The 71,862-nt window shown below is 46.0% G+C and overlaps 3 protein-coding genes across 8 annotated transcripts; 2 read left to right on the forward strand and 1 right to left on the reverse strand.

The window, feature by feature from the left end:
* Positions 1 to 27,091: 27,091 nt before the first annotated feature.
* Positions 27,092 to 37,169, reverse strand: LOC123070579 (DNA-directed RNA polymerase III subunit RPC3). Of its 6 annotated transcripts, none has more exons than XR_006433833.1 (15): positions 36,977 to 37,169; positions 36,720 to 36,864; positions 36,522 to 36,622; positions 34,353 to 34,440; positions 34,053 to 34,201; positions 33,015 to 33,161; positions 32,657 to 32,767; positions 31,414 to 31,513; positions 30,573 to 30,707; positions 29,854 to 29,891; positions 29,653 to 29,745; positions 29,375 to 29,458; positions 29,234 to 29,282; positions 28,003 to 28,152; positions 27,092 to 27,361 (listed from the first exon to the last, which is right to left on the reverse strand). XR_006433833.1 is itself a non-coding variant. In XM_044493841.1 (14 exons), the coding sequence occupies exons 1-13, from the start codon at positions 37,043 to 37,045 to the stop codon at positions 28,047 to 28,049; spliced, it is 1,350 nt and encodes a 449-aa protein (XP_044349776.1). In that variant the 5' UTR covers positions 37,046 to 37,169; the 3' UTR covers positions 27,092 to 27,361; positions 28,003 to 28,046. The 6 variants fall into 6 exon arrangements, 3 of the variants coding, with proteins under 3 accessions (XP_044349776.1, XP_044349773.1, XP_044349774.1); XR_006433834.1 differs by having other exon boundaries at positions 27,966 to 28,152; XR_006433835.1 differs by lacking the exon at positions 29,234 to 29,282 and having other exon boundaries at positions 27,966 to 28,136.
* A 16-nt stretch (positions 37,170 to 37,185) lies between these two features.
* On the forward strand, positions 37,186 to 40,790 carry LOC123070581 (50S ribosomal protein L15). The gene is made up of 4 exons (XM_044493842.1): positions 37,186 to 37,709; positions 39,328 to 39,411; positions 39,492 to 39,581; positions 40,232 to 40,790. Exons 1-4 carry the CDS (start codon positions 37,272 to 37,274, stop codon positions 40,511 to 40,513), a joined length of 894 nt encoding a protein of 297 aa, XP_044349777.1. The 5' UTR covers positions 37,186 to 37,271; the 3' UTR covers positions 40,514 to 40,790.
* A 4,624-nt stretch (positions 40,791 to 45,414) lies between these two features.
* Positions 45,415 to 46,505, forward strand: LOC123065594 (heavy metal-associated isoprenylated plant protein 2). Its single transcript, XM_044488844.1, has 3 exons — positions 45,415 to 45,548; positions 45,640 to 45,712; positions 45,793 to 46,505. Exons 1-3 carry the CDS (start codon positions 45,543 to 45,545, stop codon positions 46,152 to 46,154), a joined length of 441 nt encoding a protein of 146 aa, XP_044344779.1. The 5' UTR covers positions 45,415 to 45,542; the 3' UTR covers positions 46,155 to 46,505.
* The last annotated feature ends 25,357 nt before the right edge of the window (positions 46,506 to 71,862 follow it).

Raw genomic sequence — 71,862 nt, forward strand, 5'->3', positions numbered from 1 at the left:
AACAAAGCGTCGTGGCGGGATCTACATGCGAAGCGGAGTACATAGCTGCTTTAGAAGCAGCAAATGAAGGAGTCTGGATGAAGGAGTTCATTTCCGATCTAGGTGTCATACCTAGTGCATCGGGACCAATGAAGATCTTCTGTGACAATACTGGTGCAATTGCCTTGGCAAAGGAATCCAGATTTCACAAGACGACCAAGCACATCAAGAGACGCTTCAATTCCATTCAGGACCAAGTACAGGTGGGAGACATAGAGATTTGCAAGATACATACGGATTTGAATGTTGCAGACCCATTGACTAAGCCTCTTCCATGAGCAAAACATGATCAGCACCAAGACTCCATGGGTGTTAGAATCATTACAGTGTAATCTAGATTATTAACTCTAGTGCAAGTGGGAGACTGAAGGAAATATGCCCTAGAGGCAATAATAAAGTTATTATTTATTTCCTCATATCATGATAAATGTTTATTATTCATGCTATAATTGTATTAACCGGAAACATGATACATGTGTGAATACATAGACAAACATAATGTCACTAGTATGCCTCTTCTTGACTAGCTCATTAATCAAAGATGGTTATGTTTCCTAACCATAGACATGTGTTGTCATTTGATTAACGAGATCACATCATTAGGAGAATGATGTGATTGACTTGACCCATTCCGTTAGCCTAGCACTTGATCGTTTAGTATGTTGCTATTGCTTTCTTCATGACTTATACAAAGTTCCTACAACTATGAGATTATGCAACTCCCGTTTACCGGAGGAACACTTTGTGTGCTACCAAACGTCACAACGTAACTGGGTGATTATAAAGGAGCTCTAAAGGTGTCTCTGAAGGTACATGTTGAGTTGGCGTATTTCGAGATTAGGATTTGTCACTCCGATTGTCGGAGAGGTATCTTTGGGCCCTCTCGGTAATGCACATCACTATAAGCCTTGCAAGCAATGTAGCTAATGAGTTAGTTACGGAATGATGCATTACGTAACGAGTAAAGAGACTTGCCGGTAATGAGATTGAACTAGGTATTGGATACCGACGATCGAATCTCGAGCAAGTAACATACCGATGACAAAGGGAACAATGTATGTTGTTATGCGACCGATAAAGATCTTCGTAGAATATGTAGGAGCCAATATGAGCATCCAGGTTCCGCTATTGGTTATTGACCGGAAACAGTTCTAGGTCATGTCTACATAGTTCTCGAACCCGTAGGGTCCGCACGCTTAACGTTACGATGACAGTTTTATTATGAGTTTATAAGTTTTGATGTACCGAAGGTTGTTCGGAGTCCCGGATGTGATCACGGACATGACGAGGAGTCTCGAAATGGTCGAGACATAAAGATTGATATATTGGACGACTATATTCGGACACCGGAAGTGTTCCGGGTGATTCCGGAGAAAACCAGAGTGCCGGAGGGGTTACCGGAACCCCCCGGGGAAGTATTGGGCTTTAGTGGGCCTGAGGGAGAGAGAGGGCAGCAGCCCAGGAGGTGGCGCACCCCCTCCCATGAGGAGTCCGAATTGGACTAGGGGAGGGGGGGTGCGGCCCCTCTTTCCCTCTCCCTCTCCCTCTCTTTCCTTCCCCCTTCTCCTTCTCCAACTAGGAAAGAAGGGAGTCCTACTCCCGGTGGGAGTAGGACTCCCCCTTGGCGCGCCCTCCTTGGCCGGCCGCCCCTCCCCCTTGGCTCCTTTATATACAGGGGCAGGGGGCACCTCTAGACACACAAGTTGATCTTCGTGATCGTTCCTTAGCCGTGTGCGGTGCCCCCCTCCACCATATTCCACATCGGTCATATTGTAGCGGTGCTTAGGCGAAGCCCTGCGTCAGTAGAACATCATCACCGTCACCACGCCGTCGTGCTGGCGGAACTCATCCCCGACACCCTGCTGGATCGGAGTCCAGGGATCGTCATCGAGCTGAACGTGTGCTGAACTCGGAGGTGTCGTACGTTCGGTACTTGGATTGGTCAGATCGTGAAGACGTACGACTACATCAACCGCGTTGTCATAACGCTTCCGCTTTCGGTCTACGAGGGTACGTGGACAACACTCTCCCCTCTCGTTGCTATGCATCACCATGATCTTGCGTGTGCGTAGGATTTTTTTGAAATTACTACGTTCCCCAACATAGGCTCCCCTTGACAAGGCCCATAAACAGTGACAAGAGTCCACTGTTCATTATTGTGTCTGGAAGTAAAATTAATCACCACAGCAAAGGGTTGTACCTCCACATGCAATTGCCATGTAATTATTTTACTTTATCACTAAGCGGTAGCAATAGTCATAGTAACAATAGTTGGCGAGACAACAACGATGCTATGACGGATATCAAGGTGTCGCGCCGGCGACGATGGAGATCATGACGATGCTTCAGTGATGGAGATCATGAGCACAAGATGATGATGGCCATATCATGTCACATATTTTGATTGCATGTGATGTTTATCCTTTATGCATCTTATTTTGCTTAGTACGGTGGTAGCATTATAAGATGACCCCTTACTAAATTTCAAGGTACAAGTGTTATATCTGGCCATGGGCCGGGCCGGGACGGGCTTGGGTCGGGCCTGAAAAAGCCCACGACAAAAAACTGAGGCCCAGGCCCTCCCAGGCCCTACCATCGGGCCTCCTTTTTAAGCCCAAGACCGGCCCATCTAGTAAAAAGCCCTGAAAATCCCTTAGGGCTTAGGGCCATGGGCCGGGCCTCTTCCTTAAAATGCCAATATGCCAAGCCCAAGCCCGTCCAGGCCCTGCTGGTGGGCTCAAAACTCAGGCCCAAGCCTAGCCCACGGGCAAGCCCATCGGCCTAGGCCCTGGATTTTAGGGCCGGGCCTGGGTGGACCGACATGGTCGGGCCTGAGATGGCCAGGACTAACAACTGTTCTCCCTGAGTAGGCACCGTTGCTACAGTTTGTCGTGCCGAGACACCACGTGATGATCGAGTGTGATAAGCTCTACATTCACATACAACGGGTGCAAGCCAGTTTTGCACATGCAGAATTGTGACGCCCTCGATTCAATCGTACACTAATCATACACGCAAATGTGTACGATCAAGATCAAGGACTCACGGGAAGATATCACAACACAACTCTAGACACAAATTAAAATAATACAAGCTTTATATTACAAGCCAGGGGCCTCGAGGGCTCGAATACATAAGCTCGAAAACAAAAGAGTCAGCGGAAGCAACAATATCTGAGTATAGACATGAGTTAGACAAGTTTGCCTTAAGAAGGCTAGCACAAAACAACAACGATCGAAAAGGCAAGGCCTCCTGCCTGGGAGCCTCCTAACTACTCTTGGTCGTCGGCGTCCGTCACGTGGTAGTAGGCACCCTCGGGGTAGCAGCCGTCGTCAAAGGTGGCATCTGGCTCCTGGACTCCACCATCTGGTTGCAACAACCAGAAAGAAGAAAGAAGGGGGAAAGGGGGAAGCAAAGCAACCGTGAGTACTCATCCAAAGTACTCGCAAGCAAGGATCTACACTACATATGCAACATTATCAAAGGAAGGCTGTATATATGGACTGGGCTGCAGAAATGCCAGAATAGGGAGAAGGCCTAGTCCTATCGAAGACTAGCATCTTCTCGAACCCACCATCTTGCAGCAACAGGAGGGAGTAGAGTAGCATAAAGTAAAGCGGTAGTAGTGTTATCAACCTCGGCCAGAGATCCTTTCTCGACTCCCTGCGAGAAAGCAATCCCAGAGCCATACTATCCAGTTATCATCTCAATCAAATCCTCATCACCATCCAGTTCTCATCACAAGTATCCAATTCTAGTTGTATCGATCGGGATACAACTCCAAGTGTCCGTTACCGTAGGACAGGCTATCGATAGATTAGTTCTTCCCTGCAGGGGTGCACCAACTTACCCACCACGCTCGATTGACTCCGGCCGGACACACTTTCCAGGGTCATGCCCGGCCTCGGCCAAACAATACGCCGCAACCCGACCTAGACTTAACAGAGAGGTCAGCACGCCGGACTAAACCTATGCCCCCAGGGGTCATGGGCCATCTCCCCGGAAACTCCTGCACGTTGCGTACGCGGCCGGTGAGCAGACCTAGCTACCTCCTTCAACAAGGCAGGCGCTTGCGCAGTCCAACCCGGCGCGCGCCACTCAGTCGCTGACGTCTATTAAGCTTTGGCTGATGTATACGACGCAGAACGCCCATACTATGCCCACGTGATGGTTAGTGCTATCAGGCCAGAGGCCCCTCGGATCAAATATCCAAATCGTAGTGGATTAGGAACGCGCGGTAACAAGCAGAGATTCACGAAAGAGGTGACCCCGTTGCCCCGTCTCGAGGACTTGCGGCAAGGGCTAAGAATGCCCGGCCACGCCTCGTAATTATCTCACGGGCACCTTCCAGGTCAACCCGTCTCCACATCACTTTCCAAGTAACAGTTGTAAAGTCCAAGTATCCGTGTGTCCAAACATCAAGAGGAAAACCCAAGGAATCACCCTCGGTGGGTTCCACTCAATGTAATCATCAAGGTGAACGTAGAGGAATCACCCTCGAGGTTCACACTTGAGGGGTTGCACGACAGAGTCGTATCGGAAGTGGTTAAAGAGGAAATCACCCTCGATGACCACGACCGAATAGCTACACTACAGGGTTAACATCAGAAGTGTTGTAGAGGTCTCACCCTCGGCACTCGATAGTATCCAGTAGTGTCGAGCAACTAAGGGGAAAGTGATGTGCGGTGCCGGGGCCTGGTCTTCGATCCCGTTGATCGGGTCTTCAATGATGAAGCAGGGGCAACAAGGACAAGGTGGGGGTCACTGATGGATCACTAACCAACCTATACTAAGCAGTTTAGGATAAGCCGGTAAGGTAACAATAAGCAGGTTACAAAAGGAGGCTATGCATCAGAATAGGAGCAAACAATAACAATAGCAAAATCTAATGCAAGCATGAGAGAATGGAATGGGCGATATCGGGATGATCAAAGGGGGGGCTTGCCTGGTTGATCTGGCAAGGAGGGGTCGTCGTCGACGTAGTCGATCACAGCGGCATCAGCGGCAGTCTCAGGGTCTATCGGAGAGAAGAGGGGGAAGAAACAGTAAATACATAGCAAACAGAGCATAACAGGACAACAGGCGGAGCTAGATGCGTTCTAACGTGGTGCTACACGTTACCGGCGAAGGGGGATAACATCCGGGAATGTTTTCCCGAAGTTTGCATTTTTCGGACAGATGAAACGGAGGGGGAAAGTTGCATGTTCTCTATGATAGGGGCACGTGACAGATGAACGGACCGCATATTCGGATTCGTTGGATTTTTCTGAGCAACTTTCATATAGAAAACATTTTCATCCGAGTTACGGTTTATTTTCTATGAATTTTTAAAGATTAAACCATTTTCTGGAATTAAATAAATTATCAGAAAGGTTTATTGCGTCAGCATGACGTCACAGCGACATCAGCTGTCAGCAGGGCGGCTGACCAAGTCAAACCTGGCCTATGGGTCCAGCGGGACCCACATGTCAGCCCCTGCTAGCCTAACAGTGTAATAAACTAACTAATCTAGGTTAATTAGCTACTGGACCCCACCTGTCATAGCCTAATTGGCTAAACTAATTAGTCTTAATTATTAAAACATTTTAATTAGAGGATTAAGCGGTGGGGCCCGCACGTCAGTGTCACAGGGACGCCTAGTCAGCAAGTTGACTGGGTCAACGGTTAGCGGGACCCAGTGGCAGTGGCTCAGCGGCGTGGTCCAGGGTTGCCGCGTCAGCACCCCGTCGGACGGCGACCGGAGTCGCGCCGGTGACCATTCCCGTGGCGGAAGTCCGCCGGAGATGGCCGGAAAACGGCTACAAGGCTCGGTTCGCCGCGTTTTCGGTCACGTTCGAGAGCTGGCGTCGGCGCGCATCGCCAGGTGCCACCGGTTGGTCTCGGGGAGGCTCGATACGACGACGGCGAGAACCTTAGCGGCCGCCGGAGTTCGGCCATAGGCGGGATGAGCGACAGAGGCCACGGGGATGGGACCTAGCGGCACGAGCGGCCGCGGTGAGGGGACCTGAGCATGTTCCCATGCTCGGGCGAGCCTGACAGCGACTACAACGTCGACGACGAGCTATGCGGCGGAGCTAGGTTCGGGCGGCGATGGCAGAGGCTGCCTTGGCGCGAGGAAGAGCACGGGGAGAGAGGGATAGGGAGGAGGAGCTCACTGGGCGCCTGTAGGTGTGCTCAGTGGGCTCGGGGCAGGCGCGGGGTGGCCGAATTCGACGCCGGCGTTCGTCGGAGCAGAGGAGGAAGAAGAGGTCATCGCGCTTGCTGTGGGGGCTCCTGGCTTGGTCCGGTGGTCGAGGAAGACGTCGCGGGGCACGACGGCGCTCGGGGATTCGTCGGAGAGGGCCGGGGACAGCGGTGGCCGCGGAATCAACCAACGCACGGCGACGGTGGCGCTCGGGAGGAGTGAGCGCGTGAGGAAGAGGGGAAGGGTGGATCTGGGGGGGAGAGGCGCAAGTGGGAGTGGGGAGCTGACGAGGCCAGGAGGCTCGGCCTTATCCCCTCGGCGCGAGCAGCGGGGTGGCGAGGTGGTCGGGCGGCGACCGCGCGGGCGCGTGCCTCGGTCGGGTGAACAGGGGAAGGGGACGACCGCGGGGAGGAGTGGGCTGGGCTGTGCGCTGTAGCAATGGGCTACAAGTGCACAGTAGTAGCTAGGCCCTTTTCTATTTCCTTTTTTTTTATAGAGAGAGAAAGGGAATTAATTGGCCAACTATTTCACTTAGCAAACATTTGGGAGATGTCCCATTAAATCCCTGGTGATCATAGGCATTGCCACAATTATTTTGGAGACCAGAAGAATTCATTTGTTTTGTTTTTTTAAAGGATAGCATTTAAAAATGCTGAATTGGTGCTGTTATAATTGCTAATGTTCATCTTTGCACCAAAGTGATGTTGTGTTCCTTAACAAATAATTGTTATGGAATTTTTGACAAATGATGAACATTTTTCCGGCAACTTTTGATCAACTTCAAACTTCACTTGAATTTGAATGGACTGGAATTTCAAATGGGATATTGGACAAAGATGATTAAGCACTGTTTGGATAAATGGTTAGCTTAATCACAGAGGGTTACTGTAGCATGACACTGGGGGTGTTACAAATCTCCTCCACTACAAGAAATCTCGTCCCGAGATTTAAGTGGGGAAGTAAAGAGTAACTTCGGGAGAACTGACCCTTATAGGGTTAATTATCTGGTGAATAAATCAGGGAATGAGGCGGAAGTATCTCTCGAGTTGAACTTAAATAAAACGTCGAGAGCAAAGTATGAGGGTACCATGACAAGTTTTAACGGGCAGGCAATCATTCGATGCCTAATGAAATGGTGAAAAGGGGTTCCAAGCAACGGAATAATTATTGTTTCCGATGCCAGAATTGGTGATCTCATCGGAAGGTGGCTCGTGAATTACTTACGAGTCCACGCGAGAGGAATAACTTTGGGAACAGGGGGTGTACAGGAGAGCCAGGTTTCGATCCTGTGGAACTGTGGGTTATGGGCCCACCATGTGGGTTAAAAGTAGAAAGGGGGTTGACATCTTGTACGATCACGATAGTAAGGCATGTCAGAGGGTAGCCTATCAGTTATGTCGGCAACAACCTCGATACCAAGGGCGAGGGACGAAGAGAACCATTTTCCTGCTCGTTGAACGAGGCGGGCCAATAGGCAAGGTTCTCATCCATCGGTGGCATACCGGAATGTCATCAACAATAGTAACAGGGTCTTACTGACAAGGTTGTACAACGGGGTGTTTTATAAGCAGAAAATTATTCCTGCTTATATCATATAGCTCACAAGAAGGTTAAACAAAACAATGGAAAGGAAATAAGTGGTTATTAGGATAATCAGACCAATGGAAAGGAAAGGTGTTTATACCCAAGAATTGGGAGTATATCCTTCCCAAGGGGAAGCGGAGCAGGAAATACATGATATGACAGCAAGTTCAAAAGCATTTAGATAAAGGGGGCAAGGGAAGAATCATGATATTACCCATACAACGGTGTTTGGATAATAGATCAAGAAACATTCGGCAATGTGTTTCCAACGTTCTTGTTGATATTCGGAATACCTCAGTCATGCTTCGAGGTAGCATTAACATGGTGCTACAAGTAGGGGTTGTAGTTGAAAAAAAACACAAGAAATACCCAAGGAAGAGTTGCGGGATTAGCAAGGAGTCCAAGGTATAACCAAGACATGATCAAACATGCGTTGGAAAGAAGACAAAGGGGGTTGTCGATGATAACTCAAATCATCGAAGGTCAAGGATGGTATTCCTCACCATGAATTCAATTGTCATTTCAATGCAAGTCAAAATGTTGATGCTGATCACGACGCATTTGTCGAGAGGCTCTATGAAGATGCCATCGAGGAGCGATGCCATCAAGCAACAGGAAGGATGAAGCGAAAGGTTATTGAAACCACGAGTAAGACACAAACTCGATAGCAAGCTTGTTGTTCATGGCAAAATGGTATAATGAGGAAGATCGACATAAGCTTAGCTCGTCGTCGAAGATTGTGCTCCGGAAGGACCTGGTAGCACAGTTGAAATTTAGCACGGTAACAATACAGCTGATCAGGCTAGGAATGACTTGAAGGATTATTAAACTCGTAAGCAACAAAATTTACTTAAGAGTTATAGAATCGGAGTGTGGAATCGATTCACTTATCGGCGTTCTCGAGTGACTAACAACTCAAAACCCGGGGAAATATGAAATCGATGAGAAGCAATACCAAATGAAGACTCGTAGGAAGCAACACGGTTCTTTGTTATTCTCGAGGTACCGAAGGGTAATACTCGAAGGAAAATCAAAATAGAGGTTGCGGAGATGCATTGGTCCTGTAGAAGACAAGTGCTTTAACTTGTCCTGAGAAATGGAATCAAGGGAGACAACCATGTTCAGGACCACGGTTGCAAAGGACCAAACCATAGATACATATGAACTTATAACAAGGGGATTATTATTTTACAAGAAGCTTCCATGATAAGTTTCACATCGGGTCCATGGGCATGAACACAAAGTTCAAGGTCGACTCCCACTTCTTCAATGCATAACCTTTCATTCACTCCTCGTTTTCGAAGAAATTGTAGTGCGAAAGATTTACCTGGTGAAGCACCAGAAGAGTATGACTCACATCTCCTTCGAGTTCACATGGATTAGTGAAGGCATAGGTTCAACCCGTAGGGGTATCTTAGGAACATATACCACTAACTTCAGGATTAAAATATACCAGCTCGAAAGCAGAGCATGGTTGACAAAAGCAGATGATAGAATTTACCAAAGGCATTATGTGTCAGGGCAAAACTCACAAGTTTAATGAATATGAAATACATTGTCGGATAATAATCCAACCAAGGATATGGTGGTCCATAAAAGATCTGATGTGAGTATCGATACTCACCCAGAAGAAGAAAGAATGCAAAGACAGCGGGTTATAGAAACATCTGAATAATTTGATGCTTGAGTACAAAGGAGTTATGATTTCAAGTCGAAGGATCAGAAGCAGAGGCTCTGATCAAAAGGTGAGTAAGTTGAATAGACTTAAATATGGCCCCAATCAAGTCTTGATTGGGCAAGAACCAGCTCATAACCGGAGCGATGTCGAAGCCGGAAAGAAAATTTCCAAGGATTAATTGATGATTGCGAGTATTTGCTCACACGTTGAATCCATAGGATTAGAATGACAGCCACAAAGAATTTTAAAGAATATTGCTAGACATATGGAATTAATCCTAATGCAAGCAGGCAAGGAAAATCAAGAGCAATAGGCTGCAGAGGATTTTTTGGAAGATCACATAGTATTTCCAAGTATTTTGGAAATCATGTGAACAACTGGGGATGAACGGGTTCGGCGAATTATCCGTAGTGCAAAAAGAAACCGCAAGGCAGAAGGCACAAAGGATTCTCGAAACACCGGAGAGTACATCTTGTAATAATAGGAGCAACTGGGTATGAAGGTACAAGCGGCAAGGATGTCATTCACGGGGATTATCTGTGGTCAGGAACTGCAAGGCAGTGGGCACAGGGTCTCGAAAAACATTAAGGAGTATCTGCAGAAACTTCTGGCAAAGCAAGCGATCAGTGGTAATGTCGGGGCTCCCCGGGAGGAAGTGGGTACGAGAACCTAATGTCAGAGTTAGTAAAATGTTTAACCCGAATAGAAGAGAGATCAGAGTCCCAGAGTATAGACGAGGAATAAAAGATCCTAATACCACCCAATGGCGACGTGGGCCCGTAAGCCACACAGCCAATGTTAGTAAAAGTTTTTCAGTGACTAGACTCAACTTCGGCCAAGGAGTTGGAAAGGGGGCTACCTACAGGCAGTCGGCTCTGATACCAACTTGTGACGCCCTCGATTCAATCGTACACTAATCATACACGCAAATGTGTACGATCAAGATCAAGGACTCACGGGAAGATATCACAACACAACTCTAGACACAAATTAAAATAATACAAGCTTTATATTACAAGCCAGGGGCCTCGAGGGCTCGAATACATAAGCTCGAAAACAAAGAGTCAGCGGAAGCAACAATATCTGAGTACAGACATGAGTTAGACAAGTTTGCCTTAAGAAGGCTAGCACAAAACAACAACGATCGAAAAGGCAAGGCCTCCTGCCTGGGAGCCTCCTAACTACTCTTGGTCGTCGGCGTCCGTCACGTGGTAGTAGGCACCCTCGGGGTAGCAGCCGTCGTCAAAGGTGGCATCTGGCTCCTGGACTCCACCATCTGGTTGCAACAACCAGAAAGAAGAAAGAAGGGGGAAAAGGGGGAAGCAAAGCAACCGTGAGTACTCATCCAAAGTACTCGCAAGCAAGGATCTACACTACATATGCAACATTATCAAAGGAAGGCTGTATATGTGGACTGGGCTGCAGAAATGCCAGAATAGAGAGAAGGCCTAGTCCTATCGAAGACTAGCATCTTCTCGAACCCACCATCTTGCAGCAAACAGGAGGGAGTAGAGTAGCATAAAGTAAAGCGGTAGTAGTGTTATCAACCTCGGCCAGAGATCCTTTCTCGACTCCCTGCGAGAAAGCAATCCCAGAGCCATACTATCCAGTTATCATCACAATCAAATCCTCATCACCATCCAGTTCTCATCACAAGTATCCAGTTCTAGTTGTATCGATCGGGATACAACTCCAAGTGTCCGTTACCGTAGGACAGGCTATCGATAGATTAGTTTCTTCCCTGCAGGGGTGCACCAACTTACCCACCACGCTCGATTGACTCCGGCCGGACACACTTTCCAGGGTCATGCCCGGCCTCGGCCAAACAATACGCCGCAACCCGACCTAGACTTAACAGAGAGGTCAGCACGCCGGACTAAACCTATGCCCCCAGGGTCATGGGCCATCTCCCCGGAAACTCCTGCACGTTGCGTACGCGGCCGGTGAGCAGACCTAGCTACCTCCTTCAAAAGGCAGGAGCTTACCAGTCCAACCCGGCGCGCGCCGCTCAGTCGCTGACGTCTATTAAGCTTCGGCTGATGTATACGACGCAGAACGCCCATACTATGCCCACGTGATGGTTAGTGCTATCAGGCCAGAGGCCCCTCGGATCAAATATCCAAATCGTAGTGGATTAGGAACGCGCGGTAACAAGACAAGCAGAGACTCACGAAAGAGGTGACCCCGTTGCCCCGTCTCGAGGACTTGCGGCAAGGGCTAAGAATGCCCGGCCACGCCTCGTAATTATCTCACGGGCACCTTCCAGGTCAACCCGTCTCCACATCACTTTCCAAGTAACAGTTGTAAAGTCCAAGTATCCGTGTGTCCAAACATCAAGAGGAAAACCCAAGGAATCACCCTCGGTGGGTTCCACTCAATGTAATCATCAAGGTGAACGTAGAGGAATCACCCTCGAGGTTCACACTTGAGGGGTTGCACGACAGAGTCGTATCGGAAGTGGTTAAAGAGGAAATCACCCTCGATGACCACGACCGAATAGCTACACTACAGGGTTAACATCAGAAGTGTTGTAGAGGTCTCACCCTCGGCACTCGATAGTATCCCAGTAGTGTCGAGCAACTAAGGGGAAAGTGATGTGCGGTGCCGGGGCCTGGTCTTCGATCCCGTTGATCGGGTCTTCAATGATGAAGCAGGGGCAACAAGGACAAGGTGGGGGTCACTGATGGATCACTAACCAACCTATACTAAGCAGTTTAGGATAAGCCGGTAAGGTAACAATAAGCAGGTTACAAAAGGAGGCTATGCATCAGAATAGGAGCAAACAATAACAATAGCAAAATCTAATGCAAGCATGAGAGAATGGAATGGGCGATATCGGGATGATCAAAGGGGGGGCTTGCCTGGATGATCTGGCAAGGAGGGGTCGTCGTCGATGTACTCGAACATAGCGGCATCAGCGGCAGTCTCAGGGTCTACCGGGGAGAAGAGGGGGGAGAAACAGTAAATACATAGCAAGCAAGAGCATAACAGGACAACAGGCGGAGCTAGATGCGTTCTAACGTGGTGCTACACGTTACCGGCGAAGGGGGATAACATCCGGGAATGTTTTCCCGAAGTTTGCATTTTTCGGACAGATGAAACGGAGGGGGAAAGTTGCATGTTCTCTATGATAGGGGCACGTGACAGATGAACGGACCGCATATTCGGATTCGTTGGATTTTTCTGAGCAACTTTCATATAGAAAACATTTTCATCCGAGTTACGGTTTATTTTCTATGAATTTTTAAAGATTAAACCATTTTCTGGAATTAAATAAATTATCAGAAAGGTTTATTGCGTCAGCATGACGTCACAGCGACATCAGCAGTCAGCAGGGCGGCTGACCAAGTCAAACCTGGCCTGTGGGTCCAGCGGGACCCACATGTCAGCCCCTGCTAGCCTAACAGTGTAATAAACTAACTAATCTAGGTTAATTAGCTACTGGACCCCACCTGTCATAGCCTAATTGGCTAAACTAATTAGTTTTAATTATTAAAACATTTTAATTAGAGGATTAAGCGGTGGGGCCCGCACGTCAGTGTCACAGGGACGCCTAGTCAGCAAGTTGACTGGGTCAACGGTTAGCGGGACCCAGTGGCAGTGGCTCAGCGGCGTGGTCCAGGGTTGCCGCGTCAGCGCCCCGTCGGACGGCGACCGGAGTCGCGCCGGCGACCATTCCCGTGGCGGAAGTCCGCCGGAGATGGCCGGAAAACGGCTACAAGGCTCGGTTCGCCGCGTTTTCGGTCACGTTCGAGAGCTGGCGTCGGCGCGCATCGCCAGGTGCCACCGGTTGGTCTCGGGGAGGCTCGATACGACGACGGCGAGAACCTTAGCGGCCGCCGGAGTTCGGCCATAGGCGGGATGAGCGACAGAGGCCACGGGGATGGGACCTAGCGGCACGAGCGGCCGCGGTGAGGGGACCTGAGCACGTTCCCATGCTCGGGCGAGCCTGACAGCGACTACAACGTCGACGACGAGCTATGCGGCGGAGCTAGGTTCGGGCGGCGATGGCAGAGGCTGCCTTGGCGCGAGGAAGAGCACGGGGAGAGAGGGATAGGGAGGAGGAGCTCACTGGGCGCCTGTAGGTGTGCTCAGTGGGCTCGGGGCAGGCGCGGGGTGGCCGAATTCGACGCCGGCGTTCGTCGGAGCAGAGGAGGAAGAAGAGGTCATCGCGCTTGCTGTGGGGGCTCCTGGCTTGGTCCGGTGGTCGAGGAAGACGTCGCGGGGCACGACGGCGCTCGGGGATTCGTCGGAGAGGGCCGGGGACAGCGGTGGCCGCGGAATCAACCAACGCACGGCGACGGTGGCGCTCGGGAGGAGTGAGCGCGTGAGGAAGAGGGGAAAGGTGGATCTGGGGGGGAGAGGCGCAAGTGGGAGTGGGGAGCTGACGAGGCCAGGAGGCTCGGCCTTATCCCCTCGGCGCGAGCAGCGGGGTGGCGAGGTGGTCGGGCGGCGACCGCGCGGGCGCGTGCCTCGGTCGGGTGAACAGGGGAAGGGGACGACCGCGGGGAGGAGTGGGCTGGGCTGTGCACTGTAGCAATGGGCTACAAGTGCACAGTAGTAGCTAGGCCCTTTTCTATTTCCTTTTTTTATTTATAGAGAGAGAAAGGGAATTATTTGGCCAACTATTTCACTTAGCAAACATTTGGGAGGTGTCCCATTAAATCCCTGGTGATCATAGGCATTGCCACAATTATTTTGGAGACCAGAAGAATTCATTTGTTTTTTTTAAAGGATAGCATTTAAAAATGCTGAATTGGTGCTGTTATAATTGCTAATGTTCATCTTTGCACCAAAGTGATGTTGTGTTCCTTAACAAATAATTGTTATGGAATTTTTGACAGATGATGAACATTTTTCCGACAACTTTTGATCAACTTCAAACTTCGCTTGAATTTGAATTGACTGGAATTTCAAATGGGATATTGGACAAAGATGATTAAGCACTGTTTGGATAAATGGTTAGCTTAATCACAGAGGGTTACTATAGCATGACACTGGGGGTGTTACAAGAATACTCGGGTTAAACTTGACGAGCCTAGCATATGTAGATATGGCCGCGGAACACGGAGACCGAAAGGTCGAGCGTGAATCATATAGTAGATATGATCAACATAGTGATGTTCACCATTGAAAACTACTCCATATCACGTGATGATCGGACATGGTTTAGTTGATTTGGATCACATAATCACTTAGATGATTAAAGGGATGTCTATCTAAGTGGGAGTTCTTTAGTAATATGATTAATTGAACTTTAATTTATCATGAACTTAGTACCTGATAGTTTTTTGCATGTCTATGTTGTTGTAGATCAATGGCCCGTGCTACCGTTCCTTTGAAGCGTTCCTAGAGAAAGCTAAGTTGAAAGATGATGGCAGCAACTACACGGACTGGGTCCGTAACTTGAGGATTATCCTTATTGCTGCACAAAAGAATTACGTCCTGGAAGCACCGTTAGGTGTACCACCCGCGCCCGCAACTGCAGACATTGTGAATGCCTGGCAGACACATGTTGATGACTACTCGATAGTTCAGTGTGCCATGCTTTACGGCTTAGAATTGGGACTTCAAAGACGTTTTGAACGTCATGGAGCATATGAGATGTTCAAAAAATTGAAGTTAATATTTCAAGCAAATGCCCGAGTTGAGAGATATGAAGTTTCCAACAAGTTCTATAGCTGCAAAATGGAGGAGAATAGTTCTGTCAGTGAACACATACTCAGAATGTCTGGGTACCACAACCAGTTGACTCAACTGGGAGTTAATCTTCCTGATGATAGTGTCATTGACAGAGTTCTTCAATCACTGCCACCAAGCTACAAAAGCTACATGATGAACTATAATATGCAAGGGATGAACAAGACTATTCCCGAGCTCTTCGCAATGCAAAAGGCTGCGGAGGTAGAAATTAAAAAGGAGCATCAAGTGTTGATGGTCAACAAGACCACTAGTTTCAAGAAAAAGGGCAAAGGGAAGAAGGGAAACTTCAAGAAGAACGACAAAAAGGTTGCTTCTCAAGAGAAAAAACCCAAGTGTGGACCTAAGCCTGAAACTGAGTGCTTCTACTGCAAAGGGACTGGTCACTGGAAGCGGAACTGCCCCAAGTATTTGGCGGATAAGTAGGATGGCAAAGTGAAAGGTATATTTGATATACATGTTACTGATGTGTACTCAACTAATGCTCGCAGTAGGGGCTGGGTATTTGATACTGGTTCTGTTGCTCATATTTGCAACTCGAAACAGGGGCTATGGATTAAGCGAAGATAGGCTAAGGATGAGGTGACGATGCGCGTGAGAAATGGTTCCAAAGTTGATGTGATCGCTATCGGCACGCTACCTCTACATCTACCTTCAGGATTAGCTTTAGACCTGAATAATTGTTATTTGGTGCCAGCGTTGAGCATGAACATTATATCTGGATCTTGTTTGGTGCGAGACGGTTAGTCATTTAAATCAGAGAATAATGGTTGTTCTTTTTATATGAGTAATATCTTTTATGGTCATGCACCCTTGATGAGTGGTCTATTTTTATTGAATCTCGATAGTAGTGATACACATATTCATAGTATTGAAGCCAAAAGATATAAGTTTAATAATGATAGTGCAACTTATTTGTGGCACTACCGTTTGGGTCATATCGGTGTAAAGTGCATGAAGAAACTCCATACTGATGGACTTTTGGAATCACTTGATTATGAATCACTTGGTGCTTGCAAACCGTGCCTTATGGGCAAGATGACCAAACCTTCGTTCTCCGGAACAATGGAACGAGCTACTGACTTATTGGAAATAATACATATTGATGTATGCGGTACAATGAGTGTTGAGGCTCGTGGTGGGTATCATTATTTTCTTACCTTCACAGATGATTTGAGCAGATATGGTTATATCTACTTAACGAAACATAAGTCTGAAACATTTGAAAAGTTCAAAGAATTTCAGAGTGAACTGGAAAATCATCGTAACAAGAAAATAAAGTTTCTACAATCTGATTGTGGAGGAGAATATTTGAGTTACGAGTTTGGTCTTCATTTGAAACAACATGGGATAGTTTCACAATTAACGCCACCTAGAACACCACAGCGAAATGGTGTGTCCGAACGTCGTAGCCATACTTTATTGGATATGGTGCGATCTATGATGTCTCTTACCAATTTACCGCTATCATTTTGGGGTTATGCTTTACAGACGGCTGCATTCACTTTAAATAGGGCACCATCAAAATCCGTTGAGACGACGCCTTATGAACTGTGGTTTGGCAAGAAACCAAAGTTGTCATTTCTTAAAGTTTGGGGCTGCGATGCTTATGTAAAAAAGCTAGATCGAACCCAAATCGGAGAAGTGTGTCTTCATATGATACCCAAAGGAAACTGTTGGGTACACCTTCTATCACAGACCTGAAGGCAAAATCTTTGTTGCTAAGAATGGATCCTTTCTAGAGAAGGAGTTTCTCTTGAAAGAAGTGAGTGGGAGGAAAGTAGAACTTGATGAGGTAGTTGTACCTTCTCCCTTATTGGAAAGTAGTACATCACAGAAATCAGTTCTCGTGATTCCTACACCAATTAGTGAGGAAGCTAATGATGATGATCATGAAGCTTCAGATCAAGTTAGTACCGAACTTCATAGGTCTTCCAGAGTAAGATCCGCACCAGAGTAGTACGGTAATCCTGTTCTGGAAGTCATGTTACTAGACCATGATGAACCTACGAACTATGAGGAAGCGATGATGAGCCTAGATTCTGCGAAATGGCTTGAGGCCATGAAATCGGAGTTGGGATCCATGTATGAGAACAAAGTGTGGACTTTGGTGGACTTGCCCGATGATCAGCAAGCCATAGAAAATAAATGGATCTTTAAGAAGAAGACTGACACAGACGGCAATGTTACTGTTTACAAAGCTCGACTTGTTGCGAAAGGTTTTCAACAAGTTCAAGGAGTTGACTACGATGAGATTTTCTCACCTGTAGCGATGCTTAAGTCTGTCTGAATCATGTTAGCAATTGCTGCATTTTATGATTATGAAATTTGGCAAATGGATATCAAAATTGCATTCCTGAATGGATTTCTGGAAGAAGAGTTGTATATGATGCAACCAGAAGGTTTTTGTCGATCCAAAGGGTGCTAACAATGTGTGCAAACTCCAGCGATCCATTTATGGACTGGTGCAAGCCTCTCGGAGTTGGAATAAACGCTTTGATAGTGTGATCAAAGCATATGGTTTTATATAGACTTTTGGAGAAGCCTGTATTTATAAGAAAGTGAGTGGGAGCTCTGTAGCATTTCTGATATTATATGTGGATGACATATTGTTGATTGGAAATGATATAGAATTTCTGGATAGCATAAAGGGATACCTAAATAAGAGTTTTTCCATGAAAGACCTTGGTGAAGCTGCTTTCATATTGGGCATCAAGATCTATAGAGATAGATCAAGACGCTTAATTGGACTTCCACAAAGCACATACATTGATAAAGTTTTGAAGAAGTTCAAAATGGATCAGTCAAAGAAAGGGTTCTTGCCTGTGTTACAAGGTGTAAAGTTGAGTCAGACTCAATGCCCGACCACTGCAGAAGATAGAGAGAAAATGAAAGTCATTCCCTATGCTTCAGCCATAGGTTCTATCATGTATGGAATGCTGCGTACCAGACCTGATGTGTGCCTTGCTATAAGCATAGCATGGAGGTACCAAAGTAATCCCGGAGTGGAGCACTAGACATCGGTCAAGAACATCATGAAATACCTGAAAAGGACTAAGTATATGTTTCTCGTTTATGGAGGTGAAAAAGAGCTTGTCATAAACGGTTACATCGATGCAAGCTTTGACTGATTCGGATGACTCTAAGTCGCAAACCAGATACGTATTTTTATTGAATGGAGGAGCTGTCAGTTGGTGCAATTCCAAGCAAAGCGTCGTGGCGGAATCTACGCGTAAAGCGGAGTACATTGCTGCTTCGGAAGCAGCGAATGAAGGAGTTTGGATGAAGGAGTTCATATCCGATCTAGGTGTCATACCTAGTGCATCGGGTCCAATGAAAATCTTTTGTGACAATACTGGTGCAATTGCCTTGGCAAAGGAATCCAGATTTCACAAGAGAACCAAGCACATCAAGAGACGCTTCAATTCCATCCGTCATCAAGTGTCGGAGGGGGACATAGAGATTTGCAAGATACACACGGATCTGAATGTTGCAGACCCGTTGACTAAGTCTCTTCCACGAGCAAAACATGATCAACACCAAAGCTCTATGGGTGTTAGAATCATTACTATGTAATCTAGATTATTGACTCTAGTGCAAGTGGGAGATTGAAGGAAATATGCCCTAGAGGCAATAATACAGTTATTATTTATTTCCTTAATTCATGATAAATGTTTATTATTCATGCTAGAATTGTATTAACCGGAAACTTAGTACATGTGTGAATACATAGACAAAACATATAGTTCCTAGTATGCCTCTACTTGACTAGCTCGTTAATCAAAGATGGTTATGTTTCCTAACCATAGACATGTGTTGTCGTTTGATGAACGGGATTACATGATTAGGAGAATTATGTGATGGACATGACCCCTCCGTTAGCTTAGCATTATGATCGTGTCAGTTTCATTGCTACTGCTTTCTTCATGACTTATACAAAGTTCCTCAGACTATGAGATTATGCAACTCTCGAATACCAGAGGAACACTTTGTGTGCTACCAAACATCACAACGTAAATGGGTGATTATAAAGGTGCTCTACAGGTGTCTCTGAAGGTGTTTGTTGGGTTGGCATAGATCGAGATTAGGATTTGTCACTCCGTGTTTTGGAGAGGTATCTCTGGGCCCTCTCGGTAATACTCATCACTATAAGCCTTGCAAGCATTGTGACTAATGAGTTAGTTACGGGATGAAGTATTACGGAACGAGTAAAGAGACTTGTCGGTAACGAGATTGAAGTAGGTATTGAGATACCGACGATCGAATCTCGGGCAAGTAACATATCGATGACAAAAGGAATAACATATGTTGTTATGCGGTTTGACCGATAAAGATCTTTGTAGAATATGTAGGAACCAATGTGAGCATCCAGGTTCCACTATTGGTTATTGACCGGAGACGTGTCTCGGTCATGTCTACATAGTTGTCGAACACATAGGGTCCGCACGCTTAACGTTCGATGACGATTGGTATTATGAGTTTATGTGATTTGATGTATCGAAGATTGTTCAGAGTCCCGGATGAGATCACGGACATGACGATGAGTCTAGAAATGGTCGAGACATAAAGATTGATATATTGGACCATGTTGTTCGGACACTGGAAGTGTTCCGGATAAGTTTCGGATAAAACCGGAGTACCGGGGGTTACCGGAACCACCCCCGGGAAGCTATTGGGCCTCATGGGCCTTAGTGGAGAAGAGAGAGGGCCAACCAGGAGGTGGCTCCCCCCTTGCCCTAGTCCGAATTGGACAAGGGGAGGGGGCGGAGCCCCCCTCTCCTTCCTTCTCTCCACCTCCTCCTTCCCCCTTCTCCTTGTTGGAATAGGAAAGGGGGTGGGGGGCGAAACCTACTTGGAGTAGGATTGCCCCCCCTTGGCGCGCCTCCACCCCTGGCCGACCTCCTCCTCCCTCCCTCCTTTATATACGGGGGAAGGGGGCATCCCATAGACACACAAGTTGATTGTTTAGCCGTGTGCGGTGCCCCCCTCCACAGATTTCCACCTCGGTCATATTGTCGTAGTGCTTAGGTGAAGCCCTGCGCCAGTAACTTCATCATCACCGTCACCACGCCGTCGTGCTGGCGAAACTCTCCCTCGATCTCAGCTGGATCTAGAGTTTGATGGACGTCATCGAGCTGAACGTGTGCAGATCGCGGAGGTGTCGTACCTACGGTGCTAGGATCGGTCGGATCATGAAGACGTATGACTACATCAACCGCGTTGTCATAATGCTTCCGCTTTCGGTCTACGAGGGTACGTAAGCAACACTCTCCCCTCTCGTTGCTATGCATCACCTAGAGATAGATATTGTGTGATCGTAGGAATTTTTTTGAAATTACTGCGTTCCCCAACACGTCTACCACTCGACTGATCTTGGGGGATTGGGAATCCTTGATCTCGCTAAATTTGTGAGGGCTCTTCGACTTAGATGGCTATGGTTTGAATGGAAATAGCCTTCCAAGATGTGGGTTGGGTTGGGAACCCGTGTGATGAGTTGGACCATGACCTATTCTATGCATCCTCGCACGTCACCATTGGCAACGGAGCATGTGCGCCCTTTTGGGACTCCCCTTGGGTTAACGGGGAGAAGCCGATCGTCAACACTCCGCTCATCTTTAAGGCCTCCACAAGAAAAAAACTGGAAGGTCAAGGAAGCCATGCGTGGAGACACATGGCTCTCCAAGATTAAGCTTCCCAACCTCTACATGATGGCTCGCACCAGGAAAATTATTACTCTCTGGGATGGCTTGAGGACCATTCCCATTGCAGCGGACACTGAGGACACCATCTACTGGAAGCGTACGACCAACGGGTACTACTCCGCCACATCCATGTACAATGCCCAACTTCTAGGGATAGCTCGCTCACCCATGAGCTCCGTGGTTTGGAAGGCCTGGAGCCCTCCAAAGAAGAAATTCTTTGCTTGACTGGCAATTCCAAACCGTATTTCGATGGCAGATAGACTGGAAGAAAGGACATGGCAAACGATGGCCTCTGTCCGCTTTGCAAGCATGCTACATAATTTGTTGGCCACATTTTCTTCAAGTGCCGGTACACCATCAGATTTTGGGCATGATCAAGGGATGGCTCAACCTCGACTACATGGACACTTCATCATGGATTGATGAGCGCTCCATTAAGGATTGGTGGAGCGTTAGCCTCCCTTACCATGCTAACTTGTTGGACCATTTGGTGCGAGAGAAATGCTAGAGTCTTCCGCCACAAGTCTTCCCTCCCGCTCATCCTACTATCAAACATTCAATGCGAGGCCAACCTTTGGGTCACCTCTGGCGCAAAACACGGCTATATCATGCCAGGAGAGTAATGGCCATGTAATCTTATTTTTGCTTTTGTAAAGAAAACTCTAAACTCCTTAATTAATGTATAAGGCAAATCTTTAACCTCTAATTAAAAAAAGATATATCTATCCTGCAAAAATAAGAGTAAGAAATAATTCACTATTTGTCTTCTCTAAATTTTGTTCCAGATTTAATAAGACTATTTTGTTCGCCGCTGCAAGAGCACATTCTCACTTTCGCTCGTGCCAGTCTTGCCGAACGCACAACGATTCTTTATTTTTTTTCCTAGTCTATCGGGGAGGACGCAAAACACAACACCAAGATTGGTGCTCCGTGATTGCTTGCTGGCTTGCCGCGAGCATATTGATGAGGTTACCTCTCTGGAACTAGCTGAAACACTGGGGCTATTGCATGCGGTGGCTCTTACTCCCTCCGTTCCAAAATAGATGACCCAACTTTATACTAGAAACGGGGGGAGTACCTGTCAGGAAGAGTTTCCAAGGACCATTTTCTAGTCAAACTGTTTGCCCGTTATCCAGAGAATCAATGCTTCAACAATTGATCGCTTGCCGGTGGGGCTCATTACTGTTGATATCAATGAGTTGACGTCGTTCTTCTTGTCCGTTCGCTTTATTCTTACTAGCAAATACGCCTGTGCGTTGCAACGAGAGATTATGCAGGTGTGATAGATATAAAAAATTTGAATCAAATGCCAGGATGAGATAAGGACTTTTAAAATATCATTTGACAAACTAATCATTTAACAAACTATGTCTAAGTGATGTCATGATGAAATAAGAGTTATTTAAAAGTCATGATGAAATAAGGGAATTCTAAAAGGTCATTTAAAAAACTAAACATGTGATGATTTGATCACGATTTGTTTTCTTAAGGCGTCACAACGGAAAAAAAATTGGCTGAGCAAACTGCATTGATAGATCCTGCCTGAGCTAGAGTGATGAATGATGTGCCTCGTCTTGACCTAGCGTAGCCATGTTTATCATAACCAGTACGGTGGTACCAGAATAAATATAGATGTGTATGAAGGCAAAATAGACATTTATCATTTTCGCATAGCTTACAAAAACTAACCTACAGGAAGATGCGTCAATTGTTTTGAGCTCAGCGTTGTATGAACCATGAAGACCATTTTTTAACCCGACGCAAGGCACTAAATAAAATCATAAAACGACCTCCACGGATCCCCTAATAAAACTTCTACGCAAGCGATGATTCGTTTTGTTCATTATTTACAGATATGTTTTAATTTTGGAACATTTTCTATAATTCATGTACCTTTTTTTCTATTTCCAGAACATGTTTTTAATACTGGATTATTTTTTAAATTTTTTGACCATTTTTTTATTTCATGAACATTTATTGTGATTTGTGAATATTTTTATAACATATGCATTTTTAAAAAAAATCATAAAGATTCTATGATTTTCAAATATTTTTTGAATTCATAAAGAGTTTATGATTTCTCAATATATTTTTAAAGCTCACACCATTTTTAAATTTGGTTCATTTGAAAATCTCGAATTAATTGAAAGAAGGAAAATGAAAAATGAAAATGAAAAGGTAAAAAGCAAAATAGAAAACAGGCGGCGCCACCATCCGCACATGGGCCGACCCATTAGGGCGAATGAGAGGAGGAGGGGCGCTTCGTATTGAGAAAAAAGGGGTGGAAAGTGGTGGGGAAGCAGGGATCGAACCGTGGTCGCCTGTGCGGTAGACCAACGCCTTAGCCATCAGGCTAGCTCTATTTTTGTGTTTCATGAGCGTATCATTCTTTAAGAACCAAACCCGGCGGCTATTTTGAAATAACCCGAATCGTTTTACTTACGGATGGCAGAGTGGGTAATTTGTGCTAACTCTGAGAGCAATTATAATGACGGACGACAGAAACCCAATTCACTTTATTTTTATTTTTATTAGGTAAAGATAAAGATAAAGATAAATCGTTTCTCAAATGTCGCGGCACATATTCTGACTAGATCTTCTGAGTCATTTGATGGCTCTAGTTTTCATGTAACTCTGGATTGTATCCGGGAGACACTTTCACTTGTTATCCTTGATCAATAAAGCGCGATATTCCTAGTATATAGAGAAAAAAAAAAGATTGGTGCTCCGTGTAACCGGGGCGATCATGCGTGACGGGGCGAAGGGGCGTCCACCCCGAATCCCACTCCCACGCGACGCCGCGCGCGCAGAGCTGGTGGCCTGGTGCCCGATCAGACACGACCCGGTATTGATTGGCAACAAGTTCCCAAAAGCGAAGCCACAGGATTCAAAATTTGTCCGCGACTACTGCTGAATGCCGCAGGATGGGCGGGGAAGGAAGCAAGGCCACATGCCCAGGCGGCAACATATTCTGTCACGGCACATGGTGGTACTCCATTGGTGCCTGGCCTCCAGCTCATCGTCCATTTGACCACATTACCGCAGGGCAGCAGCACCCTCACATGTGTGCCGTAGCCCGTAGTCCACTAGCAGCGCGGGAGCAAAAACAGCTCTGCCTGCGAGCTGATTCATTAGGGTTAAGGCCTTTCCAACGATGACTAAGGCCGCGCTTACGTTCAATTGTCAATCACAGGGGATTCCTCCCGCGGCCCGAATTTTTCTAGTCGATCTGTAGGAGTAGGTTGGAGGATGTCTGCGTTGGTGGTCAGTACGTATGTCACACGCGTATTCCGGATCTCACTGCACGCTGGGTGGGTGACCACTGGTCTTATCATGCACAGCGAGACGTAAATAAAATAGTAGCACTAGAAACCAATCCTTCTATCCCAGCCCAGGTGACGAGGAGAATAGCACGGTGCTATTTTGCGTGTGCGTGCGTGCGTCTGTGTGTGTGTGTGGGGCAATTCTGGGCCAGAAGGGATTGCTTGCATTGCAAGCCGTGAATCTAACTAAATGGGTTGGTTGTTGTAGCAGGCATAGGAGTCGAGTCGATCGTCACCACTCAGCCCCACAGCAATGGAGCCTTCCCTTCCTTGAAGCGACGTAAAACTCGGCTACGCACTGCGAAATTCAGGTTCAGAACACGTGCACCGAGCTGCTCATCGTGCCATTTCCTGAGTGCCGACTGGCAAGCGTGGCATCTGTCTCCACAAGTTTCCGCAATACCAAATCGGGAAGTTGAGTTCACGCTCCAAAAGCTATATAAATATATATGGAGCTAGAAAGTTCAAATGGTAGCCGATATAATGTGCTACATGGGGATCGGTAACAGCGCACGGACAGTAGCAGCAAGAAAAGGCACGACCAATTGGCTTGGAGCTTTCAGAAGGCACAAGGAAACAAAGATGCGAGATTGTCACTCACCAGCTGGACTACACAAAATCCCAGAAATCGCAAGCGCGTGCATGGTAACACGCCATCGCTACCAGCAGCGCCTCACCGCTCGGTGTAGATAACGTACTGCGTACGTACAATGTGTGGACACAATCATACGCAAGCACGTACAATATATCTATCCATCTGTACAGGCGGATCGATTGTGTACGTACGTACAGACTTTTGCTCTCATTACACCGTTGTTTATGGAGGTTGGTACGCCGTCGAACATTCCCCGCGGAACAAGGCCGAATCAGTGGGGGGACTCTCTTATCATTGCGGAAAGGAAAAAGTCCAAAACAAACCTTCAATTTATAGGCGAAAGCTAAATCAAACCTCGAACTCTCAATCCCTGAAATAAGCATACCAAACTCTCTAATCCCGGTCTATTTTAAACCTTGACAGAACGTAGCCGGGATTTTCTAATTGGGCCGGCCCAGTAGCGCACTTACTCGCGCACGCGCACTAATCTGGTTTTCTTAGTTTCTTTCTTTTTGCGTTTTCTTTTCATTTTTCATTTTTTACACATGTCTAAATTTGCTCAATATCCAATGTACATTTTTGACGCACACATTAAATATTTTTGGATAAACTTTTGATATTTTCAAATACATTATGTACATTTTTAAATTAAATGTTTTAAAAACTTTTTGAATACATGGTAATATTTTTTCAAATACATGTTTTACATTTTATTAATGACAAAAAACATTTTATAAAACTACATGAACACCCTTTTATGTGGTTCAATATTTTTAAATCTGCATACACTTTTTTCAAGGACATGCCACATATATTCAGTTAAGGTTATGACACATATTTTTACATCACGCAAACATATTTTTACATTGCACACACATTTTTTTGAAAATGTCGCAAACACATTTTTTGAAACTCGTGAGCACTTCAAAATTTTGTTCAGGTTGCAAAAAATGTTTATAAAGGTGTTCGCTTTTTCAAAGTTGTTAGTTTTTAAAAGTATTCAGAATTTTCAAAAAGTTCTCACACTTTATAAATGTTCAAATATTTCATATATAAATACGTTTTCAATACTTGTTTGCCCCTAAAACATATTTTCAAAGTTCGATGATTTGGTTTCTGATTAAATATTTCGGGCCTCTGACTATGTCAGCCATAGTTATCTACTGTAGTGGCTACCAGGTCCCAAGGTCAACTCCAGGGCATGTTTTTTTGTGTTGAAATTATTAGGTCACCCGATAAGAAAAAGAAAGAAAGAATTTTTATGTCCCATTGTTAAGGAAAAAAAACTTGCTTTATGTCTGGTGAGCTGGCCAACAATCTGAAACATTTTATAAATACATTATTTATGAAATAGTTTACGAAATACCAAAAACATTATTAAAAAATGTGACACAATTTTAAAAATACGAAACATTTTTCAAATCATGTGAAAAACTGTTGGAATTCTGAACATTTTTTGACAAATGTAATTTTTTTGAAATCACAAACAGTTTTTTAAAATGCTAATAGAGTTTAAAAATTCCAAACAGTTTTTAAAAACACAAAAAGAATTGAATTTGTTCGAAAAATAGAAAACAGGAACAGTTTTAACTTCTGAACAATTTTAGAAATGTGCGGACATTTTTTAAACCTCACGAATTCTTGTTTTGCTATAGTGGGCCGGCCCAAATTCTTGTCCGTGAGAGTAGCTGGTAATCCCAACCGGGATTGTTGTATTCCCGATGTGCCAAACAGGTATAGGGTCCAAAATAGACCGGGATTACAAGTTCAGAGTGTCAATTTCCGGGATTCAAAGTTCAGGGTTTGATTTAGCTTTCATCTACAACTTCAAGGTTTATTTTAGACTTTTTCCTTGCGGAAAGAAAGAATCGTTATTTGTCTCCAGCTAACTGCAGCAGTTGACCTGGCCGTATGCGCGCGCATTAGCTGTAGGGTTGCTTCATGCATGTGTGTGCGCACATGGGTGCGATACGGCTCGCAAAAGTCCATGGTCATACGTGCATGACGACGCGCTTGCGACCTCTACCTCTCGCGCGCGGATTGATAGATAGATAATGGTAGCCGCTCCAAGTGGCGCAGCATCGGCGCCCCCGCAACTTGCGAATTATTGTGATTATCCGCTTCCAATCATCGGTGGCCTGCCTGCCTGCCGGTACGAGTGGCATTTGGCCAGACGAACCGAATGGATAGCCTGACATTCCGGATGACGAGTGGAAAATCAGCAGGTCGGTGGGAATAGTATTCCTCCTACCGTACCAATTGCATGGTGGATATTACCAAACTGTGGAATTTCCAAACACAACAATGGCAAAATGCGATAGCGAAGATCTCAAAACATGCAGCGTAAATGAATTTCCCATAGGTGAAATCAGCTACGAGCCTAAGATATATTAATTCAGTTGTCCAACTTCACAGCCTGGATTCCGTTCTACATTCACGGTAGACTCACCTGTATTCTCAAAAATCATGGAACAGCATGAGAGAGTCATCATGTCTAGTGAGGGCCAGGATCAAAATGTTCTTTCTGTTCCGCAGCTTTGTTTCGTCCTTCGAACCCTGCAATACACAATATATTTAAACAATTCGTGAGTTGAGGTCGGGTTGCACACATCTCTGCAAGTAAAATCTGCTTCAAGCCAACAAAGTTAGTTTCAACAAGGGTTCATTTAGTAAGATGGCATGGTGGCAACTAATCCCATATTGCTGACAGACATTATTCTTGTTATTATGACGAACGTGCATTGCACATCAGGTGTCCTACAACTTCCAAACCCCAGCGATGGTGCTAATGTAAACTGATCTCAGCCTAATTGATTCTTCAATCTAGTAACTTGAGAGTTGTTTCTAACGAAGGTTTTCTATATGGGAGCAGAGGAAATTATTGGCCTCGATATATGGTTGCGTATCTTCCTGCTCTGCATTTGGGATGAACTAATAATGTAAGCCTGATCCCAACCAAATAACGCTATGAAAGTACGACTCAGTAAAGAAACAAACAAACTGAATTGCAACTATGATATGGCATAAACACATTATATAGTCATGTATGTACTGTGATGATAAACATATGGGCAATAGAGCAACCAATCCTGACGTGCATCCTGAATTAATGAAACGTAAAAGTAATAAACAATTTTTTGCATAGGAAAGCTCAGCTTACAGCTAGAAAACTGTAATGGTGATCATTAGATGATAACCTCGAGTAGAAGTTCAGCAATGTAATTCACCATCTGGCGCAAGTTCAAAGCAGCATGGTAGAGATTATCGATGAACTGCTCACGAAATGTATTTTTGGCTCTCCATACAAAAAACTGTGCGTACCCTGTTCCTGCTGCGGAAGCGATTTTCTGTAAACATAATAGAATTATTGTGAACAGAAGCACAAAATGAGACATATTTTTTGTTACTTATAAACTTACAGGATATCTATATCCTGTAATTTACTACACAAGTTCTCCTAGCTTTAAGCCATAGCGAGTTCTTTAGGTTAGCTTGAAACTGAGGTAGCAGAACTGCAGTAGTGTGGAAGCTCTGAACTATTGCTCCAGGAAAGTAACTGAAACTTGAAAGTTGCTACAGAAGAATTGCTAGACGATAACTCTGCCATGGGTGACGTGTGGAGCAAAAATACCATTCTATGTGACTTAAGAACATATCATTTTGTCAAACACCTAGTGCAAACATTTATTTGGGGTACAACAGAAGCCAAAAACAGCAATAGCAGATGCATCCACTTTCCTAGTTCCAGCTAATTTTCTACTGTATCAGTCCAATAGAATCACTTCCACGGGTATTATTTATGGATAGTTCCAACTATGCTAATGCAGCATTAGAGCCTCTCTAGCAGATTCCTTATAACCCACTCATTCCTTCAAATTTGCAACTAAATAAAGCACCTAAATATGCTCTTGAGCTGGTGAAACTTATGGGTGCAAGAAGTTCTAAACTTTTCCCATTCCTTATCCTTAATTTGTTTTGAAGGATCTTCCCTAAAACTGGTATTTGTTCAGTAAATTTACATTAGTTACTTACAATCATTTTAAGGAATGAGTGTTTAATAAAGCACCTAGATATGCTCTTGAGCTGGTGAAACTTATGGGTGCAAGAAGTTCTAAACTTTTGCGGTATTACCAATTACCACACTACAAAACTCAGAAAGTGTGGGTTAAGGTGTTCGAGCACCATTCACATAACTAGAACATATAACTGGATATTATTTGTGTTCAAGTACTTAATGTGTCAAGAAAACTTTAGACATTTACTCTTGTATTAACTAACTTATCAAGTTTGTTTACAAGCTTTGTCCCAAATGCTAAATAGCCTTTTAAAACTGCATTGATGCTTATAAATGATGCAGATTTATGATGAAAGTAACGCAATATATCATGAATTCATGATGCATTCGTAAGGCTAATATGGACCACCTGCCTTGTATAGTAAAGTAGTAGACCATCAAAGCAGTGAAGTTATCGCACAACTAGCATTTAAAGCAAGGAGGGTTATCATTGTCATTCTCTCTGCCCTCCAAGCAAGAAATACTACTTTTTCTGATGACACTAGGAAACAGACCTCTGTATCTATGTAGCCGTCGTTCCATAGTTTGTACAAAGTTGAATGAACAATCTGCTTGTCCAGAATTGTTGTGTCAATAATCTGCACATTTGCAATCAAAGTTTAGATTTGTGTACTTCGGTTTGCAACAGGAAGCCATGCCATCAAATAAACAATCATAAAACAGGATCACACAAATAAAATTAATGCATAACAGAAGCTTTCTTAACCAAACGAGATTGACAACAATAGCAAAGCATAGTTCTACAATTTCCTCAATGTGTAAGAGTACTTACTTGATCTGTCTCAACTGCACAACCTTGTGTGACCAATAGCCTAAAGATTGTAAAAGCTTCTTGCCCGTATTTCTTTTTCACAAGCGACTCTATCTATAATGCACACATAAAAGACATGTGCATGTCAACTGTTAGTACGGAAAGGACAGGGGAGTGTCTTTTAACTCAAATAAACCATGAAACAGTAGCACAATCTGGTACCTCCTCATTTCTACATGCTTCAACCATTTTGCGTAAATCTACAGGAAAAACAGTACCACTGTCATGAGAATCTTACAAAAAGAAATTATGATGTTCACTCAAAGGCTGGCAAACTAAATTTAAACATCAAGTGTTTTTAATCTTACATAAAAGAACTTATGATGTTAACTCAAGGTTGGCATACTAAATTTGAGCATCCAGAGTTTAGAATGGAAGACAAGTAACAAGGAAAGTAAGTTTCTACAACATAATTTCCAGCTGTTTAGAGGCTTTTTCACGCTTCGGCTGAATATTTTGTTATCACTGCATACATCACAATTTCATGGAATAGCAGGCCGTCAGTATCAGCAACCTAATGGTAACTAGGCTCGAACTAATTATGAAAACAATGGAAGATGTCATAGCTATAGTACTTTTTCCTTGTATAGACCAACCAACATGTCTCCTTATCTGGAAGTGTGGAGTGTGGACTGGTTCACATGATCATATCCAAAGTTCAAATATAATTAAGACAATAAGCTACCACAATTCAATCCAGGAATTGGACTGGACTGAAATCAGTTTCCTTATGGCATCCATTGCCTAGTGGCAAGTTTTGATTTCCGAACCGTAGAAGTTCATTTCTAGCAAGCTTGAACTGGGCTTCATGTCGGGCACTTAACTAACAGAACTTCGATGTATTCAACTTATACAGACTAAAAATATCAACAGTAACTTACCAAAAGTAAATTCTTCCCCATCGGAAGTAGTACACTGTAAATCCAGCAGGACTGGTTTTATGTCACCAATTGACATTGCCGCACCTCCTTCCTTTTGTCCTAGTTTCTCCAAAATACCATTTATTGATGATGTCACTGAAAAAAGGGAACTCAATGTTATATTCGTTGGAAATAATTCACAACTGCTTGCGAGGATGGTCTTTTCCCCCTCTAGTGATATTATATCAATGAAACTGAAACCATGTAACTTCAGTGATAAATTGTCATGGTACATTGGTACTTCAGCAAGTTGGTTACTTGCCTACCTGGTATCTTGGGAGGCATTGTGCTGGTACTGATTCCGCAAAATATTCATATACATTTAACCTAATGAGGTACTCCCTCCGTAAACTAATATCAGGTAAACTAAAGTAGTGATCTAAACGCTCTTATATTAGTGTACAGAGGGAGTACTAAATTCGTTCTATCCTTTCTTCAAATCGAATAGAGAGTAAAAAGCTAAATCAAATCACAGAAGGCGTGATTTTAACAACCATTTGCCACCGTAGGAAATAATCTAGCATATGGCATTCCCTAATCTGGCTCATTCAAGACTGCCAAGCTATAGATTTAAAATAAATAGCTCAAACAGAAACTAGCATTTCTTAGTTAATGCTCACCACCAAGAGGCAAGACCAGAACCGATGGAATTTAAAAACAGCAATGCAGGTTAAAAATAGTTGTGTTCATACAAGCCCATGTGTGAACGTAAAGCCATAAAAGCGTAAAGCCATAAATAAAATCACAGTGTTCCTGGATCTACTATTGAAAGGATACTTGAGCTATTGATATCGGGTACTACCAGAGTTTGTATCTTTGTCAGGTAAGTTAGCTTCAAAAAATGACTCCCAGATAGGATGTGTGCCAACCTTCAGCTTTGGCTTCTTTCGGTCTGCACAAAACTTTAATGCAAGAAGGAAAACATGAAGTGGGGATTAACAAAGTCAAATTGCATGATTCCTTCAGCTGCACCACTCATGCATACACAAATAAAAATATATCAAAATGAAATCAGCATTCTCTACTCTCTTTTTGTGGGGGTGTGAGGGGGTGGGGGAAGGCGGTGCTGCTACGTGAATAATCCTCATTCAACTTAACTTATTCGGCACAAAAGGCAGATGCGGTACAACAACACGGTCCTGTACATTACACATAACAGGCAATCCTTACGGCATCTCTGATGTGCATCTCAAACCGGTTAAATAGATGTTACCGAGTTCATATTGTACAATGGAACGATAAGTTCAAGCTGGGAAATAATCCTAGCATCAAACTCTTAAGTTGAAGCCGACCACAGCATGAGAGAATAACTTTCATGGCCCATACAACAACATGCCCACCCTAGCTGCCGGCTGCTGCTTCAGTGCTCTGTCATCGCTTGCAGCTCTGGCTCGTCCACTCCGAGGAGCAGCTCGGACTCATTCCCACGCCGCAGAAACCCTTGGATAGTCTCCAAGATCTCCTCCACAGTCAAGAACATTGTCAAGATAAAGGAAGACGCTGCTCATGTTCATCGGCCTACCATCACTATTCTGTCTTGGTTTCAGGAGAAATAACAGTGGCAGTGGTAGAGAGAGAGAGAGAGAGAGAGAGAGAGAGATTGAGAGAGAGAGAGAGAGAGGGAACAGAGATGAACGGGAGCTAATTTCTGCTGTTCCTTTTTCTATGTATGGTTTTCACTGAGGTAGCATGGCTATGTAGCAACGTTGATTCAATACAATGCAGAAGCTCTTATATGTTCATGAAGGAGTATATTCCCTTTTTCTTTTGTCCTCTTTTTACTGTACTAACTTCATCTCACTTTGGGGTTTACATTACAATCCTTTCTTCATGGCAGCAGCAACCCCACCCCAACCCCACTCCTCTTCCGAAGCAATACATTTCACTATCGTTTTGTAGAATAGAATGCCTTGGTAGGTATCCTACTTCTAGAAGACCCAATGCAAGCAAGGATTTTTTTTACAGAAACAACACTGCAGATAAAAAGATGAAGACACCTGCATAAATATGCTACCCATAGTAATGCTATGATAACAGCAACATACCTTCTTCTTTAGACAGAATATAAATTTCTCAAAATTTACCCGCCAAAGTACTTCATTCTCTGCAATTGTTGAGTTGAGCTCTTCATCTACCTCAAAGGCTCCGTGTTTCCGCTGATGAAATAACGACGCAGAGAATTACATGATGATAAAAGCAGTTAATTGCATGTTGTTGCTGCATTTGCCAGTTCCTACCAATACTTTCAGAAAATGCCTTCGCCATTAACAAACAATCTACATATATCACTTTGCCTTTTCTCATTTAACAACAGGATGGCCGAAACAACAAATACCAATTTTTCCCGTAACATGAAGTCACTGCATAACATGGTGGTGAAGATAAGTAGAAAGAGTACACCACCTTAGCACCCGCAACAGCGTTATGAGGACAATCATTCGTTTTTGATGCATCCTCCATGCTGTATGGGATCTCAGAAAACCTTTCTGGATCAGAAAGGGTTGCAGTATTGACAACTTTCTGCTCAAGTGAAAGAACCTCCTCGGCAGTCTGTAACAAAGATAATTTTCTAAGATCATGTAACTGACTATCATACACAGTGCATATCGACAGAAGAAAGAACAGTAATACATTATTAAAGCATCGAGATCTTGGCACTAATAATTATCAGTTTTCACAAAGTGTACACAGGTGATGACTATGAGTTAAGAGTAAGATGATTTTGTCAACTGGACATGCATAAAAAGGACCCAAACCAGTGAGCTAGCTAATTAGCCCTTTGCTAAGATGTCTAATTAAAAGACCAAGTTAGTAAACTAACAAGCTTAGTCAGCTTCTACCAATCCTGCATGCATTTGTATTAGTTTACAGTAGAAAACTATAAAAGTCAGTGTTCAAGAAAGCGTTTTTAAGTGCTGAGCGATGGCAAACCTCTTCGCTTTTGCCCTAAGCGGTAGATTAAGCGTTTTTTCTTAAATTTGGCTGTTTTTGAACTGCTTTTGCTTGTCTGCTTGCGCAATAATGGTAATATGCCATTTATCTTACTATTAGGCTCTGTTCGGGAACTATTTCCTTCATATTCTGGCAAAATTCTGGCACATGATCTCTATTAGGTTATGACTATTTGAACTGAACTGCATTTTAGTTGTTATCTTGCTTGCTATGTGAACCTGATGTGTATTTGCTATGGTGTGAACTGTATTTTAGATGCTATATCAATTATCCATGTGCCATGTTTCCTATTTTACTATGTATATTATTCAAAATCTGTCAAATTCTAGCCAATTTCAAAAAATGCTTAAGCATGCTTAAGTAAGCGCCCATTGCTCTAAGCTGTGGCCTTCCGCTTCGCTTATGTTTTCCGCTTTTTTGAACATTGATAAAAGTAGAGGCCTATTAAAATGACCAGGAATGTCCATAACAGGGAATCGCTTTGCATACTTTTGGAACTCTTCTCCTTGCACCTGTAGATTGTTCATCTTCCTGTGGATTGAAATAGGGTTCAGCTTTTGGGCAACGTTCCACATAACGTGCATACACAAGTCTGTTGAAGTTCATTCGTATTTCTTCCCTTGCTGGTCGGATGGTGCCTGTAACATGGATGACCCATTATCAGGCAACAGCAATAGTCACCATCACCGGCAAATATCAAAGATTATGGGAAAAAGAGGAAAGACAATAACATCATAAAAAGAACAGTGGATGATCCAATAACAACTTCAACAAATTAAAAGGACATACCTTCTGGCACTTTAGAGATTGTGCGTCCCACAAGTTGGTCAAATGTTAGCCTACCATTCTGAAGCAATCCCTCAATAAGAGCTTCTGACTGCAAGATACATAAGTTCTATGCATAAGGTCATAAACTTTGGAAAAGTTACAACTTCCAAGTACTGAATGATTGTAGGCACAATGTTAAAATTAACTTTATTTTCTTCTCAGAACGGCCCGGAAACGATCACACATTTGTAACAAAAATAGCACCAGGACAATTAGAATGTAAGTTCAGGCAAGGTATGTTATCTGTCAGTTTCTCTATCAACTACCAGCCTATCACAAACAATAATTACCAGCATATTTATTGAACACCTAAAAAGGGATCATATCAAGAACTAAGATAAGTGACATGTTTTATTTTTGAAACAACTGACAAACTAATCGTTAACTAAACAAATTAGCATTTCACATCGCCATGCTAACTGGAGACATATTTTACAACCACCTAATATGTTTTTTACCAGTTATCATTGTTAAGCAATATAAGACTCATCCTCCTGCACATCCACTAAGCTGTTAGGCTGTTGTGTATCGCATTACATATCCGCATATTTCCGATGATTCCTTCACTTGCCGAGAGCTAGAATCAGTCTCCATACCATGCCAACTGCATGGTTATCTCTGGTTATTTCTCATTCAGACTGTGTACATGTACTCTAAAGAGCACTGAATTCAACAGATATTTGCATCGGAAAATATCTCAATGCCATTCAGTAGTATCAGGTAGTCTTTGGGTCATGCTAATCCAATTCAAACCATTGTGCCATCCAACTTCCTCTCTCTGGCATTCTCCTCCCCACAGCCAACAGCATTCTCCCCTTGCCCTGTCAACCCGCCTCTGTTACCATGGGTGGAGAATAGGGAATGGCCACAACATCACAAGCATCAAACCTAGAACCTAATGACTTTTATAACACTAGTCCAATTAAATATGTATATTGATATATTGAGTAAAAATACAAATAGTTCAACTAATAAATTACAACTAAAATCATCCTGTGTGATACAAGGCAACTTATTTTATGCAATGCAGATATGACCATCTTTCTGCAAAAGTGTTTGCTTGTTCAGATTCAACATACTCTAGTTTTATGGATTGGGGGGATTTCGGAGTGCACAAGTTCTCAACCCTCAGGGCAGAGTACAAATATGAATATGTGAGAAAATACAAAATGTTAATCGTACAGGAAAATCTTAACCATATTTGTATTTTATAAAATATAGTAGTCCAATAATGTGGATAATACAGAGCCTTGACGCCCCTAATAAGGTCATACATGGTACCATGCACCACAGTGTAGCATGCTTAGAGATTAACCCGGAGGATGGATCGAGAATGTAAATAACTAAATACAGCATTAGTTTAAAAAATTGGAATGATCAAGCTGAAATAGTATGAATATTTTTTTTCAGAGTACGCCAATGGCGTACCTTATTTTTATATAAGGGAGCAAACCAAATTACAGGAGTCTGGCACTACACTACAAACAGTGCAGCCAGAGAAACACCACTCCATCTATTACACTCTAAGGTTGTCTCACAAAAATATCTAGACACACCACACCTGTCCTCCTAATGACATCCACAATGTGGTCAAATAGTACGAATATGAAACGGTTCATCTTGCACTACATATAGAGGAAAATGTTTGTCTACAAAAAGATGATGCCTTATGATCTTGAAGAGTAAGAGGAATGTTCAGACGTACAGCACTACAATAATTTGATTATGCTCAACGGCAAACTCCAGATAGAAAGGATTAGCTAGCCTCTATTTGCCAACAGTGACTGCAGTAGCTAGATATCATGAAAGAGTAAAGGACATCCTCAGGACCCGACCTAAATTTGCAAGTACCACATGTCATTAACTCCAGATCATTAATCAAGGTCAAGATGCATGTTAATAATCTTAAGTGTAATACTCCAAGATATCTCAGTTACTCCTTGCCATCGCCTCTAGACCATTAATCAAGGCCGATATGCATCTAGCAACGAGAATAACAAGGTGCAAAAAATAAATAAATCTACAGTACCATCTGCTCCGCACTGATTTCAGCATTCAGAGAATTATGGATGCTGTTTTAATCAATCCCAGCTTTTAACAAGCAAGCGTGAACTAAAATCAAGTGCACACCTCTGGAATGTCCGCGCGGATAATAGAGATGAACTTTGAGAAGCGCAGCCGATGCAGGACATTGTCGAAGATGGCCAAGTAGAGCGTGATGGTCCTATCGCCTACAATCACAGAAAAATTAATGGAGTCACGGACTAGCAGGGCATCGAATCGAATCAAATCAAATCATATAGCCAAGGGATTCGCATATGGGCTTGCCTCTGGGCGATGAGAAGGCCTGAACGCAGTTGTGCTGGATGAGGACGAGGAGAGAGTTCTTCACTTGCCCCTGCGGGAGCTTGAGACGGCGCACAATCTCCGTCAGCTGCAGCGCCCCGTGGCGGAGGAGGCAGTCGCACACCTTCTGCGAGAAGGGATCGGGGCGGCGGGAGTTAGGGCTTCACACGCACGAACACGCTGACACAATGCCAGTACCAGGGCGCGACGAGAGGGTAGGAGGTGGACAGGGGTCTTACCGCTACGAGGGGGCCGAAGTGGTCGGATATGAGGCCCGCGGCGAGGAGGATGCCGTGCTGCGACACCATGGTCGCCGGCGGCGATGAGGATTAGGATTTTTGGGTGCGTGTTGCGTCGGCAAAGCCCTCAACGCGAGACAACCTAACCAGCAAAGACTGCACGTGACGTGATCCTGGGCGTCCATTTTTAGGCCAGCGGCTCAGGTTTTATGGCACGGAACCGTCCATTCTAACCCTAAACCCCCGGCGCAGCCAGACCGGTGGAGGAAGCCGCCAGCCCACCACCACAGCAGCCATGTTGCGCCGCGCCTCCCAGCTCCTCCGCACCATCCCCACCGCCACCGTGTTCCCCCGCCGCCTCCCGCAACCGCACCGGCACCCGCTTCCAGCCCCACCCGCCCATCTCCTCCCCGCCCCCAGGCAACCGTCGTACTTCTACGCCACCGAGTCAGCGGCGGCGCCGGCGGCGCGGCCACCAAAGGTGCCGCGGCCACTGAGGACGGCGGGGAGCCTGCTGAGGCTGAACGACATCCGCGATAACCCCGGCGCGACGCAGCAGAAGACGCGCAAGGGCCGCGGGATCGGCTCCGGGAAGGGCAAGACGGCGGGGCGCGGGCACAAGGGCCAGAAGGCGCGCGGCACCGCTCGCTTCGGCTTCGAGGGCGGCCAGACCCCGCTGCGCCGCCGTCTCCCCCGCCGCGGCTTCAAGAACCGCTTCTCACTCACGTTCCAGGTCCAGGGCCCTCTTTGCATTTCTGTTCATCTGCTTTCCTTGCAGCAACGCGACATTTGCTGTTTGCGATCTAAGTTGTTTGATTACGAATCAATCATTTCTTTCTTGATTTCCATGTACTGTATGTGCTCTAGTTGTCATCCCCGAAGGTTGCTTGATTCGATGATCGGAAGTTGTACGGGCCAACATTTTTGCACATAAGGTGCTTGATCTGTGTTCTGTGCACGGAGTTCACATATTTTGAATTTACCACCGCTTATTCCGAGTGCTACCTTGATAAGGATTTTGCCCCTTCGTAGATGCTCCTTAGTTAGGCGAAGGAGTTTCTGACTGAGCTTACTGGTGCCCTATCTGTGGTGGTAACTCTTAGACGAGCTTCTGGATCATTTTGTTCCTCAGTGTACAACAATAGAACTCTGTGTTAAAAATGGCAAAAGGCAGCATGAAAGTACCTTAATAGGCATTATGAAAAGGCCGGGATAGTGGATTTTCACCTAGCAGCGGCCATTTTTAAGGAACTTATGAGCTTTGAGAAAATGGGCATGCTGAGATAACATAGAAAGTACCGAGAAGACAGCAAGAGATTATGGTCATAGGTCAAGCTACAGTGAGGGCAGAGTATGCTGGCTCCTTATCAGCTAGAGTATGGTATATGTGAGCAGTGGTGGATCCATACCAAGTGCCAAGATATGTGGCTTGTGTACTGAATTGGTCGCCAAACTTTGGTGGATAAATCTAATAGGTGGAACTGTGCTAATCTATTGTAAGACCTGAGGTGTTGTGCACTAATTGGGTGCTGATTTTGGACATATCTATTACAGAGTAAACTATTGTTTGGACAACATTTCTATACTTGATATTTGTTTGCGAAGGAAACCTAGGCTTATAATTAAAGTTTACACATTATCTAATCTATTGATGGATATATAAGTTAATGTTAGTACAGTGTGGACTATTTGGTGCCGTGTTAGTATGCAAGAAGCAGGTTTCAAAGAAGTATCATATGTGGCAGAGTTACATTTCTGTAGTGTTACATAGATTAGATTGTGAAGAGCACTGCAAGAATATTTTTAATAGAACATGCCGATTTCTAGCTTTTTCTTTTCTTTCCTTTTCTGTTCATATTGACTCACAAAAAGAACATGCCATATTCTTACAATATATAGTTGTATCTAGCATAAGACCTAGTAAAGCATCAAGATTTATAATCTAATGAATTGCATCTATCATATGTTCCCAAATCCTTCAGGAGGTACTGTGAAGTGATATACTGTTCGGCACTGAGCAGTGGAGTAACTTTCTGTTTGCTTTACAATCTTTCAGTCTCCTAAAATTGTATTCCAACATGATATGTGATGTACCTATCTCTGCTAGTTCATGCAGTGATTGTTTTCAGAAAATTGTGGTTGCTATTTGATCCATGCTAATGTCTGACTTCAACATCTACAAAATAATGGCAAAATTTTTGTATTCGTTTGGGTAACTGGATGTTCATTGTAGAACTTGTTCAACAACTTGACAATTACTTTGTTTATTTATTATGCTTTAAGTTCAATTTTTTATTCCCAAATGGTACCGTGGGCATAGTGTGATGTTGGTCATCTTTCCCTGTGGTCAGCCCTGTGGACTGGGGAAAATTGCGAAGCTCATCAATGCTGGAAAAATTGATTCCTCTGAATTGATCACAATGAAGACCCTGAAGGTACTGCAGTCATTTTTTTGAACTAGCTATGTTTCTGTTTTCTTCTTTGCAACATCAACTTCTCTATCACACTTTATCAGGATACAAGTGCCATTGGGAAACAAATAAAGGATGGGATTCGGTTAATGGGTCGTGGTGCAGAAGAAATCAAATGGCCAATTCATCTCGAGGCAAGCAGAAGCTAGTTCGAAATAATTAAATCTTATCAATATTCATAAGCATATAGTTTCTTGTTCATTTCAAGTACTCCATTCTCAGGACTAACATGCACGCTTTCATAGTCCAATTCTGTTCAGTTTCGTGCTACATGCGATAACACATAATTCGAACATGTAAATGTATCTGTTCCGCCGGGTGCCATTTATCCATTATAATGATATCACAGAATGTGCTCATTCATTATGTCTTTGCATGACCTGCCTGTCTATTGCTTGCAATCATGTTTAGTACAAATAGTGACTCTTTTGTAGAGGCAATGAGGTAGTTCCAACTGTGAGTGTAGTAAATATAGCTTTCTATTGCTGAATATTGTTTGGCATGTGCCCAACTAATAGCCGATGACAGTGACAAAAAAAACCCAGCATGATTTTACTTGCAATGTACTCCCTCTGTAGTGATCTAAACGCTCTTATATTTCTTTATAGAGGGAGTATTTTTAAGTGAAATTATATTGTTTTGATTACTAAGATATAACATTTTCAACTTAAAAGAATGGTTACACATACTAGGTCAGCTGTGAACATTGGTACTGTGGATTGGATTTGATATACTATGTATTCAAATTTCACGAATCCCTTCCTAATCAAATGTAAATTGGCAGGTATCAAGGGCGACTGCAAGGGCGAAAGCTGCAGTTGAAGCAGCAGGTGGAACTGTAAGATTGGTGTACTACAACAAGCTTGGGTTCAGGGCACTTCTCAAACCTGAGTGGTTTGCAAAGAAGGGCCGCCTTATACCAAAAGTGGCGAGGCCTCCACCCAAGCAACGAGACAAGGTTGATAGCATTGGCCGACTACCTGCTCCCACAAAGCCACTTCCCTTCACATCGGAGGAATTAGAGTTTACTGCCAAGCGTGAAGCTGCTAAAGTGATCGCTGCATAGGAGGGAGTACAAATCACTGAAGAAGCCCATCCGAACTTTTATTACTTACATAAGTCCTGCACCGGGCATTTATAACAATCACCTGCTCTTCCCTATAGGTGCATTCCTTGTGGGATCCTTGTGTTTCCTTGTCATTTGTGCTACGCGGGAATGACATTGTCTTCTTCTGGTGGCAGTAGTACCTCCTGGTAAGCACCAGGGCTGGCGGGTAAAATATCCTGTAACTGTCTTTTGAGAGATCAGTTCATTGTTTTCGTTAATAGAAACTTTTTCTCTAGGACAATACTTCAGGAATGTCTGCCAAACACTATAGGACAAAAGATGGCTTTTGGTGTACTAAGTATTAAGAAAAAAAAAGGAGCGTCTATCAAAAAGGAAGAAAAAAACAAGGGATAATGACCCCAATAGCCAACGAGCCTTCCCTGTTAAGGGTCAATTTTTGTTGCCACGAGCATTGCAAATTTAAAACAGCATAGTTAGCGAGCATGACAACTATGCTGTAGTTTTGTTTTTCATCATAAAATTGCCAGTGCTTGCAAATTTAAATCGTCATCTTTGCCCATCCTTGTGGTAACTAAAGTTGCCATCAAAATGTTTGCAATTGCCACCCTTCCTAGAGAATCGTCCGCTGAATGACATTACCCTGGTTTTAGCACAAAGAACTTCTCTAACAATTTCTATAGGTTCAATGTAAGATCTATCTGTTGTTTAATCATCACATCAATTTTTCCTTCAATTTTTAAGGGGGGCGATATCTTTAGCAATTTATTATAAAGAGCATAAGTAATGGGACAAGAATTCTTGGAACATGGTTACATGCATACCCGCTAGACCAGTAAAATTGGTAATAATAATAGATTTTATATATATGAAATTTTAGGGTATTAAACTTGATCGCCCATTCTACTCACGTGTGAAGTTTCGTGAAGAAATGACATATGTGGTATCATGAGCAACAAAAAGTAACGTTACACCTATCGTAAGGGATCTTACGTGACCGATTGGATGAAATCTGGGAAGGGGCCCATCCAGTTGAATTCGGGGGTTATTTATTGGTTAGGGATGGAAGGTCACGTAGCTCTTCGTAGCCCCTTCGTAGGTCTAGCATTTTAATGGCGTCTACCCGGCTGGAGCATATGGCAAAGGAGCCTGCTACTATGATTTTGATTACATCAAAGTTTTACCCGAGTCAGTACCGGCCGAGCCTTGAAGGAAAGCGTCGCTCTCCCTCTCGTTTGCCCGTACAGTGATGAAACTGCTATGTTAGCTAATCAGATTTGACACAAGCCTTGCCCCGACCTTACTCTAGTCAATCAGACGGTACTAATTGATAATCGGCTTGGCCCATCACCCTTACACTAATCGATGCCTCTTTTCTCTGAAGCACTCTGGGCTTCGTTTGACCTTTTTGTTTAAGTAGGGTTGTTTTTGTCTGGTCTTGTGCAACGAAGGCAGAGTGGTTGGAGGGAGTAGTGATCCTTTTGCTCTTACATATTTTTCTTTTCCTTTGTCGTCCAAGGTTTCGTGTGCATCCTTGACACATGTCCTGGGGCGGTGGGGCCTAATCCCTTATTAACAAGATGATAGTGCCATTGTTGCAAGAAAATTTCTCCAGAACAACGGAGCTGAAAACAACCAGCCACCCATATTACACCCAACAACTAGGAATCTCCGTTGGAGCAAGAGAATGCCGGCATATTTTATGCTGGAGGTTGGCAATCTATCGTTGTGTTGCTCAGTGAGATCCCTTTTGGATCGGCTGCCCCATTATCCCACTTTGATTCCGAGAACTTTTAATGTCAACACCCCCAAAACATAACGTCCTGGGATGCAGAGATGAGAGCAACCATACTCAAGTTTCTTCATGATAAGCGACGTTGCGCCAATAGAATACGAACCAACTACTCCTACATATATATGTTCGTTCCAGTACCCATAGGCCATACCCTGCTGTTTGTCGCGGTGGTATTAGTTGCCGACGTCTCCTACGTGACACCCAAGTCGTCTCCCCAGGTTGCTGGTTAGTCAAGCCTAATAAAAAAATAAGACTATCCTAACCAGATAGCAACCACGGCCATAGCTATATACTACCACCAATCCATTTGGGCCTCATTCGGTCTGAAGGATTTTCGTAGGAAAAACATAGGAAGAAGTATTTCAGAGGAAAATTTCTTATATATGCATTCGGTTTGTAGGAAACACGTACATGAATTTCGTAAGAATACTACTCATTTTCTGTGTTTTTTGAAGGAAACTACACATCCACTCAAAGCTCATTTTGCGCGTAGGAACGAGGCAAATCATTTTCTTAGGATGGCAAGTGACATCCTATCAAATTCCTATACTACTCCTAATTCATATGTTTTAATTTCTTCTAAACCGATTGAGCCCTTGATGATTAGGCATATACTAATTCAACTTCCAACCAGCTGTTAGAATAAGCACATGCTTAACTGCCGCCGTTCGTTGCAAAAAAAAAAACCCACCAATAGATGATAAGGTACTGAAAATCTCGGGATTTCTTTTTGCACTTCTGCTTCGGTACACCCCCCCCCCCCTAAACACAAGGACGGCTCAGATTAGCCGATACCTCTTCATAAGTAAGGGCATGATAGTCATATTTTATAAACTCTTCACGTATATGCTAAACTTTTTTTTTTGAGAAACACGTATACGCTGTACATGAATGGACGTCAACACCCTGCCGCGCTTTTTGCACTTCTGCTTCGGTACACCCCCCCCCCCCCCCCCCCCTAAACACAAGGACGGCTCAGATTAGCCGATACCTCTTCATAAGTAAGGGCATGATAGTCATATTTTATAAACTCTTCACGTATATGCTAAACTTTTTTTTTTGAGAAACACGTATACGCTGTACATGAATGGACGTCAACACCCTGCCGCGCTGGGTTAGCCCATTCAGACTTTTTTTAAAAACCGCAAAAATTGGTGCTTGCTGCAGGATTCGAACCTACGTCCTCCTAGAATTAGCACAGCCGCACTAACCAACTAGCAAACCTAACGTCGGATGTTATGTAAATTTTTTAAAGCTTAAAATAGAACACTGGGAAAGCGCATCATTTTCTGCTTGGTATTTTCCTTTTCTTTTTTGTTTCTTAAATGCGAGAACTTTTACAATTCGTGATTTTTTTAGAAAATGAAGACAAAATTTAAAATTCTAGAATTTTTCTTCCAAATCAGAGAACTTTTTTTTTAAAATTGATCAGTTTTCTTAACAAATTCGTGAACTATTTCGCAAATTGGCGATTTCTTTTTGAAAACTGTTCAACTTTTTTTATAAAATTGACGAACTTTGTTTCTAAATCAATGATTTTTTTTCAAATCAATGCACTTTTCTTTAAAATCGATAAACTTATTCTGAATTTTTGATGAAATTTTTTCAAAATCAATAAAAGAAACAAAAAAACAAAAGAAAAACAAATCAATATAAAAAACCCATGTAAAAACCAAAGAAAAAACCAGCCCGGTTGAAAAGGAAAACCAGAGTCTTTCTTTTTAGCGTTATATTTGATGCACTACAAAAGATGGAAAAAGAAAAGCTTAGACCATGATAATCAGAGGTGTTCGAGTAGGCGAGATGGCTCCGTCTAAGAGCACGTCATTTTCCGACATCCTTGAAATGGCACCAATTATTTTTTCATGCCTTCTATGACCAATTCAAGGCACCATGCCAAGTTGTTTTGGTTTTCGACAAGTTTTGCATTTTTCAGGGTTTTCTCCGTAAAAAAAGCCTGATAAATGGGCGGACGTGTCCCAACTTGCATACAGTGTCATGAATCGTTCAAACCTGGCATGGATGACTACCATGGTCATGCCCACCTGCTCGAAAATGTTGGGGTCATTTTAAGAATGTCCAAAAGTAGACCATGTTTAATGGAGGATGTTCGGGTTGGCTAGAACACTCTACCTGAGGATACAGTGTTTCTCAACATCCTTCAAATGGCCTAATTTTCCCCCCTCCTTCTATGATCAAATCAAGGCACCATGTCAAGCTATTTAATTTTTTGATAATTCTTGCATTTTCTAGAGTTTTCTCGAAGAAAACTGGCTGATAAATGGCCGGACGTGACATAACATGCATATGGTGTGGGAAATTCATTCAAAACTAGACCATGTCCATATTTTTCTATTTTTTCTGGAATTCCAAATTTGTTACTGTTTTTCAAAAAAAATCTTCATGTTTACATTTTATTCTTTTATAAAAAAACTGTTCGTGTTTTGACATTCTGAGCAAGTTTGAAAGGCATGATTTTTTTTAAAATTTATTTACAATTTTTAAAAAACAAATATTAGTATTTTATGAACAAAACAGGAAAACTAGAAACCCTAACTAAAACCGTGCAAAAAAAGAAACATAAACCAAAGAGTGAAGGTGCTTTTTTTTCCTTGGCGTTATCTCTCTAGAACAAGAAGAAGAAAACATGCGTAGTAGTAAAATCAGATGTAGTTCTTGAGGGCTGTAGTTCGAATCTGGAAGAGGACATTCTTTTTTTGATTATTATAAAACTAAAAAGCGCATGTGAGGGCTGTTCGCCGGGTATTATACGAACCTACAGTGTATATGTAGAAACGTGAGTATAATTTATGAAAAGTTCATACTACCCTTTATACGTTTTGTTAGGGGGGGGGGGAGGGGGAGGGGGTGTACCGAAGCATTGCTCTTCTTTTTGCAGGTGTTAGATAATTCTCATCATGTCGACATCCGATGGCGAGTCGGCTGAATACATACGGGCTGCACACCTACTACTACGACTATTGTACTGACTTAAACTTATTTCAAATCTCCTTGTAGAAACAACAATATGAAATGCATTTGCATAAGTTGGTTTTGCACTGCGGCAATGATTGTTGCAATTGACCAAGCCCAGAGTCCGAACCACCAAGGGAGTATAAAGCCACCCATTGGAGAGGAGGCTTTCGGGAGAGCTTGCATCCAGGCACATATACCGAGTACACCAATCAGCAACCTTCAAGTATCCTAGTTTAATCTCGCCGCGAGCCCGCGAAGATGAAGGTTCTGCAGGCTCTTAATTTCCATCCTCCCTGGCTTGTTTCTGAGATTTTATCGGTCACTCACAGTCACCGTTTCTGTTATTCTGAACCAGATGGTGCTTAAGGTGCCGATGGTCTGCAAGAAGTGCAAGTCTTGCGTCCTTACGATTGTGTCCAAGGTCAAAGGTCTGTAATATTCTCTCTATGGGCGTGATTCGCTCGTCCTCCTCTGTAACTTACTTGAAGGTCGTGTGTGTCCATGGCAGGGGTCAAGTCGATGGCATACGACGAGGAGAAGAGCACGCTGACGGTGGTGGGGGATGTGGACGTGGTGGTGGTCGTCGACGCGCTGCGCAAGGGGAAGCACCCGGCGACGGTGGTGACGGTGGGCGACGAGAAGAAGGAGGCGGAGGAGAAGAAGAAGAAGGAGGAAGAGGAGAAGAAGAAGAAGGAGGCCGAGGAGAAGAAGAAAAAGGAATGCATGCAGAAGCACTGCCTCAAGGCTTGCTCGCCGCCACTCTACTGCCCCAAGGCTTGCTCGCCGCCACGCCACTGCCCGCCGCCACCCCACTGCCCGCCGCAATCCTACTGCTACGTCGACGACTCCGGCCCCTGCACCATCATGTGAGCGAGAGGGCAGATCATCGACCCGGCGCCGCCGTATATATACAGCCGATCGTTGTTGCCGGTGCAAATCAAGCCACTCCTCCAGGCCAGGCACACCAATTAATTCGTGCGTACGTCTTGTTCATCGTTCAGAAGATTCAGAGCTTGCATGCACATTATTTTTCTTTTCCTGTATCTTTTCCGGTTCCTGTGATCAAGAATTGTATGTCTCGACGGAGACCTTCTTTTACTACTCACAAGTCACAACTCGTGTACTTGCAATCTGCAAATGAGCTGTTTGGTTCATGGCAATGCGACGACTTGGATATAAGATTGGTGGTGGGGTACTTAGCTTCACCTAATAATGTGACAAGTTGATTACTCTACCGGTCGGCATTGCCAAATGGAACAGTTTATTGCAACAATTTGTCCCTTTTGACGCTGGAACTTTCATATGCCGTCGCCGATTGGTACTCTCCGGGAAACAAATAATTTCTGCAGATCACGCAATGATTCAGGTGCACTTTTACAATTCTCCAACTTACCTCTTGACCATTGAAAAAAGAACACTCTTGAGACTTACTCCTTCCGTTTTTAAATATTTGTCTTTCCAGAGATTTCAACAAGTGACTACATATGCAGCAAAATGAGTGAATCTATACTTTAAAATATGTCTATATACATCCGTATATGATAGTTTATTTGAAATCGCTAAAAAGACAAATATTTAGGAGCGGAGGGAGTAGGAGCTAAGAGCATCTCCAGCCGTTCGGCGCCCCAGGGACTGAAATATCGCCGCCTGGGGGCTAGCCGGCGCTATTTCCACCGTGGGGGCAATTGGGTTCCCAACCGCCGCCCGAAGTTGGCCCCAGATGTCCTTTTTTGAAATCCAAATTCGGCTAAATTTTGTACAAAATGACACAAATTTGGGCGAAATTTAGGCAGTTTTCATTGATATTTGTACAAAATTAAAGACGTAACTTAAAAACTTAGAAAAATAAAACTATGCCGCCGCCGCCTCGAGCCTACTGCATGCCGAGGAGCTTGTAGAAGGCGGTGTAGTCGCCGTCGTCGTCATCGTCGTCGTCGTGGTCGTCCTTGCTACAACCCTGTCTTGGGTCGCCGTGGTGGACGGGGTTGGTCGGCGCCGGCACCTCCTCGTCGCTGTCCTCGAGGATGATGACGCGGCCCTTCTCGAGGGCGTGGCGCTAGCGCTCCATCTTCTCCCGGACGTAGTCGTCCCGCGCCCACTTGAGGCCGGTTTCGAGGTTGGCGGCCATGTCGACATGCTCCTGCTTGACGACGACGGGCGGCGTCGCCGGCTCCTTCTTCGCCCTGACAAGGAGAAGATGGCCGCCGGGAGGAGGGCAAGGTTGGCGGCGGCCCTCGTTTATGACGAGGCTGCGGCCACGGCTGCGTCGGCACTTCGGCGTGTCCTGGGGCTCGGCCTTGACGGCGGCGAGCAGCGTCGTTGTGCGGGAACCGAGGCGATGATGACGACGAAGGTTCTTGGTGTCGCCCAATCGCTGACTCGGCGGGTCCATGCAGTACAATTTTGTTTTCGCGCCAAATTCGTGGAGATGCTAAGACTAGAGAACAAATCTAAACCATGTATTGTTATAACTAGATAATAGCCCCACGTCATTGCGAAAATGTTTTGCTATATATTTCAATACCTGAGTGTGCCAAACATGACCTTTGGAGTAATAATATGGCTAAAGCTGAAGTAGGGAATCAATGACTGTTATGAATAGCATGCAATTCCAAGCCAGAGAAGGAAAGGTCAAAATGCTATATACGGTACACGTATTTATTTCTTGAAAACGTTTGTTCCATAGGAATAAAAAAAGGACTGTGATATTTGTCAACTGTGTGACAGATTGTAAAAATACCAACCGATCCTGCCAGCGAGGCCCAGCTCGCTCGATCCGTCTAAGGAGGCCCGAGTGCGTTCGATTCAAAATTTTCTCTCGTCCTCGTTGCCCTCGCACGTTCTCTCGGCCAGTATTTTTTTCCACCGTTTTTTTCGCGTTCCCAATTTTTTCTCTCTCGTCCCATTAGCCTCCCACTTCCCCATGTTTTTCCCAGTTAGTTTTTTCTTACCTTTTTTTCAGAAACAAAAGTAGGGTAAAAAATTGAGGGAAAAGGATGCTGATTAGGTTCGTACTCAAGCCCTCCTTGTTTGATGCCGCCGGGCTTACACAAAGCCCAATAACCAACTAGCCAACACATAGTTTCTGTTCACATTCTAAAGAATTATACTACTTCACCGCTGGTGCATATTATTATCATGACATTTACACAGTAGTTGTTCAAGGGTTTGCTTCCAACAATTTTTTTTCTATGTTAAAAAGTTACCACATGTAAATTATCAGGTCTCCGGTGCATATATTATCATGTCATCTACACAAGAATAACCGATGAATATTTTCCACATTTTTTCCCCAGGGTCAAATGTTACCACGTGTTTTGTACCTAAGTTATCATGTGTGTGATGCGTATATTACCATACTATTGACACAGAGGTTATTGGGGGTATTTCAACAACTTTTATTCCTTAGTCAAAGTTACCATGGTGCGTATATTACCATCTCAGGCTCTCGGTCCTTACTTACAAAAACTACATAAAACAATACCCAATCACAACATAGTGTTGGAAATATGCCCTAGAGGCAATAATAAAAGTATTATTATTATATTTCCTTGTTCATGATAATTGTTTTTTATTCATGCTATAACTGTATTATCCGGAAATCGTAATACACGTGTGAATACATAGACCACAATATGTCCCTAGTGAGCCTCTAGTTGACTAGCTCGTTGTGATCAACAGATAGTCATGGTTTCCTGGCTATGGACATTGGATGTCATTGATAACGGGATCACATCATTAGGAGAATGATGTGATGGACAAGACCCAATCCTAAGCCTAGCACAAAGATCGTGTAGTTCGTTTGCTAGAGCTTTGCCAATGTCAAGTATCTCTTCCTTTGACCATGAGAGCGTGTAACTCCTGGATACCGTAGGAGTGCTTTGGGTGTATCAAACGTCACAACGTAACTGGGTGACTATAAAGGTGCACTACAGGTATCTCCGAAAGTATCTATTGTTTTATGCGGATCGAGACTGGGATTTGTCACTCCGTGTAAACGGAGAGGTATCTCTGGGCCCACTCGGTAGGACATCATCATATGCGCAATGTGACCAAGGAGTTGATCACGGGATGATGTGTTACAGAACGAGTAAAGTGACTTGCCGGTAACGAGATTGAACAAGGTATTGGGTACCGACGATCGAATCTCGGGCAAGTAACATACCGATAGACAAAGGGAATTGAATACGGGATTGATTAAGTCCTTGACATCGTGGTTCATCCGATGAGATCATCGTGGAACATGTGGGAGCCATCATGGGTATCCAGATCCCGCTGTTGGTTATTGACCGGAGAACGTCTCGGTCATGTCTGCATGTCTCCCGAACCCGTAGGGTCTACACACTTAAGGTTCGATGACGCTAGTGTTATAAAGGAAGTTTGTATGTGGTTACCGAATGTTGTTCGGAGTCCCGAATGAGATCCCGGACGTCACGAGGAGTTCCGGAATGGTCCGGAGGTAAAGATTTATATATGGGAAGTCCTATTTTGGCCACCGGAAAATGTTCGGAATTTTTCGGTATTGTACCGGGAAGGTTCTAGAAGGTTCCGGAGTGGGGCCCACCTGCATGGGGGGACCCACATGAACGTGGGTAGTGGGGGCAAGGCCCCACACCCCTGGTCAAGGCGCACCAAGATCCCCCTTAGAAGGAATAAGATCATATCCTGAAGGGATAAGATCAAGATCCCTAAAAAGGGGGGATAACAATCGGTGGGGAAGGAAATAATGAGATTTCTTTCCTTCCACCTTGGCCAACGCCCCAATGGACTTGGAGGGCAAGAAACCAGCCCCTCCACCCCTATATATAGTGGGGAGGCGCATGGGAGCTATAGACGAAGTTCTGGCGCAGCCCTCCCCCTCTCCCAAGTCCTCCTCCTCTCCCATGGTGCTTGGCGAAGCCCTGCTGGATTGCCACGCTCCTCCACCACCACCACGCTGTTGTGCTGCTGTTGGATGGAGTCTTCCTCAACCTCTCCCTCTCTCCTTGCTGGATCAAGGCGTGGGAGACGTCACCGGGCTGTACGTGTGTTGAACGCGGAGGTGCCGTCCGTTCGGCACTAGGATCATCGGTGATTTGAATCACGACGAGTACGACTCCATCAACCCCGTTCACTTGAACGCTTCCGCTTAGCGATCTACAAGGGTATGTAGATGCACTCTCTTTCTACTCGTTGCTGGTCTCTCCATAGATAGATCTTGATGACACGTAGGAAAATTTTAAATTTCTGCTACGTTACCCAACACATAGTGCATGCCTAGATGGTTGTCTCAGTTAGCCCACAACCCGTGAGTGCGGGGTTTGACTCCTGTTTTGCTCGTTTTTTGCCGTATTTATGGATTCGTGAGGGCGAGCCGTCGAAATTAGCAACGGGGATTGTTGTATGCACGATCGTCAATCAGCCAACAGCCAGTGCGTTTGGTCATTTTGCAAAAACCATTTGGTGTGCCCATACATTATTCGTTTCACATAAGTTACCGGTGGTATAGTTTTCAATATATTTTTCTGCCTTGTCAAAGTTACCGCGGTGTTTGTACGTAAGTTATCGAGTATGTGATTCATATATTACTGTGCTATTTTCACATAAGTTATCGAGGGTATACTTTTCAATGACTTTGTCCCCTCTTTGGTGAAAGTTATCGCGGCGTTTGTACATAAATTATCGGGTATGCGGTTCACATATTACTGTGTTATTTTCACATAAGTTACCGGGGTATGTTCTTCAACAACTTTCTCCCCTTAGTGAAAAGTTACCGCGTGGTAAATTATCTGGTATGTGATACATATATTACCATGACCGAGGGGGTATGTTTTTTCAAAAAATTGCCCCCTTAGTTAAAGTTACCATGGTGTTTGTACAGAAGTTATCGGGTATATGGTTCATATATTACCGTGCTATTTTCACATAATATATCGATGATATATTTTCAATAACTTTTGTTTCTGGTGCAAAAGTTGCCATGATGTTTGTATGGTGCTTATTACCATGTTATTTAAACAGAATCTATCGGGGGTATGTTTGAACAGCCCCCCTCCCCCGGTAAATCTTACCGCAATGTTTGTATGTAAATTATCGGATATGCGTTTTGTATATCACCTTGTTATTTTCACATAAAGTTATCGGGGTATCTTTTTGAGAAACTTAATATGTGTGTTTGTAGGTAAGTCATCAGGTCCGCGGTGCTTAAAATACCATGTTGTTTACACAAAATTTATCGAAGTATGTTTCAAAAACTTTTTTCTCTAGATCAAACAACCTTTTTTCTGGGTCAAAATTAATACCTTGGTGGTATTAAAGTTGTCAGGATCAAAGTAGAAAACATCGTCGAAAGACAGTTTACTGCGAGAGAGATGTGTATCTGACAAAAACATCATTCTTTTTGTAGCTTTTTTTCTTTTAGTTTACCACAAAAAATGGAAGAAAAGTGCATAGAAGCTAGTAGAATGCATCGGCTACTAGCATGAAATAGCAGCAGCACTCGCTGCTAGCTAGTAACTAGCCTAATTAGCAGACAACAGCTAGCCTAGCTAGCCTAACCTAGCTAGTAAACAGCAGCAGATCGCATATGGAACAATGGCAGGAACAACAAATAGTAGCAAGCGCATGGAGCACCCTAAAAAAAAGGCCAAGCGCATGGAGCCCATGCACGGGAGGAGCTGCACATGGAGCAGCAGCAGAAAAGTCCACGCGCGTCTTGTGCGGAAGGGGAAGGAGCAGCGCGCAGCCCACGCGCGGGCGTTTGCGGAAAAAAAGCGTTGATCGCTTGATGCAAATCGTACGGCGCTGGATGCGGTAGGTAGTTTTGCAGAAAATCTTCCGTGTGCCAGATACATATTTCGATAAAAAAATTCTAAGTTATACAAAAACTCTAGATAAAGATATTTTTTTCTGTATCATCCATGATCTTCATATTTTTCTAAGGCAAAATTTATGGGAAAGCATCTTCGTCTCCCATTAGATCAATACTTGTAATCAGGATCGCATATCTATCAACGATATTTAAGACGGTTAATCATTCAGCTTCAATTAAACTATTTACAGTGTCTTTTCTTTTTATTCGATTGCGATATGTGAGTAATCCCTTAAGGCTAAACCCATCAGCTGTGTGTGTGTGTGTGTCCATGGTATGGTTATTTATGTGTCTACAACAATTTCTCTCTTGTCTTCTCATGGATCCTAGGACTCACATAGGCACAAGGAGAGACGACGTGTAAGGGAGAGTGGAAAGCTATATCGAACATCGGGGATGGTAAGGCTAGTACTGTAATCGGAACCAATTACTTAGGGAACACTGATGCAGGCATCAAATTCTAATGTGTTAGGGCATCTCCAGCCGTTGGCCCCTCAGGAGGGTCAAAAAATCGCCCCCTGGGGGCGCACCGGCGCTAACGGCGCACTGGGGGCGTGATGCCCCCCAGTCGCGGCGCCCACGGTATTTCAAAAAATTTGAAGACGGCACAAACACGGCGCAAACACGGCACAAACATAGCAAACTTCGGCGAGTTCGTTCAAACATAAACATATTTTACAAAAAAAAAACCGGCGGGCTAATCCCGCCGTCTCCCTCGCCGCCCGCCTCGCCGCCCGCCTCGCCGCCCGCCCAACGCGTCTACATGTCGAGAAGGCAGTAGAACCGCGTGTAGTCGCCGCCGTTGTCGTCGTTGTTGTCGTCGTCGTCGCCGCTGCCGCCCCCGCCTCCGCCGTCCCTGCTACACCCCTCCCCCGGTTGGCGCGGCGGGTTGGAAGGCCCGGGGGCGCCGTCGTCGTCGTCGTCGCTGTCGAGGATCACGACGCCGTGCTCGTCCTCGCGCCCGCGCTTGCGGGCGGTGATTTCCTCCAGGGCCCAGCACTGCCGGACCGTCTCCTCGCGGAGGTAGTCCTCCCGCGCCCATCGCATGGCGTCCTCGTCGGAGAAGCCGCGCCGGGCTATCTCCTCATACTCCGCGGTGAGGCCGGGCTCCTTCTTGGGCTCGACGAGGCCGGGCTCCGGCTTGGGCTCGACGAGGACAAAACGGCCGGCGGGGCTCCGGCTTGACGGGGCGCCGATACGGACGCCGGAGCTGCGGGTGCGCGCGGCCACAGGCGTGTCCTGGGGCTCCGGCTTGACGGGCTGGAGGCAGGGCGAGCCGCCGGACGAAGAGGAGGACCCCCCGGTCTCCATGCGCCTCGGGGTCCAGGAGCTTCCCCGGCGGCGTGAAAATGAAGGGGGGGCTGGGTAGTCGAGGCGCGGCATGTTGCCGCCCTCGATGTACTCGAGGACGGCGTCCAGCGTGCGCCCTGGCATGCCCCACCATCGACGCCGGCCGCCGGAGTTTTGCCTGCCGGAGGGCACGACGCCGTTGGTGGCCTCGAGCTGCTGGGCGTGACGGCGGCGAAAGTAGGGCTCCCACAGCGGGCTGTCGGGGGCGTACCGCAGCGCATCCCTCGCCGCAGGCGGTAGATTCGACCGGATGCGGGCGATCTCCGCGCGCCGCACCGCGCCGGAGGGTACCGGGGGCACCGGCACGCCGCCGGCGCTGATCCTCCATGCCCCGGGCACCCGCATGTCCGGCGGGACCGGGTACTCGGCCTCGTAAAGGAGGCGAGCTTCGTCTTCATGGAGATGGCGGCGGCCGAAGCCGTTCGCTGCCGCGCCGTCGCCTGGGAAACGTTCGGCCATTGGAGGAGAGGAGAGGAAGGAAGGAGCGACGGCGGAGGGGAAGGAGCGACGGCGGAGTGGGAGTGTGAGCGACCGAGTGCGCCGGGGCGTGGCATATATAGGCCGACGCGCCGCCCACAAGCGTGGCACCGTGCGTACGCGTGGCGGGCGAGGCGAGGGCGAGGGACGCGCGTCGTCCGGCCTTCATTGCGCCGCCCGTGAAGCATCAATGGCGCAGGCTGACCGGCGCGGCAGCGCGGCAGCTTTGGCATTGATTCGCCGCGGGAAACGAGGCGATGAGGACGACGAAGGGCCGAGAAGTAAACTGGTCGCTGACGCGTCGGGCCCGCGGTTTCTTCGCGCCAAAAAACTTCGCCCGGCGCCCCCGAGCGCCCCCCAGCGCGCCGGGTTCGGGCTGGGTCCGCCGGCGCTGTTTTCGGCCCAAGCCGGCGAAAATCGGGCTCCTGGGGGCGCGACTGGGCCGTTTTTTCGGCGCCGGCGCGAAAAAAACGCCTGGGGAGGCCTTCTTGGGGGCGCGGCTGGAGATGCCCTTAGGCCCTGTTTGGTTCATAAGTCCTAGGACTTTTTTTAGTCCCAGCTTATAAGTTTCAAGTCCCTAAAAAGTCCCTACTTATTTGGTTCCTGGGACTTATAAGTCCCTATAAGACCATATTACAACTATAAGTCCCTATAAGTCCCTCCTTGAGAGTCTTATTTCATAAGTCTCAAATGCCCACTTTAAGTCCCTATAAGTTCCTCCTGTTTGGTTTATAGATGGGACTTACAGGGACTTTTTTAAGTCCCTAAACTAATAAGTCCCTGGAAACAAACACCCTCTTAGTTTTGTAATCTATATTTATATCTATATCTATATCTATATTCTATATCTATATCTATATCTATACTTACTATTAAAGCAAGGTGATATTTTTAGTTTCGTCTTGCGATTAGTTTTTTTCTATTACATACTATTAAAGCAATACTATATTCTTGGTTTCATCCCGCAATTAGTTTTTTTCCGTTACGCTGCATTTGGATGTCTGTATTGAGCCGTCGAATTGGATTTGGTATTGGTCTAACCCCAATACAGACGTTTGGATGTACTCTGAAACAATACTCTGAAACGGAAACAAATACGTGGGCGTTTTCGCTCGCACGCGCCCATCCATCGCGCTAATACAGAGGCCTGCACCTTCGATTTCGCCTGAATTGCCTCGCTCCCGCAAAACAAAAACGGTTCGGGCTTTCTTTCTCCCTCCACCACGAGACAGAAGGGTTCGAGAGAGCAGAGCGGCGCCCTGGCAGGTCGACGGCGGCGTAGGTATGGCATCCGCCTTCCGTTCCCTATTTCCTCTGCCGCCGTCCCTTCCCCTCCTCCGATGCTGACCCTTCCCGTTCTCTCCGCCCCTGCTCGTCGTGGCCAGATCGCATCTGATGCGAACGGCGACAGTGCCCTCCGGCGCCGGCCCTTCCTTTCCTTCCCAGCTGTGCGATGGCCCACTGCCAGTGCACATCTCCTCTCCCTCGGGCCACCTCCTGAGCTGCCCCTTCTTCTCTGGCTCCAGCCAGCCCTTCTTCCTCCACCTTTCTTCCCTAGCTCCAGGCAGCCAACTCTCTTTCTTCTTCTTCTTTCCAGTCCTTTTGTCAATGATTTGCTGACCTCTGATGTATCCTCTCGTTGCAGGTTGGATTTGGAACTATGTGTCGTTGAGAATTTGAGACACCTATTTAAACTATATGTGTTGCACTTTGTTGGAAAATTATTTTGTTTGTTTCTGTGTCGATATTATATGATGTCATCCTCGATTTCTAGAATAATTGATGATAATTTTTGCTATATAATCATTCAATTATAGTCATACAACTACTGTTTTAATGCATATACTAATGTTGCTATGCAATTCTAGTGTTTGACATCCAAACACGATTCTGTATGGAAACCTCAGGACGATTCCGTGAGCCAATTCAATATACATCCAAACAACCGAATTTGTATTCATATCCATTATAGTTTTCTGACTGAATTGGAATTGAAACCAATACAATACGGAGGCCTCCAATACAGACATCCAAATGCAGTGTTAGTTTCGAATTTTTGATCACGTACTCGCGGTCCATCCATCACGTACGAGGTGGTACTAAAGGCTGATCGATCTAAATTTTGCGTCCGGCGCCTGGGCCTCAGCCTGCTTGGTATACAGACCTGGGCCAAAAGTATTGATGTGGGCCTTAGTGTGCTTCCTAATATTGCATTAAAAAAACTGGCCTGAGGTGGGATCGAGCTTAGGACCTCGCTCGTCCGTTCACACGTATGTCTCCAGCCAATCAGCCATATTTTCTTTTACTCCTGCCCAACTCCAATACAGACAGGATTTCGCACAAAATCGACTGATATAAGATGTAAGGCTCGACCAAAAATACACATAAATTGCATTGCAAACTCGCCTCAAGTCCACCCAATGCCTCCTCCGCCGACTTCGCCGGAAAGCAAGACGTCATCCAACAAATTCTGTCCACCTTCGCCGGTAGACTGCCCACTGTCGCCTCCGCAGACTTCGCCAGAAAACAAGATGACGCCCAACAAAATATGTCCAATGTTGTCTCCGCCTACTTCGCCGAAAGACCGTCCAATGTCGCATTGTTAGACTTCGACAGAAAATATGTTGGCTTCCAAGAGTGCTCCACATTTCACCGGAAATTTGCCGTCCGATCCTATGCTTGAGGTATTGCACAAAAGAGTTGAAATCATGGTTTTTGTTTTCCACGCCTCGCCACCACCAGTGAGCGTAGCCGTCACTGCTTCACCACGCCGCCTGCTAGAGTTGTTCTTCTGAGCCTCCCTTCGCTCTGCTGCTCGCTCCTACAACTCTATGGCTCGTCTTCGCCTCCGCCGCAAGCATAGATTCCTATTCACCGGCGTCCTAGCGACCACAGTGTGCTCTGCCTGTCCTGAATACGAGGGCCTACCAATTAGAGATTCATGCATGTATATGACTTTTCTTATTATAATTGCAGCATTTCGGGGGATAGACCCCGGGTAGCCTCATCTACACTTAAGCAACATTTCAAGACATTGGGGCTGGCCAAGCTCCTCAATCCGACTGGTCATGAGGCCGGCTTCCTGGGCCGGCTGGAATCGGAGGGCCGCCTCCTAGAAGACGGCGGACCCCAAGAAGACGACGGAAACAAGAAGGCCGCCTCCTGGAAGACGGCGGACCCCAAGAAGGCGACCAAGGTGTGGGCCGGCTCCTAGCAGGCGGCCCATCCTCCCCCTTGGAGTCTGAGCCCAACCAGGCGACAAGTTGAGACATGGCAACAGTGCACCATGCCTCCCCCAAATCCCGGCACGCGTGGCTACAGTAGGCGCCGCCAGGCGACCGCCGACCCGCCCGGCGCACCCGACACGGCCCCCGTCAGTACGGGCGGCGCTACAGTAAAGAGCCGTCAATAGAGCCTGTAGGCGGCGGGCCCCACATGTCGGCCTGTTCCTCGACAGCCGGCGGGGCCCATTAGAGGCGGGACCCAGCAGCTGCTACCTCTTGAGCATGTGTTGGTTTTCCCTTGAGGAAAGGGTGATGCAGCTGTAGGACCTTGAAGTATGTCTAGAGGGGGGGGGTGATTAGACTACTTGACCAATAAAAACTTAACCTTTTCCCAATTTTAGAGTTTGACAGATTTTAGCTACTTTAGGACAAGTCAAGCAATCATCACACAATTCAAGCAAGCATGCAAAGAGTATATAGACAGCGGAAATTAAAGCATGCAACTTGCAAGAAAGTAAAGGGAAGGGTTTGGAGGATTCAAACGCAATTGGAGACACAGATGTTTTTGGCGTGGTTCCGATAGGTGGTGCTATCGTACATCCACGTTGATGGAGACTTCAACCCACGAAGGGTAACGGTTGCGCGAGTCCACGGAGGGCTCCACCCACGAAGGGTCCACGAAGAAGCAACCTTGTCTATCCCACCATGGCCGTCGCCCACGAAGGACTTGCCTCACTAGCGGTAGATCTTCACGAAGTAGGCGATCTCCTCGCCCTTACAAACTCCTTGGTTCAACTCCACAATCTTGTCGGAGGCTCCCAAGTGACACCTAGCCAATCTAGGAGACACCACTCTCCAAGAAGTAACAAATGGTGCGTTGATGATGAACTCCTTGCTCTTGTGCTTCAAATGATAGTCTCCCCAACACTCAACTCTCTCTCATAGGTTTTGTATCTGGTGGAAAGAAGATTTGAGTGGAAAGCAACTTGGGGAAGGCTAGAGATCAAGATTCATATGGTAGGAATGGAATATCTTGGCCTCAACACATGAGTAGGTGGTTCTCTCTCAGAAATGGTAAGTTGGAAGTGTAGGTTCGTTCTGATGGCTCTCTCCATGAATGAAGAGGATGTGGAGGGGTATTTATAGCCTCCACACAAAATCTAACCGTTACACACAATTTACCAAACTCGGTGGGACCGAATTGTTAAACTCGGTCAGACCGATTTAGTAAACCTAGTGACCGTTAGTAATTTTCGGTGGGACTAACATGCATCTCGGTGAGACCGATTCCGTTAGGGTTAGGGCATAACATAATCTCGGTAGGACCGATTACACAAACTCGGTAAGACCGATTTGGTAATAAGCTTTCCAGAGAGTTGGTCAGGTAAACTCGGTGGGACCGATTTGCTCTTTTCGGTGAGACCGAAATGTTACAAAAAGGAAACAGAGAGTTTACATTGCAATCTCGGTGGGACCTATCGCTCACTTCGGTTAGACCGAAACGTTACGAAGGGAAACAGAGAGATTACAACCCCATCTTGGTGAGATTGAGATCCCTATCGGTAAGGCCGATTTGCTTAGGGTTTGTGGCAGTGGCTATGACTTTTGGAATCGGCGGCACCGAATAGGAAGATTCGGTGTGACCGACTTTGGCTTTGGGTTTAGGTCATTTGTGGATGTGGGAAAGTAGTTGAGGGTTTTGGAGCATATCACTAAGCACATGAAGCAAGAGGCTCATTAAACAACACCTCATCCCTCCTTGATAGTATTGGCTTTTCCTATAGACTCAATGTAATCTTGGATCACTAAAACATAAAATGAAGAGTCTTGAACTTTTGAGCTTGAGCCAATCCTTTGTCCTTAGTATTTTGAGGGATCCACTTTCATCATCCATGCCATGCCATTCATTGAGCTTTCCTGAAATAATAGTCTTGGAATAGCATTAGCTCAATGAGCTATATGTTGTTATGAATTACCAAAACCACCTAGGGATAATTGCACTTTCAATCTCCCCCCTTTTGGTAATTGATGACAACATATAGATCAAAGCTTCGACAAATGATAATAAGATTGAATAACATCGTCGCTTTGAGAAGTATGTGATAAGCAACAGCTCCCCCTAAATTTGTGCATAGCTTAAGATTTGCTTTGGACTGCAAATGCACAATGAATTAGGCTCATGGGTTACTCTTCCATGTCACATACATCTTGGTGGAGTGCTCAAAATAATAAACAATGAATACATGCACTCATCACCAAGCATAGTGAATGATCACATAAGATAGATATGATAATATCATCAAACATGCATAAGTGTAGCTTATGATCAAACACATGATCATCAATGTCTCACAAGCATAGTATCTCAACCAATCAAAGCAAACAAAGTTTTAAACCACCAAATAAAGCAAGAGAGAATAAAAGCAACACACACACACACTCTCTCTCTCGAAGCCTATGATCTATACATTTTTCTCCCCCTTTGGCAACAAGTTACCAAAAAGTTCATAGAAAATGCATAGGTCTAGATTGACTTTCAGGCTTGATCTTCTGGTGGTGGTGTCCTGATGACTCCAAGGACGAAGGCTTCAGTTGAAGTAGAGGGTGCTGGAGTGGATGTTGGAGCTGGTTGCACTGGAACTGTAGGTGTTGTGGCTGGTGCAGATGTTGTTGCTCTAGTGTCTGTCAATGGCACTGCAACTGACCTCCGGGCTCTGGGCACTCTGGCAAACACAATAGTTGTTGTCTTGCCCTGCTTCTCCTGCATGTCCTCCCGCAGCTGCTCCACAACTGACTGAATCTCAGTTACTTTGACATCAAGGTCATGGAATTTGAGTTCCATGATTCTCTCAAGGCTCTCCTGATTCTGAGTGAGGGTGGCCAGTCCCTTCTCAATCCTCAGTGTAGATGCTATCAAGTAACCAAGCTACTCATGTTTGGTCTTCAGGAAATATTCAGATGCCTTCTCTTGAGTTGGCATCCTGGCAGCCTTCTCCTTCTTTGCCTTCTCCTTCTTCTCCTGAGCTTGAACTGATGTTGGATCATTCTCATTCATGACAACCTCATTGTCCTCAAAGTCTGGATAAAGTGGAAAGTGTTCCTTATCCAACTGATATTTCCCTGTGCCCATCTTTGAGTTGATAAATTCCTGAATCTGAGGTGCATATCCACAGCTCCTCTTCTGATCTGCTGTAGTCCTCTTAATTGTTTCAATCATCAGGCTCATGACTTTGAATTTCTGTGGCACATCAAACACATGCAACATGTTGATGGCATGCCCTCTGATCATGTTATGGTCACCAGACTTGGGCAACAAAGTATGCCTTAGAATCAATTTGATGGTTGGCAACCCTGACAACAGAAAGTGAACTGATCCAAATTTGTGAGTCTCAACTACCTTGTCTGGGATCTCCTTCTACATGTGAGCCATGGAATTATGATCCATCTTCTTCTTTGCATAGATATCCAGGTCATCATTATTTTCCTTAGGGGCATTGATCAGACTTGCCCATTCTTCAACAGTTGACTGGTACCTTGTACCTTCAGACATCCAAACAATTCTTCCATCTGGATAAAAATGTGCTGTGGAGTAGAATTGCATGATAAGTTCATCATTCCAGTGGGTGAACTTCTGTCCAACAAAATCAGCAACTCCACAAGCAACAAAGCTCTCTTGCACTCCTGGATAGTGCTCTTCATTGTCCTTGATGTAGGTCCAGTCGACCCACCTCATGTCATAAACTATGGGCTTCTTATCCAACAGAATTGTCTCATAGAAGTCCTGTTGTTCCTTTGTGTGGAACCTGTAGTCAACAGCAGTTCTTCTCCTTGATGCATATGGATCTTCCATCCTCCACAGCCTCAACCCTGAATCCTTCCTGATCCTCATGTCCTCAGCCACAGGATGTGCATCATTGTGGTCTGGTATCTTGGGCTTGAGCTTTCTTAGGACTTGACCTTCTTCATCTTCTTCTTCAGCAACATTTGGCACTGGGGCCTTGTTCTTCTCAGCAGCTGGAATACTTCTAGTATTCCTCTTTGGAACTTGCTTGGCCTTGGAGGCAGCTTTGGGTGCTTCTTTGGGCTTGGATGTTGCAGCCCTTGATCTGATTGCATCACCCATAAGCTTAGGTGCCTTAGGTGCTGGTGCAACAACCTCTTCCTCTTCTTCAGAATCTCTTCTCATTGAGGGCTTTCCAAGGACCTTGGCAGTTGTGGTTCTTGCTCTCTTCTTCTTCTTGTCCTGAGCACCTTCATCCTCTGATTCAATTGTGAATTTCATAGTCTCTCCAGTGGGGACTTTCCGAGGTTTGGAAGAAGTGACTTTCTTCTCAGGTGCCTCTTTGGGTTCTGTCTGAGCTGGCACTTGAGTGGACTTTCTGGCTTTAGGCATTGGTGTCCTCTTGGCAGGAATTTTCTTCTTCAGTCCAGGCTTAGTGCTATGTGCAGAGCCATATTCTTTCTTGAGCACCACTTTCTTGGAAGTAGCCTCATCTTCCTCAGCTTTATAATCTTCATCCTCTGAGTCTGATGTTCTTTTCCTTCTCTGCCTGGTAGCAACCTTGGGCAGGTTGCTAGGAGTGCTTCTGCTCCCTTCATCTGTAGTTGAGGGACTAGTGCCCTCACTCAAGTCCATCTGCTCTTCTGACCTGTTCTGGCTGCCACTCTGGTCTGACATGCTGTAAAAAGCTGACTGCTGACCCTGTGAAGAGTTATAGATGAGATAGAATAGATGAGCATCACAAAATGCAGAGATTTTTGCAAAAGAATGATTCAAAAATTCAGTTTTAGTTTTCCACAGAAAGCATTTTGGATCAACCGATTTTCAAACTCGATGATACCGAAGCAGTTTTGGAACCTAAACTGATGATCTCGGTTGGACCGAGTCATAGTTCGGTGGCACCGAGACTGCTAGGGTTTCACAGAATCCTCAAATCGGTAGCACCGATTAGTAATTCTCGGTCAGACTGAGAGTCACTAGTGCAATGGCATAAGCCAAATCGGTGAGGCCGAGTTTTTCAACTCGGTGGGTCCGAGATGGTTTCGGCGGAAACCTAACCCTAAAATTTTGAATCTAATCTACTCTACGGATTACTTTGGCTGGATAAGAGTGTTTCAATCGTGGCAAGAATCCTTAAGAATACAATTTTCTAGGAATCAGACGTGGATAGCACAAAGATTGAGTCCATACCCTAACTTGGCGGTGGACTCGCTACGGCGACAACGGCGGGGGCGAAATCCATTGACGGCAGCGGAGACCAGCTACTGGAGGCTGCTGGCGACGAGGAGACGATCCGAAGACCTCTGATGGCAGAGCGAGCTATTGCATGGGCGAAGGGTTTCGGAGAAATTTCCAAAATTTTGCCCGTGACTATATATAGCCCGACCCTGTCGGTGTGACCGAGTGGAACAACTCGGTGGCACCGAGATGCATAACTGTGTACAGTTACAGCAAATTAGTGTGACCAAAAAGTTCAAATCGGTTGCACCGAGATTGAAAACTCAGATCAACTTAATGATCTCGGTAGGACCGAAATGGAGGAATCGGTCTGACTGAGAGTCACAAAGAGGTTTTGGAAGTTTAAGTCTATGACGAATCAGGGACTCCGAGTGCTCCTCACACAGAGTGGTTCGAATCTGACTTGATCAAATTTTGTGATGTAGCATGAATAGAGTTTGAGATGAGAAAAGCATAGATAGCTAAAGAAGGTTCTTAGGCATTCTTGTCCATCCACTTGGCAAAAAGAAAAACCAAACAATCAAAACAACAAGTGGATGTTCTTGAATGTGTAAAACATGCACCAACATGCTCACACAATAAAATGGCAAATGAAATATGTGGCAAAGCATGCACAACCAATTCTAGCATCTATCAAACAATTGGCGATGACTAGGTCATCTATATATGAGCATATTGACTTAGGAGTCAAATGAGAACATTTGATCATAGGTCATACTCATCGTTTAAGCTCAAGTGGGGTTACCACTTTTACATAATGCATTAATGTGTTCACACCATTAGAATTGCTTTGACTCAATTCTTAGAGTTAAGCTCCCCCTAGATGTGAGATCCCCCCTTAGAGGGATGAACTAACCTTGGGTTTTGTCAATGATGACTTCATGTAGGTGTTGAAGATGTAGATGCTCAATGTTGATGTAGATCATTTGGAGCAATCCTTTGGAGTGAGTTGCACTTTCAACTTAGCTACATGGGTTAGTAGCACAAGGAACAAACAAGAATATCCATAGACATAGAGTGATGCACACACAAGATGATGTCCATGAAATCATTAGGTTACCTTGTCCCTTGCCTTACCAACATGAGGGTTTGTGACTCCTTGAACTAGTGCAAGATGTGGAAGTTGATTGCACTTGTTCTTGCCAAAATGATATGAGTGAAGAATGTTGGCGGAGTCACCCTTAAGAACTCTCTAGTTCTTCTTCTTCGGGATCCACATCATCTTGATGGGAATCCTTGGAGTTGTAGTTGTACTTGATGAAGTAGAACTTGACGTAGTCTTGGGAACCCACTTGAACGAGGCTTTAGGTGCTTCTTAAAATGCATCAATCTCTTCTTGAAGCTTGTTGAGGGAGTCCTGGACTAGGGGGTGTCCGGATAGCCGGACTATCATCGTCAGCCGGACTCCAAGACTATGAAGATACAAGATTGAAGACTTCGTCCCGTGTCCGGATGGGACTTTCCTTGGTGTGGAAGGCAAGCTTGGCGATACGGATATGTAGATCTCCTACCATTGTAACCGACTCTGTGTAACCCTAGCCCTCTCCGGTGTCTATATAAACCGGAGGGTTTTAGTCCGTAGGACAACAGCCATTACAACAATCATACCATAGGCTAGCTTCTAGGGTTTAGCCTCCTTGATCTCGTGGTAGATCCACTCTTGTACTACCCATATCATTAATATCAATCAAGCAGGAGTAGGGTTTTACCTCCATCGAGAGGGCCCGAACCTGGGTAAAAACATCATGTCCCTTGTCTCCTGTTACCATCCGCCTAGACGCACAGTTCGGGACCCCCTACCCGAGATCCGCCGGTTTTGACACCGACATTGGTGCTTTCATTGAGAGATCCTCTGTGTCGTCACCGATAGGCTTGATGGCTTCTTCAATTAACAACAACGCCGTCCAGGGTGAGACTTTCCTCCTCAGACAGATCTTCATGTTCGGCGGCTTTGCACTGCGGGCCAATTCACTTGGCCATCTGGAGCAGATCGAAAGCTACGCCACTGGCCATCAGGTCAGGTTTGGAAGCCTAAACTTCACGGCCGACATCCGCGGAGACTTGATCTTCGACGGATTCGAGCCACAGCCGAGCGTGCCGCGCTATCACGATGGGCATGATTTAGCTCTGCCGCCGGATAGTGCCCTGGAGGCCACACCCGAGTCCGCTCTGACACATAGTTCAGAGCAGACCGCGCAGATCGAGGACAGGTGGCTGGACACCGCCTCGGGGGCTGCGACTTCTACGGCGATGGAGCCGAATACCGACCTTGTCCCTTATAAAGCTCGTGACTCCGAGGCGCCGGACTCCTTGCCGGACTCCGAACCTCCTGCGCCCCTGCCAATCGAATCCGATTGGGCGCCGATCATGGAGTTCACCGCCGCGGACATCTTTCAGCACTCACCCTTTGGCGACATCCTAAATTCGCTAAAGCATCTCTTGTTATCAGGAGAGCCCTGGCCGGACTGCGGTCAGGATGGTTGGGACACGGACGACGAAGAGATTCAAAGCCCACCCACCACCCACTTTGTAGCCACTGTCGACGATCTAACCGACATGCTAGACTATGACTCCGAGAACATTGACGGTATGGACGATGATGCCGGAGATGATCAAGAACCAGCACCCACAGGGCACTGGAAGACCACCTCGTCATATGACATATACATGGTGGACACCCCAAAGGATGGGGACGGCGAAGAAGCAGCGGAGGCAGATTCCCTAAAGAAACAGCCCAAGCGCGGACGTCAGCGGCGCCGCTCTAAATCCCGCCACAGCAAGAATGGAGATTCCGGCACAGGAGATAATAACACCCCAGAAAGTGCCGAAGACAATCCCCTCCAGCAAGATTCAGCGCAGGAGGATGCAGAAGCCAACCCTCACGAGAGAGCGGCAGACGAAGAGGTCGAGGATGATAATTACATACCTCCCTCCGGAGATGAGGCAAGCCTCGACGACGACGAATTCGTCGTGCCTGAGGATCCCGTCGAACAAGAGCGTTTTAAACGCAAGCTAATGGCCACAACAAATAGCCTAAAGAAAAAGCAGCAACAGCTTCAAGCTGATCAAGACCTGTTGGCCGACAGATGGACCGAGGTCCTCGCGGCCGAAGAGTATGAACTCGAACGCCCCTCCAAGAGCTACCCAAAATGCAAGTTGCTCCCCCGACTAGAGGAGGAAGCATACATACCTTCATCACCAGCGCACAATACGGCAGACCGACCACCCCGTGGTCGCGACAGAGAGGCATCTAGGCCCTCAATCAAGACCGTACTCCGGCACCGCTCGAAAAGTACGAAGCCACGAGGGAATGCGCCGGACTTGCGGGATATATTGGAGGACAAGGCAAGACAATCCAGATCTATTTACGGATCACGTGGACGCCCCACGACCCACGACGACTACCGTCGCGCCGGATACAACAACTCCGGCCGGGCCAAACACAGCAGACAACGCTCCCTTGAGCTACGTCGTGATATTGCTCAATACAGAGGGGCCGCACACCCACTATGCTTCACCGACGAAGTAATGGATCATCAAATCCCTGAAGGGTTCAAACCCGTGAACATTGAATCCTACGATGGCACAACCGACCCCGCGGTTTGGATCGAGGATTATCTCCTTCATATCCATATGGCCCGCGGCGACGATCTCCACGCCATCAAGTATCTCCCACTCAAGCTTAAAGGACCAGCTCGGCATTGGCTTAACAGCTTGCCCGCAGAGTCAATTGGGTGTTGGGAGGACCTAGAAGCCGCATTCCTCAACAACTTCCAGGGCACATATGTGCGAGCACCAGACGCCGATGACCTAAGCCACATAATTCAGCAGCCAGACGAATCGGCCAGGCAATTCTGGACACGGTTCTTAACAAAGAAAAATCAAATCGTCGACTGTCCGGATGCAGAGGCCCTCACAGCCTTCAAACATAACATCCACGACGAGTGGCTAGCCCGGCACCTAGGACAGGAAAAGCCGAAATCCATGGCAGCCCTCACATCACTCATGACCCGCTTCTGTGCGGGAGAAGATAGCTGGCTAGCTCGCAGCAACAACCTCAGTAAAAATGCTGGCAGTCCAGATACTAAGGACCACAATGGTAGGTCGCGTCGAAACAAAAACAAACACCGCGTTAACGGCTACAACAATGAGGATACGGCAGTCAATGCCGGATTCCGAGGCTCTAAACCCGGTCAGCGGAAGAAGCCATTCAAAAGAACCACTCCGGGTCCGTCCAATTTGGACCGAATACTCGACCGCTCTTGCCAGATACATGGCACCCCCGAAAATCCAGCTAATCACACCAACAGAGATTGTTGGGTATTCAAGCAGGCAGGCAAGTTAATTGCCAAGAACAATGACAAGGGGCTGCACAGCGATGACGAGGAAGAGACCCGGCCGCCGAACAGTAGAGGACAGAAGGGCTTCCCCCCACAAGTGCGGACGGTAAACATGATATATGCAACCCATATACCCAAGAGGGAGCGGAAGCGTGCACTTAGGGACGTATATGCGATGGAGCCAGTCGCCCCGAAGTTCAATCCATGGTCCTCTTGCCCGATCACTTTCGATCGAAGAGACCACCCGACCAGTATCCGCCATGGCGGATTAGCCGCATTGGTTTTAGACCCAATCGTCGATGGATTTCACCTCACGAGAGTCCTGATGGACGGCGGCAGTAGCCTGAACCTGCTTTATCAGGATACAGTGCGCAAGATGGGCATAGACCCCTCAAGGATTAAACCTACAAAGACGACCTTCAAAGGCGTCATACCAGGTGTTGAGGCCAATTGTACAGGCTCAGTCACACTGGAAGTGGTCTTCGGATCCCCGGATAATTTCCGAAGCGAGGAGTTAATCTTCGACATAGTCCCGTTCGCAGCGGCTATCACGCTCTGCTCGGACGAACCGCGTTCGCAAAGTTCAATGCGGTGCCGCATTATGCATACCTCAAGCTCAAGATGCCAGGCCCTCGTGGAGTCATCACGGTCAACGGAAATACGGAACGCTCCCTTCGAACGGAGGAACACACAGCGGCTCTCGCGGCAGAAGTACAGAGCAGCCTTTTAAGGCAATTTTCGAGTCCGGCCATTAAACGACCGGACAAGGCCAAACGCGCCCGGAGCAACATCAACCAAGACCACCTGGCACATTCCGAGCACGCGTAGCAATGCGGCCCCAACCCCAGCCCTCGCGTGATTGCAAGACCAGCTCTCCGCGTACATCATTACGCTCTGGAGATACCATGGGCATAGGGGGAGGGGCATGACCACAACAGGCCCAGAGTGCGGCTCGACCACACCAGGGGCTCCCAAGTGTGTCGCTCTTTTCATTCTTATTTTCCTTCTTTTTATACACAGGACTTCGTTCACCAGAGGCCCTGTCCGATGGCGAACCTGCCGAACTCACGATGCAACAGCCAGGGAGGGACAAAGGCTGCGACGAATACTCAGCTGGTCTCCATTACGAGCATTAAATTTGTTAAATACACCAGTCCGCAGCCCACCCCTGGAGGGGGACATGTTTAATTAGTCCAATCCCTTGCTTACCGCACTATTTGTATCATTCTGCACTCATGGCAGAATTCCTTGAATAAACAATGCAGCACCTTTCGCCGATAATTGCATTACTTTACATATATGTTCATTAATGACATCTTGCACCCGTATATTTTGGTACGGCCGAATACACCAGGGGCTTATGTTCCCTGCATTATGGTGTGATAAGTCCGAACACTTTCACAAGTGCGGCACCCAAACTTATAGCATTATATGAATCAGCTCCGAATCATGTCTTGGGTCAATAGTTGGGTTTGCCCGGCTTCCATGTTTTGGTACCTTACATTCCATTCTGTCGGCTACGGTAGCACTGGGAGAACCACTGCGATTGCGCCCCGATTGAGCTGGGCGAGTGCCTCAGTGGAGAAAGCTAAAACTGACTGTCATGATAAGGCGAGAGACTGGTCGCTGTTCGAGAGGTCTTTTCGAGTCCCTAAAGACTTATGCCGCTTCGAGCGAAGAACCGGATAATGTCCGGCCAAGGCGTGGATAGCGCCCCGAACTCGGTCTTCCGAATACTAGGGGCTTCGCCGAAATTTAAAATTATGGAATTCTATGGCTAAGTGAGAGTGTTCAAGCATTATAAGTCCGGTTGCCTTGTTCGTTGTGTTGAGCGCCTCCCTAGATGGACCCAAAAATGGGAACAAGAGCGCTCAAGTTTATCACGAACACCCCAGCACTAGTGGCATGGGGGCTGAAGCCGACGACTTGCCATCTCTCAGATTTTATAAACGGCCGCACAGAAGGTAATATTTTAAATCAATAAGCGTTGCTTAGCGCATGTGAACAAAGTTTTCAGTGCACAGGATAACACATTGTGAGTTTACTCAATAATTACATCTCTGGGGCACTCATCCGCAATCTTGCGAGCACCCTTCAGGACAGTCTTATAGTACATCTCGGGCGTACGATACTCCTTGCCCGCTGGCGGCGCGTTAGTGATAAGCCTCTTCGCATCCAGCCTGCCCCAGTGCACCTTTGCGCGGGTAAGGGCCCGACGGGCACCTTCAATACAGGCGGAGCGCTTGATGACCTCCACCCAGGGGCATGCATCCACCAGCCGCCGCACGAGGCTGAAGTAGCTCCCAGGCATGGCCTCTCCAGGACACAGCTGGACTGTGAGGCCCTTCATGGCCTGCTCGGCTACCTTGTGGAGCTCAACCAGCTGCTTCAGCTGGTCGCTAGGGGGCACCGGATGTCCGGCCTCAGCGTACTGAGACCAGAAGACCTTCTCCGTTGAGATCCCCTCCTCGCCACGGTAGAATGCAGCGGCATCAGACACACTGCGAGGCAGATCTGCAAACGCCCCTGGAGAGCTCCGAATTCGGGTAAGTAACAGGTAATTTACATTAACATGCTTGCTTTGCATGAAAAATGCCTTACCCGCCGCTATTTTCTTCACATCCTCGACCTCCTGGAGGGCCTTACGGGCCTCGGCCTTAGCGGCTTTGGCACTTTCAAGAGCCGAGGCAAGCTCGGACTCTCGAGTCTTCGAGTCGCGCTCCAAACTCTCATGCTTTTCCATGAGAGCCTGGAGCTCTTGCCGCACCTCCGCCACCCGCGCCTCCTGCTTCTCTCGCTCCGCTCGTTCCGCGGCCGCATTGCGTTCAGCCGCGGACACGGCCTCCTTCAGGGTCGCCACCTCGTTCGTGGCCCGTACAATACCCACGTTATCCTTGTTATTTTTATGGCAACCAAAATCCTTTTCTGTAAGGTACAAATTTTAAAGTGGTGTTACTCACCCTCTTTGTCCTCGAGCTTCTTCTTGGCAAGGCCGAGCTCTTGCTAGGACCGCTCGAGGTCCTGCTTCAAAGCACCGACCTCTGCAGTCAGTGCGGCAGAGGTCAGCAGCGCAGCCTGCAAACCCATATTGACATAATTTTTAGCACTCCTGCGTATATCTTTTTTAGATCCTCAATCCGGTTTTTCTTTCCGAACACCGAACCGAGCATCGGGGGCTACTGTCTATGCGGTATTACATTACATATTTTAAACTTCTTACCTCAAAGCCTGTTAGAAGGCTACTGCAGGCTTCGGTCAGCCCGCTCTTGGCGAGCTGAACCTTTTGAATCACCGCACTCATAATAGTGCGGTGCTCTTCCTCGATGGAAGCACCGTTGAGCGCCTCCAACAAGTTGTCCGGCGCCTCCGGTTGGACGGAGGCTGCCGGTGTCACGGTCTTGCCCTTCTTACGAAGGGGCCATCTGCCGGACTCCGGAACCACTGCGGGTTCCGGCGCGGAGTCCGGCGCAGAGTCTGGGAGGTTGCCTTGCGGCACCTCTGGAGCCTCCTCCTGATGGGTCCCCTCCTGGGATCCCACCTCGGTGTCGTCAGCACCGCGAGGGGTGGAGGCGGTCGGAATGGAATCCACGTCCGACGGAGCCAAGGACCCGCTCGATGAAGCGGGAAGATCATCATCGGCCGGACTGCAGGCAGTATGCGGCATTAGAAGGACACTATGTGACACAAAAGATAAATTATGAATCATTCAGGAATCCGGATACTTACGATCTTGCCGGAGGCCTGGCCCTTGAGGGCCACTCTTCGTCGCCAACATTGGCGTTGGCGGAGCTGTCCGGGGGAATAGTCCTTCCCCTCTTGGACCCTTCGGCCTCCCCCATTGGGGGAGTGTCGGTGTCAAAACCGGCGGATCTCGGGTAGGGGGTCCCGAACTGTGCGTCTAGGCGGATGGTAATAGGAGACGAGGGACACGATGTTTTTACCCAGGTTTGGGCCCTCTCGATGGAGGTAAAACCCTACGTCCTACTTGATTAATATTGATGATATGGGTAGTACAAGAGTAGATCTACCACGAGATCAAGGAGGCTAAACCCTAGAAGCTAGCCTATGGTATGATTGTTGTAATGTATGTTGTCCTACGGACTAAAGCCCTCCGGTTTATATAGACACCGGAGAGGGCTAGGGTTACACAGAGTCGGTTACAATGGTAGGAGATCTACATATCCGTATCGCCAAGCTTGCCTTCCACGCCAAGGAAAGCACCATCCGGACACGAGCCGGAGTCTTCAATCTTGTATCTTCGTAGTCTTGGAGTCCGACGGACAATGATAGTCCGGCTGTCCGGACACCCCATAGTCCAGGACTCCCTCAGTAGCCCCTGAACCAGTCTTCAATGACGATAAGTCCGGCGTGCATAATGTTCGGCATTGCAAGGTAGGTTCCTCCCTTGAATAATCCAGAGAAGATCATGAACACCAGGATAGTGTCCGGCTCTGCAAAATAAATTCCACATTCCACCGTAGAGAGAATAAAATGTACACTTAGTTCAATCTGCTGACGTATTATGCGGCGTGACATCGCACCGCCACAAGGCCTTTGTTTGAATTACTATACCACCTCGGCATGTTTAGCGAAGCGGTCTCCTTGGCACGTCTTGTCGAAGCAGAGATCGTGTTCCCCTTATTCTGGGATTCTCATCAATACGTGCGTGGGTAACCCAACCGCTCCCGTCGCCACGCCTCCTCTATCGAAGGGGAATCCCAAACGGTCACGGAGACGGCCCTTGGTATTTTTTCCCCTTTATAAGAGGACCAAGGCTCGCCATTGTTCTTCAACCTCGCATCGAATCTCTTCCCCGCTCCCAGTTCCAACACCCAGAGCCTCAGATTCGAGCGCTTTGGATCCTTAATCATGTCCGGCTCCGACCTCCCGGGCCGGTGGATGCCCTCCTCCGTCACGGAGGAAGACATATTGAAGTTGCGTGAGGCCAAGTACCTGGCCTACGAGGTTTCGCACAGGTTGCCTGCCCAAGGGCAGGCTGTGCCAGCCCCCGAGCCCGGTGAATACGTCGTTTTCGTATCCCACCTCCGTCGGGGTTTAGGCTTCCCGACGGATCCCTTCGTGAGAGGGCTCCTGTTCT

This window comes from Triticum aestivum, chromosome 3B (assembly GCF_018294505.1).
Source record: "Triticum aestivum cultivar Chinese Spring chromosome 3B, IWGSC CS RefSeq v2.1, whole genome shotgun sequence".
In the NCBI taxonomy this organism is placed as follows: Eukaryota; Viridiplantae; Streptophyta; class Magnoliopsida; order Poales; family Poaceae; genus Triticum; species Triticum aestivum.

Coding starts and splice junctions, on each gene's coding strand:
- LOC123070579 (XM_044493838.1), bottom strand. CDS start 37,045: ATGGTGTCGCAGCACGGCATCCTCCTCGCCGCGGGCCTCATATCCGAC. Junction 29,892..30,572: donor TGGGGAAGAATTTACTTTTG/GTAAGTTACTGT, acceptor TTTTTCCTGTAG/ATTTACGCAAAATGGTTGAA. Junction 28,153..29,374: donor ACGGCTACATAGATACAGAG/GTCTGTTTCCTA, acceptor TTATGTTTACAG/AAAATCGCTTCCGCAGCAGG.
- LOC123070581 (XM_044493842.1), top strand. CDS start 37,272: ATGTTGCGCCGCGCCTCCCAGCTCCTCCGCACCATCCCCACCGCCACC. Junction 39,412..39,491: donor TCACAATGAAGACCCTGAAG/GTACTGCAGTCA, acceptor ACACTTTATCAG/GATACAAGTGCCATTGGGAA. Junction 39,582..40,231: donor AATGGCCAATTCATCTCGAG/GCAAGCAGAAGC, acceptor GTAAATTGGCAG/GTATCAAGGGCGACTGCAAG.
- LOC123065594 (XM_044488844.1), top strand. Junction 45,713..45,792: donor GATTGTGTCCAAGGTCAAAG/GTCTGTAATATT, acceptor TGTCCATGGCAG/GGGTCAAGTCGATGGCATAC.